We start from the raw sequence: 72089 nt of genomic DNA on the forward strand, positions 1-72089 counted from the left end.
GAAGGGGTTGGGTAAGCTAAACACATAGCAGATCAACATGTTGAAGGGTTGGGTAAGCTATACACATAGCAGATCAACCTGTTGAAGGGTTGGGTAAGCTAAACACATAGCAGATCAACCTGTTGAAGGGTTGGGTAAGCTAAACACATAGCAGATCATCCTACATGTTGAAGGGGTTGGGTAAGCTAAACACATAGCAGATCAATCTACATGTTGAAGGGTTGGGTAAGCTAAACACATAGCAGATCATCCTACATGTTGAAGGGGTTGGGTAAGCTAAACACATAGCAGATCATCCTACATGTTGAAGGGTTGGGTAAGCTAAACACATAGCAGATCAACATGTTGAAGGGTTGGGTAAGCTAAACACATAGCAGATCAACCTACATGTTGAAGGGATGGGTAAGCTAAACACATAGCAGATCATCCTACATGTTGAAGGGGTTGGGTAAGCTAAACACATAGCAGATCAACCTACATGTTGAAGGGGTTGGGTAAGCTAAACACATAGCAGACCAACCTACATGTTGAAGGGGTTGGGTAAGCTAAACACATAGCAGATCAACATGTTGAAGGATTGGGTAAGCTAAACACATAGCAGATCATCCTACATGTTGAAGGGTAGGATAAGCTAAACACATAGCAGATCAACACGTTGAAGGGTTGGGTAAGCTAAACACATAGCAGATCAACATGTTGAAGGGTTGGGTAAGCTAAACACATAGCAGACCAACCAACATGTTGAAGGGGTTGGGTAAGCTAAACACATAGCAGATCAACATGTTGAAGGGGTGGGTAAGCTAAACACATAGCAGATCAACATGTTGAAGGGTTGGGTAAGCTAAACACATAGCAGATCATCCTACATGTTGAAGGGTTGGGTAAGCTAAACACATAGCAGATCATCCTACATGTTGAAGGGTTGGGTAAGCTAAACACATAGCAGATCATCCTACATGTTGAAGGGGTTGGGTAAGCTAAACACATAGCAGATCATCCTACATGTTGAAGGATTGGGTAAGCTAAACACATAGCAGATCATCCTACATGTTGAAGGGTTGGGTAAGCTAAACACATAGCAGATCATCCTACATGTTGAAGGGGTTGGGTAAGCTAAACACATAGCAGATCATCCTACATGTTGAAGGGTTGGGTAAGCTAAACACATAGCAGATCATCCTACATGTTGAAGGGTTGGGTAAGCTAAACACATAGCAGATCATCCTACATGTTGAAGGGTTGGGTAAGCTAAACACATAGCAGATCAACATGTTGAAGGGTTGGGTAAGCTAAACACATAGCAGATCATCCTACATGTTGAAGGGGTTGGGTAAGCTAAACACATAGCAGATCATCCTACATGTTGAAGGGTTGGGTAAGCTAAACACATAGCAGATCATCCTACATGTTGAAGGGTTGGGTAAGCTAAACACATAGCAGATCAACATGTTGAAGGGTTGGGTAAGCTAAACACATAGCAGATCATCCTACATGTTGAAGGGGTTGGGTAAGCTAAACACATAGCAGATCAACATGTTGAAGGGTTGGGTAAGCTAAACACATAGCAGATCAACCTACATGTTGAAGGGGTTGGGTAAGCTAAACACATAGCAGATCAACATGTTGAAGGGTTGGGTAAGCTATACACATAGCAGATCAACCTGTTGAAGGGTTGGGTAAGCTAAACACATAGCAGATCAACCTGTTGAAGGGTTGGGTAAGCTAAACACATAGCAGATCAACCTGTTGAAGGGTTGGGTAAGCTAATCACATAGCAGATCAACCTACATGTTGAAGGGTTGGGTAAGCTAAACACATAGCAGATCAACATGTTGAAGGGTTGGGTAAGCTAAACACATAGCAGATCAACCTGTTGAAGGGTTGGGTAAGCTAAACACATAGCAGATCATCCTACATGTTGAAGGGGTTGGGTAAGCTAAACACATAGCAGATCAATCTACATGTTGAAGGGTTGGGTAAGCTAAACACATAGCAGATCATCCTACATGTTGAAGGGGTTGGGTAAGCTAAACACATAGCAGATCATCCTACATGTTGAAGGGTTGGGTAAGCTAAACACATAGCAGATCAACATGTTGAAGGGTTGGGTAAGCTAAACACATAGCAGATCAATCTACATGTTGAAGGGGTTGGGTAAGCTAAACACATAGCAGATCAACATGTTGAAGGGTTGGGTAAGCTAAACACATAGCAGACCAACCTACATGTTGAAGGGCTGGGTAAGCTAAACACATAGCAGATCAACCTACATGTTGAAGGGGTTGGGTAAGCTAAACACATAGCAGATCAACATGTTGAAGGGTTGGGTAAGCTATACACATAGCAGATCAACATGTTGAAGGGTTGGGTAAGCTAAACACATAGCAGATCAACCTACATGTTGAAGGGGTTGGGTAAGCTAAACACATAGCAGATCAATCTACATGTTGAAGGGTTGGGTAAGCTAAACACATAGCAGATCATCCTACATGTTGAAGGGGTTGGGTAAGCTAAACACATAGCAGATCATCCTACATGTTGAAGGGTTGGGTAAGCTAAACACATAGCAGATCAACATGTTGAAGGGTTGGGTAAGCTAAACACATAGCAGATCAATCTACATGTTGAAGGGGTTGGGTAAGCTAAACACATAGCAGATCAACATGTTGAAGGGTTGGGTAAGCTAAACACATAGCAGACCAACCTACATGTTGAAGGGTTGGGTAAGCTAAACACATAGCAGATCAACCTACATGTTGAAGGGGTTGGGTAAGCTAAACACATAGCAGATCAACATGTTGAAGGGTTGGGTAAGCTATACACATAGCAGATCAACATGTTGAAGGGTTGGGTAAGCTAAACACATAGCAGATCAACCTGTTGAAGGGTTGGGTAAGCTAAACACATAGCAGATCATCCTACATGTTGAAGGGGTTGGGTAAGCTAAACACATAGCAGATCAATCTACATGTTGAAGGGTTGGGTAAGCTAAACACATAGCAGATCATCCTACATGTTGAAGGGGTTGGGTAAGCTAAACACATAGCATATCATCCTACATGTTGAAGGGTTGGGTAAGCTAAACACATAGCAGATCAACATGTTGAAGGGTTGGGTAAGCTAAACACATAGCAGATCAACCTACATGTTGAAGGGTTGGGTAAGCTAAACACATAGCAGATCATCCTACATGTTGAAGGGGTTGGGTAAGCTAAACACATAGCAGATCAACCTACATGTTGAAGGGGTTGGGTAAGCTAAACACATAGCAGACCAACCTACATGTTGAAGGGGTTGGGTAAGCTAAACACATAGCAGATCAACATGTTGAAGGGTTGGGTAAGCTAAACACATAGCAGATCATCCTACATGTTGAAGGGTAGGATAAGCTAAACACATAGCAGATCAACACGTTGAAGGGTTGGGTAAGCTAAACACATAGCAGATCAACATGTTGAAGGGTTGGGTAAGCTAAACACATAGCAGACCAACCAACATGTTGAAGGGGTTGGGTAAGCTAAACACATAGCAGATCAACATGTTGAAGGGTTGGGTAAGCTAAACACATAGCAGATCAACATGTTGAAGGGGTGGGTAAGCTAAACACATAGCAGATCAACATGTTGAAGGGGTGGGTAAGCTAAACACATAGCAGATCAACATGTTGAAGGGTTGGGTAAGCTAAACACATAGCAGATCATCCTACATGTTGAAGGGTTGGGTAAGCTAAACACATAGCAGATCAACATGTTGAAGGGTTGGGTAAGCTAAACACATAGCAGATCATCCTACATGTTGAAGGGGTTGGGTAAGCTAAACACATAGCAGATCATCCTACATGTTGAAGGGTTGGGTAAGCTAAACACATAGCAGATCATCCTACATGTTGAAGGGTTGGGTAAGCTAAACACATAGCAGATCAACATGTTGAAGGGTTGGGTAAGCTAAACACATAGCAGATCATCCTACATGTTGAAGGGGTTGGGTAAGCTAAACACATAGCAGATCAACATGTTGAAGGGTTGGGTAAGCTAAACACATAGCAGATCAACCTACATGTTGAAGGGGTTGGGTAAGCTAAACACATAGCAGATCAACATGTTGAAGGGTTGGGTAAGCTATACACATAGCAGATCAACCTGTTGAAGGGTTGGGTAAGCTAAACACATAGCAGATCAACCTGTTGAAGGGTTGGGTAAGCTAAACACATAGCAGATCATCCTACATGTTGAAGGGGTTGGGTAAGCTAAACACATAGCAGATCAATCTACATGTTGAAGGGTTGGGTAAGCTAAACACATAGCAGATCATCCTACATGTTGAAGGGGTTGGGTAAGCTAAACACATAGCAGATCATCCTACATGTTGAAGGGTTGGGTAAGCTAAACACATAGCAGATCAACATGTTGAAGGGTTGGGTAAGCTAAACACATAGCAGATCAACCTACATGTTGAAGGGTTGGGTAAGCTAAACACATAGCAGATCATCCTACATGTTGAAGGGGTTGGGTAAGCTAAACACATAGCAGATCAACCTACATGTTGAAGGGGTTGGGTAAGCTAAACACATAGCAGACCAACCTACATGTTGAAGGGGTTGGGTAAGCTAAACACATAGCAGATCAACATGTTGAAGGATTGGGTAAGCTAAACACATAGCAGATCATCCTACATGTTGAAGGGTAGGATAAGCTAAACACATAGCAGATCAACACGTTGAAGGGTTGGGTAAGCTAAACACATAGCAGATCAACATGTTGAAGGGTTGGGTAAGCTAAACACATAGCAGACCAACCAACATGTTGAAGGGGTTGGGTAAGCTAAACACATAGCAGATCAACATGTTGAAGGGGTGGGTAAGCTAAACACATAGCAGATCAACATGTTGAAGGGTTGGGTAAGCTAAACACATAGCAGATCATCCTACATGTTGAAGGGTTGGGTAAGCTAAACACATAGCAGATCAACATGTTGAAGGGTTTGGTAAGCTAAACACATAGCAGATCAACCTACATGTTGAAGGGGTTGGGTAAGCTAAACACATAGCAGATCAACATGTTGAAGGGGTTGGGTAAGCTAAACACATAGCAGATCAACATGTTGAAGGGGTTGGGTAAGCTAAACACATAGCAGATCAACCTACATGTTGAAAGGGTTGGGTAAGCTAAACACATAGCAGATCAACATGTTGAAGGGTTGGGTAAGCTAAACACATAGCAGATCAACCTACATGTTGAAGGGTTGGGTAAGCTAAACACATAGCAGATCAACCTACATGTTGAAGGGTTTGGGTAAGCTAAACACATAGCAGATCAACATGTTGAAGGGTTTGGGTAAGCTAAACACATAGCAGATCAACATGTTGAAGGGGTTGGGTAAGCTAAACACATAGCAGATCAACCTACATGTTGAAGGGTTTGGGTAAGCTAAACACATAGCAGATCAACATGTTGAAAGGGTTGGGTAAGCTAAACACATAGCAGATCAACCTACATGTTGAAGGGGTTGGGTAAGCTAAACACATAGCAGATCAACATGTTGAAGGGGTTGGGTAAGCTAAACACATAGCAGATCAACATGTTGACGGGTTGGGTAAGCTAAACACATAGCAGATCAACATGTTGAAGGGTTGGGTAAGCTAAACACATAGCAGATCAACCTACATGTTGAAGGGGTTGGGTAAGCTAAACACATAGCAGATCAATCTACATGTTGAAGGGTTGGGTAAGCTAAACACATAGCAGATCATCCTACATGTTGAAGGGGTTGGGTAAGCTAAACACATAGCAGATCATCCTACATGTTGAAGGGTTGGGTAAGCTAAACACATAGCAGATCAACATGTTGAAGGGTTGGGTAAGCTAAACACATAGCTGATCAATCTACATGTTGAAGGGGTTGGGTAAGCTAAACACATAGCAGATCAACATGTTGAAGGGTTGGGTAAGCTAAACACATAGCAGACCAACCTACATGTTGAAGGGTTGGGTAAGCTAAACACATAGCAGATCAACCTACATGTTGAAGGGGTTGGGTAAGCTAAACACATAGCAGATCAACATGTTGAAGGGTTGGGTAAGCTATACACATAGCAGATCAACATGTTGAAGGGTTGGGTAAGCTAAACACATAGCAGATCAACCTGTTGAAGGGTTGGGTAAGCTAAACACATAGCAGATCATCCTACATGTTGAAGGGGTTGGGTAAGCTAAACACATAGCAGATCAATCTACATGTTGAAGGGTTGGGTAAGCTAAACACATAGCAGATCATCCTACATGTTGAAGGGGTTGGGTAAGCTAAACACATAGCAGATCATCCTACATGTTGAAGGGTTGGGTAAGCTAAACACATAGCAGATCAACATGTTGAAGGGTTGGGTAAGCTAAACACATAGCAGATCAACCTACATGTTGAAGGGTTGGGTAAGCTAAACACATAGCAGATCATCCTACATGTTGAAGGGGTTGGGTAAGCTAAACACATAGCAGATCAACCTACATGTTGAAGGGGTTGGGTAAGCTAAACACATAGCAGACCAACCTACATGTTGAAGGGGTTGGGTAAGCTAAACACATAGCAGATCAACATGTTGAAGGGTTGGGTAAGCTAAACACATAGCAGATCATCCTACATGTTGAAGGGTAGGATAAGCTAAACACATAGCAGATCAACACGTTGAAGGGTTGGGTAAGCTAAACACATAGCAGATCAACATGTTGAAGGGTTGGGTAAGCTAAACACATAGCAGACCAACCAACATGTTGAAGGGGTTGGGTAAGCTAAACACATAGCAGATCAACATGTTGAAGGGTTGGGTAAGCTAAACACATAGCAGATCAACATGTTGAAGGGGTGGGTAAGCTAAACACATAGCAGATCAACATGTTGAAGGGGTGGGTAAGCTAAACACATAGCAGATCAACATGTTGAAGGGTTGGGTAAGCTAAACACATAGCAGATCATCCTACATGTTGAAGGGTTGGGTAAGCTAAACACATAGCAGATCAACATGTTGAAGGGTTGGGTAAGCTAAACACATAGCAGATCATCCTACATGTTGAAGGGGTTGGGTAAGCTAAACACATAGCAGATCATCCTACATGTTGAAGGGTTGGGTAAGCTAAACACATAGCAGATCATCCTACATGTTGAAGGGTTGGGTAAGCTAAACACATAGCAGATCAACATGTTGAAGGGTTGGGTAAGCTAAACACATAGCAGATCATCCTACATGTTGAAGGGGTTGGGTAAGCTAAACACATAGCAGATCAACATGTTGAAGGGTTGGGTAAGCTAAACACATAGCAGATCAACCTACATGTTGAAGGGGTTGGGTAAGCTAAACACATAGCAGATCAACATGTTGAAGGGTTGGGTAAGCTATACACATAGCAGATCAACCTGTTGAAGGGTTGGGTAAGCTAAACACATAGCAGATCAACCTGTTGAAGGGTTGGGTAAGCTAAACACATAGCAGATCATCCTACATGTTGAAGGGGTTGGGTAAGCTAAACACATAGCAGATCAATCTACATGTTGAAGGGTTGGGTAAGCTAAACACATAGCAGATCATCCTACATGTTGAAGGGGTTGGGTAAGCTAAACACATAGCAGATCATCCTACATGTTGAAGGGTTGGGTAAGCTAAACACATAGCAGATCAACATGTTGAAGGGTTGGGTAAGCTAAACACATAGCAGATCAACCTACATGTTGAAGGGTTGGGTAAGCTAAACACATAGCAGATCATCCTACATGTTGAAGGGGTTGGGTAAGCTAAACACATAGCAGATCAACCTACATGTTGAAGGGGTTGGGTAAGCTAAACACATAGCAGACCAACCTACATGTTGAAGGGGTTGGGTAAGCTAAACACATAGCAGATCAACATGTTGAAGGATTGGGTAAGCTAAACACATAGCAGATCATCCTACATGTTGAAGGGTAGGATAAGCTAAACACATAGCAGATCAACACGTTGAAGGGTTGGGTAAGCTAAACACATAGCAGATCAACATGTTGAAGGGTTGGGTAAGCTAAACACATAGCAGACCAACCAACATGTTGAAGGGGTTGGGTAAGCTAAACACATAGCAGATCAACATGTTGAAGGGTTGGGTAAGCTAAACACATAGCAGATCATCCTACATGTTGAAGGGTTGGGTAAGCTAAACACATAGCAGATCAACATGTTGAAGGGTTTGGTAAGCTAAACACATAGCAGATCAACCTACATGTTGAAGGGGTTGGGTAAGCTAAACACATAGCAGATCAACATGTTGAAGGGGTTGGGTAAGCTAAACACATAGCAGATCAACATGTTGAAGGGGTTGGGTAAGCTAAACACATAGCAGATCAACCTACATGTTGAAAGGGTTGGGTAAGCTAAACACATAGCAGATCAACATGTTGAAGGGTTGGGTAAGCTAAACACATAGCAGATCAACCTAGATGTTGGAGGGTTGGGTAAGCTAAACACATAGCAGATCAACCTACATGTTGAAGGGTTTGGGTAAGCTAAACACATAGCAGATCAACATGTTGAAGGGGTTGGGTAAGCTAAACACATAGCAGATCAACCTACATGTTGAAGGGTTTGGGTAAGCTAAACACATAGCAGATCAACATGTTGAAAGGGTTGGGTAAGCTAAACACATAGCAGATCAACCTACATGTTGAAGGGGTTGGGTAAGCTAAACACATAGCAGATCAACATGTTGAAGGGGTTGGGTAAGCTAAACACATAGCAGATCAACATGTTGACGGGTTGGGTAAGCTAAACACATAGCAGATCAACATGTTGAAGGGTTGGGTAAGCTAAACACATAGCAGATCAACATGTTGAAGGGTTGGTAAGCTAAACACATAGCAGATCAACCAACATGTTGAAGGGTTGGGTAAGCTAAACACATAGCAGATCAACCTACATGTTGAAGGGTTGGGTAAGCTAAACACATAGCAGATCAACATGTTGAAGGGTTGGGTAAGCTAAACACATAGCAGATCAACCTACATGTTGAAGGGGTTGGGTAAGCTAAACACATAGCAGATCAACATGTTGAAGGGGTTGGGTAAGCTCAACACATAGCAGATCAACATGTTGAAGGGTTGGGTAAGCTAAACACATAGCAGATCAACATGTTGAAGGGTTGGGTAAGCTCAACACATAGCAGATCATCCTACATGTTGAAGGGGTTGGGTAAGCTAAACACATAGCAAATCATCCTACATGTTGAAGGGGTTGGGTAAGCTAAACACATAGCAGATCAACATGTTGAAGGGGTTGGATAAGCTAAACACATAGCAGATCAACATGTTGAAGGGTTGGGTAAGCTCAACACATAGCAGATCATCCTACATGTTGAAGGGGTTGGGTAAACTAAACACATAGCAGATCAACATGTTGAAGGGGTTGGATAAGCTAAACACATAGCAGATCAACCTACATGTTGAAGGGGTTGGGTAAGCTAAACACATAGCAGATCATCCTACATGTTGAAGGGTTGGGTAAGCTAAACACATAGCAGATCAACCTACATGTTGAAGGGTTGGGTAAGCTAAACACATAGCAGATCAACATGTTGAAGGGTTGGGTAAGCTAAACACATAGCAGACCAACCTACATGTTGAAGGGTTGGGTAAGCTAAACACATAGCAGACCAACCAACACATGACACCAGTAGCACAGACCTTTAGCCGTGTTCCATTCCACCTGAGAGAAGCTGTGGATAAGGAACTACAAAACATGGACTTAATGGAGAGAGTGGATGGTGCCACACCCTGGGCGAATCCGGTAGTGTTAGTGCCAAAACCGGACGGCGATATAAGACTGTTTCTGGACATGAGACAAACGAACACAGCGATCATACGTGGCAGGGACCCAATCCCCACAGTGGATGAACTTTAGCAAGGAATGAATGGGTCAGGTCACGTTCAGTAAACTGGATCTTAAATGGGGCTATCATCAACTGGAGCTAACACCAGAGTCGAGAGGCATAACGACATTTGCAGTGCATTATGGGATATACAGATATAAAAGACTTTGGAGTTCCATCGGCAAGCGAGCAGAATCAACGTGAAATCGCAACAGCAACTGGCAGGCATCTAGGGGTTTGGAGAACATATCGGATGACATCATCGTCCACGTCCCAGACAAAGGAGACCCATGACCAGCAGGCTGCATGCTGTCTTCAATAGGCTGGAGTGTTTTTGGGGGGATGACTCTCAGCTCAGAGAAATGTCAGTTCAACATGGGGCAAATTGGTGTTTAATCGGCCACAGCTGAAAGAGTGAGAGCAGAGTGGTCGAGGCCAGTGAGCCTGCGAGACGGCATCAGAGGTTTGTAGCTTTCTAGTTCCACTTTGGACCAGGAAACAAAAGAAGGAGAATAAGGAGAAGAAGAAGTAGAAGAAGAAGGAGAAGAAGAAGAAGAAGACATTTCTGTCACGCCCTGACCATAGAGAGCCCTTGGTTCTCTATGGTGTAGTAGGTCAGGGCGTGACTAGGGGGTGTTCTAGGATGTCTATTTCTATGTTGGTGCTAATATGGTTCCCAATTAGAGGCAGCTGTTTACCGTTGCCTCTGATTGGGGATCATATTTAGGTAGCCATTTCCCTACCTGTGTTTTGTGGGATATTGATTGTTTGTTAGTGTGTCTGGGCACTACGTCCTCGCGGTCTTTGTAAGTTTGTTATTTTGTTTTGTTAGTTTCACTTCAATAAATATGTGGAGCTATACTCACGCTGCGCCTTGGTCCGCTCATTTCCAAGACCGTGACAGAATATCCCACCAACAAAGGACCAAGCAGTGTGAAAATGAGGTAAGGAAGTTTTGGACTTGGGAGGACATGAGAGGATGCGAAACCCTTCCTTGGCGGCAGACGGAAGGTAATAATGGATTGTTTTGGTGGGGGACATGCTGAGCCGCGGGAAGAGCCAGAGACTGTCAGGGAGGCAATGGATAAGTTGGGAGAGAGATGAGAGAGATGTTGTGCAAGTGTTTTCTGCTCAACATACGACCAGAGGATCCGGTTAGCAGTCTGATGCATCCTGTGCCAGCTCCCTGCACTCGCCCTGAAGAGCGGGGCACCAGTCCGGTGCCACAGAAACCCCAAGAAAGGGAAATCCAAGATCTATGCAGACAACCGTCGCAGAGCCGAAACACTCTGACGTGGACATCGGAGACCAGGTTCTCCTAGAACAGGACAAAAACAGACAAGTTCACAACAACCTTCAACAAGATACCACACGCTGTGATCAGTATAGAGGGAAACACTGTGGCTGTTTCAATCTCCAACTGCAGCCAGGTATTCCAGCAATACAACATTCAACAAGATACCACACGCTGTGATCAGTATAGAGGGAAACACTGTGGCTGTTTCAATCTCCAACTGCAGCCAGGTATTCCAATTGAGGAGCCGAATCCACAACCAAAGGACAGAGACCGAAAGAGACTGTGGGGAACAGAGTCCTACTCTGAGACATTACATAGAGGCCAAACCAGAGACCATCTGTGAGGGATCCCCACAAAGACCACGGACATCCAAGCTAGTCAGGCCTCACAGACAAATTAAACTGCCACAGAAGTTAACAGACTTAATAATTATCCTGTACTGTAAGGGGTAAAGAAAACAAGCATAAACTGAAAAAAATGACAAGTACAAAGGACTAATGTGAAGACTCTGAATGTTTGAATTATGTTGTGAAAAAGGTGCAACATGTTTTGTTACAGTAAAATAATAAAAAAATTATAATACTGTTTTGTTTTTCTTAGAAGTAGGCTTAAAATGGAAAGTCCATTAGGAGAACAGAAATAAGACATTGAACAGATTTCAGTTGTTTATTGGTAACACAATGGTTGCTATACAGGTAAAGAATGAGTGTTGTAGTTTGTCAGAGGCCCAGCGTCATCCGGGTTGGGGTTTGGCCCGGGGTAGGCCATCATTGTAAATAAGAATTTGTTCTTAACTGACTTGCCTAGTAAAATAAATAAAAACATGTCAAGTTGACATTAAAGTTCATGTCCAAGTAAAGGGGGAATGTCGTGTATTGATGTGACGAGCTGACATATGACGTCACCACTGGAATATGGGGCTTATTACACGGACAGTGATGGAGTGAAGACATGTTGAAGTTTACCTTCGAGTCTGGTTGATGTAATTCAGTATCATATCCTAATTTAGCACAAATTGTAAGTATACGATTGAACAAGAGAGGCCGGTAAAACATGCACAATGATTATGCTGATACGACGCTCACGAACACTTCCTGCCCCATCTCATAATCCAGACCAAACTCACTCGGAAAGTGGATACGTTTTTCCCGCTTGCTCTACTAGACCTCACCATTTTCTCAAGTTCTTTTCAGCCAAACAATTAGCTACAGGAAATCAGTTCCAGGTAACCTGTTGCTAATTTCTAACATTTTAAAATTATGCTTGTAGCACGGTCTGTAAACCAACACATTCCAGGATTAAACGGCAGTGGTTGCCGCGGCCTGGTTTTGTTGTTATCCCAGCTATCTAGCCGTTAGCTAGCTAGCTACACATCTCCCGTCCAACCCATGTGTGTAGCTAGCTAGCTAACATGCTAACTTTATTTCAGGGTCACGATTGAAGTATGACATTCATTTCATAGTTAGCCAGCTGTCGTCTCATCGTGAGTAAAATGACTGTACCGAGGAATTAGCTAGCTAGCTAACAGGCTGCTCATTGTTTAGCCACAGCTAGGTTGGTCACAAAATATTTGGTTTAGCTATCTAGGTAGCTAGCTAGCCAAATTAGCTGGACTAACCGTTGCTAAACTACCCGGCTACAGGTTTATGCATACAGCTAACGCCTCGATCATACCGACAATATTATTGCGTTTTGGTACTACCGAGTGACGCAGCGGTCTATGGTACTGCATCTCAGTGCTAAAGGCGTCACTACAGACCCTGGTTCTATTCCAGGCTGTATCACAACCGGCCGTGATCGGGAGTCTTATAGGGTGTCGCACAATTGGCCCAGCATCATTAGGGTTTGGCCGGGGTAGGCCTTCATTGTAAATAATAATTTGTTCTTAACTGGCTTGCCTAGTTAAAGGTTAAATAAAAGTATATTCCTTTCCAACGGGTCCGGCGTTTGCCTTGCAGCATTGCTTTGCAGAGGCAGTGGGTTCTGTTTGGTGATTATGTTGAATTTATTGAACATATGCGTCAAACTGTATGCATAGACGTCTTGACAGAAATGGTAGCAGAATGTGAATGTTGAATTTTTGTTGCACACACATCCAGATGATGCTGTGCACCTTTTTGTGCAATAATGCTGTTGATGTGATCAAGGCATAACCCTTTTCCCATAATATTTCCAATCAAATTAAGAAGGAATGTCGACATAAGAAGCTAAATTCGGTTTTCCATCATAATCAAATCAAATTTTATTTGTCACATACACATGGTTAGCAGATGTTAATGCGAGTGTAGCGAAATGCTTGTGCTTCTAGTTCTGACAATGCAGTAATAACCAACGAGTAATCTAACCTAACAATTCCACAACTACTACCTTATACACACAAGTGTAAAGGGATAAAGAATATGTACATAAAGATATATGAATAAGTGATGGTACAGAACCGCATAGGCAAGATGCAGTAGATGGTATCGAGTACAGTATATACATATGAGATGAGTAATGTAGGGTATGTAAACATAAAAGTGGCATAGTTTAAAGTGGCTAGTGATACATGTATTACATAAAGATACATATATATTATATTAAGTGGCATTGTTTAAAGTGGCTAGTGATACATTTTTGATCAATTCAATTAATGATACAGCTGTGAAGCAGGCAAGAATAACGAAGTACTTCTGGGTCATGGATCTTTTGGAATCCTCCAGAATAAGAGTCCCGTTATGTATACCAAACATTATGGAATCCTCCAGAATAAGAGTCCCGTCATGTATACCAAACATTATGGAATCCTTCAGAATAAGAGTTCCGTCGTGTATACCAAACATTATGGATATACTGAGAGGATGCATGTCTCTCCGCCCTAATAATGGGAGTGGTTGTCCACAAAGCTGCACGGTGGGCTGTCTAGCTCCCGCCTATCCTTTCTTTGAATTGGTGGGTACATCTCATTATTGTAATCCTTTAAAAAAATATCTGATGAGGGTTGTTGACATCAACCGCCTGTATTCATTGGAGAGATTGTATGCTACTACCATCTACTACCATCTCGGGACTACTCCAGTATAGTGTCCTACTTATATAAGTACACTCGTAACTTAAACATTACGAAACATTACGAAACTTCTATTCGATCAAATAAACCTTGTCGCAAATAATCAATTTTTTGTTGACCAAATTCGACACTCTCATTGACTTCCATACAAAACCCTGTTACTTCCTGCAACACAAACTCAAAAAAGTTTTGGGACATTGTAAAGTCCATGGAGAATAAGAGCAGCTGCCCACTGCACTGAGGATAGGAAACTCTGTCACCACCGATAAATCCACTATAATTGAGAATTTCAATAAGCATTTTTCTACAGCTGACCATGCTTTCCACCTGGCTACCCCTACCCCGGTCAACAGCACTTCACCCCCCACAGCAACTCGCCCAAGCCTTCCCCATTTCTCCTTCTCCCAAATCCAGTCAGCTGATGTTCTGAAAGAGCTGCAAAATCTGGACCCCCACAAATCAGCTGGGCCAGACAATCTGGACCATTTCTTCCTAAAATTATCTGCCGAAATTGTTGCAACCCCTATTGCTAGCCTGTTCAACCTCTCTTTCGTGTCGTCTGAGATTCCCAAAGATTGGAAAGCAGCTGCGGTCATCCCCCTCTTCAAAGGGGGGGGACACTCTTGACCCAAACTGCTACAGACCTATATCTATCCTACCCTGCCTTTCTAAGGTCTTCGAAAGCCAAGTCAACAAACATATTACCGACCATTTAGAATCCCACTGCACCTTCTCCGCTATGCAATCTGGTTTCAGAGCTGGCCATGGGTGCACCTCAGCCACGCTCAAGGTCCTAAACGATATCTTAACCGCCATCGATAAGAAACAATACTGTGCAGCCGTATTCATTGACCTGGCCAAGGCTTTCGACTCTGTCAATCACCACATCCTCATCGACAGACTCAACAGCCTTGGTTTCTCAAATGATTGCCTCGCCTGGTTCACCAACTACTTCTCCGACAGAGTTCAGTGTGTCAAATCTGAGGGCCTGTTGTCCGGGCCTCTGGCAGTCTCTATGGGGGTGCCACAGGGTTCAATTCTTGGGCCGACTCTCTGTATACATCAATGATGTCGCTCTTGCTGCTGGTGAGTCTCTGATCCACCTCTACGCAGACGACACCATTCTGTATACTTCTGGCCCTTCTCTGGACATTGTGTTAACAACCCTCCAGACGAGCTTCAATGCCATACAACTCTCCTTCCGTGGCCTCCAACTGCTCTTAAATGCAAGTAAAACTAAATGCATGCTCTTCAACTGATCGCTGCCTGCACCTGCCCGCCCGTCCAGCATCACTACTCTGGACGGTTCTGACTTATATGTGGACAACTACAAATACCTAGGTGTCTGGTTAGACTGTAAACTCTCTTTCTAGACTCACATAAAACATCTCCAATCCAAAGTTAAATCTAGAATTGGCTTCCTATTTCGCAAACAAAGCATCCTTCACCCATGCTGCCAAACATACCCTCGTAAAACTGACCATCTTACTGATCCTCGACTTCGGCGATGTCATTTACAAAATAGCCTCCAACACCCTACTCAACAAATTGGATGCAGTCTATCACAGTGCCATCCGTTTTGTCACCAAAGCTCCACATACTACTCTCCACTGCGACCTGTACGCTCTCGTTGGCTGGCCCTCGCTTCATACTCGTCGCCATACCCACTGGCTCCAGGTCATCTACAAGACCCTGCTAGGTAAAGTCCCGCCTTATCTCTGCTCGCTGGTGACCATAGCAGCACCCACCCGTAGCACGCGTTCCAGCAGGTATATCTCACTTGTCACCCCCAAAGCCAATTCCTCCTTTGGCCGCCTCTTCTTCCAGTTCTCTGCTGCCATTGACTGGAACGAATTACAAAAATCTCTGAAACTGGAAACACTTATCTCCCTCACTAGCTTTAAGCACCAGCTGTCAGAGCAGCTCACAGATCACTGCACCTGTACCTAGCCCATCTATAAATAGCCCAAACCACTACCTCTTCCCCTACTGTATTTATTTATTTTGCTCCTTTGCACCCCAGTATTTCTACTTTGCACACTCATCTACTGTCAAATCTACCATTCCAGTGTTTTAATTGCTATATTGTATTTACTTCGCCACCATGGCCTATTTATTGCCTTTACCTCCCTTATCTCACCTCATTTGCATATAGACTTATTTTTCTACTGTATTATTGACTGTATGTTTGTTTTACTCCATGTGTAATTCTGTGTTGTTATATGTGTCGAACTGCTTTGCTTTATCTTGGCCAGGTCGCAGTTGTAAATGAGAACTTGTTCTCAACTTGCCTACCTGGTTAAATAAAAAATAAATAAAAACTTTGCCAAACAACTGGGGAAAAAACACCACCTGCTGGATGGATACAGATTTGCACCCTAGCTGGGCCTCTCTCTTCAACTTCCTCTCTGTGTATACTTTGTAAATTAGTAATTAGTGCAGAATTATCCATGTATTTTATCCTTGTAATTATTCTTTGTTTGATAACAACTATTTCTATAAGATATTATGTGATTTATTTGTTTATTTCAAATCCTAAATGGTCAACAATGTTGTTTGTGTGTGTACTCTTATCTTGTGTACGTTGTGCTGTAGTAAAAGGTCCATTCTACCCAGGAGCACTTCTAGTTTCCAAGTCCACTGAGTTTACACCCCCAGAAGTGTCTCTGCTCATTTTGCGGACCTTAAAGAGTGGCCAATCAGCTTAAATCCAGTTGTTTGTCATATTGGACATAAATATTGCACCGTACATAATTGATTGTGTGTCTATAAAACCAGGGTCCAGCCTACTCACTAGAGACTATAGCATACAAAACAGATGCGTTTGAACCAAAAATGTGCGGGTCCAATATGAAAAATCTACTTGGATTGGCTACTCTTTTAAGGGCTGCAAAATGAGCTGCGGCACTTCTCTGGGTGTGAACTCAGTGAACACATTGAACTCAGTGACAGTGTGAAGGGACAGTGAACTCAGTGACAGTGAACTCAGTGACAGTGAACTCAGTGAACACATTGAACTCAGTGACGGTGAACTCAGTGAACACATTGAACTCAGTGACGGTGAACTCAGTGAACACATTGAACTCAGTGACGCTGAACACATTGAACTCAGTGACGGTGTGAAGGGACAGTGACGGTGTGAAGGGACAGTGACGGTGTGAAGGGACAGTGTGAAGGGACAGTGAACTCAGTGACAGTGTGAAGGGACAGTGACAGTGTGAAGGGACAGTGATGGTGTGAAGTTGGCAACGATAACAAGTAGCAGATAGCGTAGCTAATGCAAATACAGCTATTCGGGAAATTCATGAGCTGGAATGTATCGCTAGCTCTGACTACGGTAGCAGATTACTAACTTGTTCCAGCTTGAAGATCATTAGTTTGATAACGGATACGAGAGAAGGGGACTAATGATTTGTTTCACAGTGACTCTAAAAGAAAATAACATTATTCTCTTTATGGAATAAAGAAGTTCCATGAAGAGAACTGAAAGTCATTTGAAGACAGGTTGAGTCGATGATTTTTATTTAGAATTGAAACCGCCCCAAAAAAATAACTATTTTTTTCTATTGACAATTTTATATGAAATCAGATGTTTTGTCACCGGTGTAGACTTTTACAGTGAAATGCTTACTTACGAGCCCAAGTTGCTGGATCGAATCCCCGAGCTGACGAGGTAAAAATCTGTCGTTCTGCCCCTGAGCAAGGCAACTGTTCTACCGGGCGCCGAAGACGTGGATGCCGATTATGGCAGCCCACCCGCACCTCTCTGATTGAGGGGTCGGGTTAAATGCGGAAGACAAATTTCAGTTGAATGCATTCAGTTGTACAACTGACTAGGTATCCCGCTTTTCCCCTGTTTTGTCACAGGTGTAGACTTTACAGTGAAATGCTGACTGACGAGCCCTTTCCCAACAATGCAGAGTTAAAAAGGAAAATGAGAATAGGAAAACAATAAAATACAAGGAATAGCATTACCTGTGTGTGTGAGGTTACATGGACACAATATTACTGTGGATAGTCAGATTAACATAATAGTTTGATTAAAAACGTGCTTCGCAAGAAGAACGATTAATCTAATAATAATCCTGTTTCCATGGAAACATCTGAAATCCGGCTACCCGATGGCACTCTGATAAATGCAGAAGATTACTACTCAAAATGAATGTTCTACCACAGCGACCATGTTATTTTTATGAGCACATTTTGATTCCGAGTTCGGACATATAACATTTTGTTTGTGAAAAACTATTTCTAAGACACGTACATTCAGTTGTTTCCGAACTCACTTCACTTGCACTTAACAGGGAGGCTCGCTTTGCTGTTGCCAGCACATGTGCAGATCAAATACAATCTGCTGGAATTCAGATTTGAAATACAATCTGCTGGAATTCAGATTTGAAATACAATCTGCTGGAATTCAGATTTGAAATACAATCTGCTGGAATTCAGATTTGAAATACAATCTGCTGGAATTTAGATTTGAAATACAATCTGCTGGAATTCAGATTTAAGGTGCTACATGTCCTATAGTTTGAAATGTTGCTCAGAAAAACTTCTTTTAAATCGGCGTTGATGCTTGCTTTGATTTCTTGACCGTACACCGATTTTAAGATAAGCAGAGTAAGGTGTTTACAATGACTATTGGATAATTTGCCATAATCAGATGAATATTGAGGTAGTTGAGGTAATATATGCATGTAGTTAGGGGTAAAAGTGACTAGGCAGTCGGGATATATAATAGAGTAACAGCAGCGTACAGAACCAGTCAGAAGTTTGCACAGTCCTACTCCTTCAAAGGGTTTTTCCTTATTTTTACTATTTTTTTTAATTGTGAAGACATCAACTATAAAATAGCACGTGGAATCATGTAGTAACCCCCAAAAAAGTGTTAAATGAATGCTTTTCCAACGGTCTTCAAGGAGTTCCCACATATGCTGAGCACTTGTTGGCTGCTTTTCCTTCACTCTGCAGTCCAGCTCATCCCAAACCATCTCAGTTGGGTTGAGGTCGGGTGATTGTGGAAGCCAGGTCATCTGATGCAGCACTCCATCACGCTCCTTAGTCAAATAGCCCTTACACAGTCTGGAGGTGCGTTTGGGGTCATTGTCCTGTTGAAAAACAGATGATAGTCCCACTAAGCACCAACTGGATGGGATGGCGTATCGCTGCAGAATGCTGTGGTAGCCATGCTGTTTAAATGTGCGTTGAATTCTAAATAAATCCCAGACAGTGTCACCAGCAAAGCACCATCACACCTCCTCCATGAGTCACGGTGAGAACCACACATGCGGAGATCATCCGTTCACCTACTCTGCGTGTCAAGACACAGTGGTTGGAACCAAGAATTTGGACTCGTCAGACCAAAGGACAGATTTCTACCGGTATAATGTCCATTGCTCGTGTTTATTGGCCCAAGCCAATTATTGGCCCAAGGTGTGTCCAAACTTTTGACTGGTACTGTATGTACAGAGTGTGTGTGTGTGTGTGTTTTGTGTAGTATTTGTGAGGGTGCAAGAGAATCAGTGCAACAAACAAAAGGGGGTCAATGCAAATAGTCTGGGTAGCCATTTGATGAACTGTTCAGCAGTCTGATGGCTTGGGGGTAGAAGCTGTTCAGCAGTCTGATGGCTTGGGGGTAGAAGCTGTTCAGCAGTCTGATGGCTTGGGGGTAGAAGCTGTTCAGCAGTCTGATGGCTTGGGGGTAGAAGCTGTTCAGCAGTCTGATGGCTTGGGGGTAGAAGCTGTTCAGCAGTCTGATGGCTTGGGGGTAGAAGCTGTTCAGCAGTCTGATGGCTTGGGGGTAGAAGCTGTTCAGCAGTCTGATGGCTTGGGGGTAGAAGCTGTTCAGCAGTCTGATGGCTTGTGGGTAGAAGCTGTTCAGCAGTCTGATGGCTTGTGGGTAGAAGCTGTTCAGCAGTCTGATGGCTTGGGGGTAGAAGCTGTTCAGCAGTCTAATGGCTTGGGGGTAGAAGCTGTTCAGCAGTCTTATGGCTTGGGGGTAGAAGCTGTTCAGCAGTCTTATGGCTTGGGGGTAGAAGCTGTTCAGCAGTCTGATGGCTTGGGGGTAGAAGCTGTTCAGCAGTCCGATGGCTTGGGGGTAGAAGCTGTTCCAGAGCCTTTTGGTGCCAAACTTGGTACTCTGGTACCGCTGGCCGTGCAGTAGATGACTTGGGTAGATGGAGTCTGACCATTTTTAGGTCCTTCCTCTGACGCCACCTGGTATAGAGGCCCTGGATGGCAGGGAGCTCGGCCCCAGTGATGTACTGGGGCCATACACACTACCCTCTGAAGTGCCTTGCGGTCTGTGTTTTTGGACCATGATAGTTCCTTAGTGATGTGGAACACCGAGGAACTTGAAGCTCTCGACCCGCTCCACTACAGACCCGTCGATGTGAATGGGGGGCGTGCTCAGCCACTCCGTTTCCTGTAGTATACTGTCAGCGCCTTTTTGTCTCGCTGACGTTGAAAATTATACAAAAACACATTTACTTGAAGAACAGTGCAGATATAAAGTTTAATAACAGTTTAACGGTTTGTGCTGTTTGCTGTCATTGTTATCAAACGTTGTAGAATGTTCAGTGGAAATAGTCCCTGTGCATTTTTTTTTATTTTTATGTATTTCACCTTTATTTAACCAGGTTGTCACGTTTGCCGTGACGATGAGACCAAGGCGCAGCGCGATATGTATACATTCTTCTTTTAATGAACGAATAAACACTAAACAAACTAACAAACTAACAAAACGAACCTGAAGATAATAATAACGAGTGCAGACATCACATAGACAATAACCCACCAAACCAAAATGGAAAATGGCAACCTAAATAGGATCCCCAATCAGAGACAACGATAAACAGCTGTCTCTGATTGGGAACCAATTCAGGCCACCATAGACCTACATTTACCTAGACAATACCAAAACCCCATAGATATACAAAAACCCCTAGACAAGACAAAAACACACATACCACCCTCGTCACACCCTGACCTAACCAAAATAATAAAGAAAACAAAGATAACTAAGGTCAGGGCATGATACAGGTAGGCCAGTTGAGAACAAGTTCTCATTTACAACTGCAACCTGGCCAAGATAAAGCAGAGCAGTGCGACACAAACAACAACACAGAGTTACACATGGAATAAACAAACATACAGTTAATAACACAATAGAAAAAAAGTCTATATACAGTGTGTGCAAATGTGGTAGGATAAGGGAGGTAAGGCAATGAATAGGCCATAGTGGAGTTGTATGGTTTGTTCAGTGGATATAGTCCTTGTGCTCCATGGAGTTGTATGGTTTGTTCAGTGGAAATAGTCCTTGTGCTGCATGGAGTTGTATGGTTTGTTCAGTGGATATAGTCCTTGTGCTCCATGGAGTTGTATGGTTTGTTTAACTTTGTATTCATTGGTTTTTCATACATTTTTAAAGTGACAACTCTGTGTCTCGGCATCACTCTGTTACCTTGGAATTGCCCCTAATTCTAACACACAGTGCTTGTGTTACCTGTTTGAATACTGAGGATGGGGTGGTAATTAGATATTAGTGATATGAATATCAACTGAATTTATTTTACCTTTATTTAACTAGGCAAGTCAGTTAAGAACACATTCTTATTTTCAATGACGGCCTAGGAACAGTGAGTTAACTGCCTTGTTCAGGGGCAGAATGACCTACGTTTTACCTTGTCAGCTCGGGGATTCGATCTTGCAACGCTCTAACCACTAGGCTACCTGCCGCCCCTGTTCTTATAGCCTAATCTGACTGGCTGTTGCCTTCTATCTTATATTTTTTTAGGGGTTCCTACGGGATGTGTGGTTAACTAGCTTAGAAACATTTTTGTTGTCTTTTCTGGAGCTATACCATAATCTAAGTTTCTGAAAATCACCCTGAACTCTTTCGGTCTCCTCTTTTAGATCTATCCAGCCTACCATGTCTGAACCAGGTTCTGGTTGTGGTGTTCCAGCGCAGAGAAGCTCACAGCGGGGTCCAGAGTTGCTGTCAGTGAAGCTGGGGGACTGCAGTCAAACAGTGGAACTCAATGTGATTGTCAAGGAGGAGGGCGAGGAGAGAGAAATCAATGAGGGGGAGGAGGAAGAGAGAGAGGTGGACAGGGACTCTGTTGACTCAGGTAAATTCAGGCTAAAATCCTCTTTGGTTCAGAGAGTTGAACAGCCCAAAATAGCCATTGATTTTCTGGTTCATTAAGAAATGTAAACATATGTTTTTGGTTGTTGAATAAAATGTTAATTCAGAATATTTAGGCAAGTTAGCTGGCTAACTCATTGATTCTGCTTTGTAGTATAACCCTCAGCAGTCTGATGGCTTGTAAGAGGGAAGGCGAGTGCCCCCAAAAAATGGCTACTGACCATTGCGCAATGCATTGTAATTTGACAATGGCGGCATTATCTATGTGCAATGCAACAAGCCCCTTGCAAAAGTATTTCTTTCAATACACTGTTAATCCTAATTAATGTTGAATCCTGCATTAAGCTAAAATACTTTGTTCCTCTGTTTCTTACCCTATATCTGTTCATATTCTTACAGCAGAGAGCCCCATCCCAGACTCAGTCAACGAACCCAGTTCCACAGCATCAAGACTGCCTGGTTGTGGGAGTTACCCCTGTCCTCAATGTGGGAAGTGTTTCAGTCGAGCAGGAGACCTGAAGACTCATCTGAGGTCGCACAGTGGAGAGAAGCCTCACCAATGCTCTCTTTGTGGGAAGTGTTTCAGTCGAGCAGGAGGCCTGAAGACTCATCAGAGGTCGCACAGTGGAGAGAAGCCTGCCAGTACTTTCAATGTGATTGTCAAAGAGGAGGAAGGTAACTGTACTCTCAATGTGATTGTCAAAGAGGAGGAGGATGAGAAGGAAAAGGGAGGAGTTGAGGAAGAGAAGGAAACTAGTGGTGTAGTTGACCCAGATACATCAAGACTTCGTGGTCGTTACCCCTGTCCTCAATGTGGAAAGAGTTTCAGTTCCTCAGGTAATCTAAAGAATCACCAGAGAGTTCACACTGGAGAGAAATCTTACCACTGCTCCCAATGTGGAAAGGGTTTCGGTCGAGCAGGAGGCCTGAAGACTCATCAGAGATCGCACAGTGGAGAGAAGCCTGCCAGTACTTTCAATGTGATTGTCAAAGAGGAGGAGGATGAAAAGGAAATCGATGAGAAGGTAAAGAGCGAAGTTAAGGAAGAGCAGGAAACTAGTGGTGTAGTTGACCCAGATACATCAAGATTACCTGGTCGTGGTCGTTTCCCCTGCCATCAGTGTGGGAAGAGTTTTCGTTCCTCAGGTAATCTAAAGAATCATCAAAGAGTACACACTCGAGAGAAACCATTTCACTGTGCCACATGTGGGAAGAGTTTCCGTGAAAAATTCAATCTCACGAGACATAAGAAGGTACATAGTGGGGAGAAGCCTTATCACTGCACCCAGTGTGAGAAAAGCTTCAATCGTTCTGGAAGTCTTAAGGAACATCAAAGAGTACATACAGGGGAGAAGCCTTACCACTGCTCTCTTTGTCGGAAGAGTTTTAGTCAGCCAGGAAACCTTAAGAAACACCAGAGAATACATACAGGGGAGAAGCCTTACCATTGCTCTCTGTGTGGAAATAGTTTTTGTTTCGCTGGAAACCTAAAGAATCATCTGAGATCACACTGTGGAAAGAAGCCTTACCACTGCTCTCAGTGTGGGGAGGGATTCCCTCAACTAAAAAGTCTTAAAAGCCATCAGAAAATGCATATTGGAGAGACGCCTCCCTCTACTTTCAATGTGATTGTCAAAGAGGAGGATGGTGACTGTACTTTCAATATGATTGTCAAAGAGGAGGAGGATGGGAAGAAAATTGATGAGAAGGAAATGAGAGAAGTTGAAGAGGAGGACAATAGTGGTGTAGTTGACCCAGATACATCAAGACTGCCTGATCGTGGTCGTTACCCCTGTCCTCAATGTGGAAAGAGTTTCACTTCCTCAAGTAATCTTAAGAATCATCAAAGAGTACACACTGGAGAGAAACCTTTCCTCTGCTCACAATGTGGGAAGAGTTTCAGTGAAAAAGTAAATCTTAAGAGACACGAAAGAGTACATAGTGGAGAAAAGCCTTACCACTGCACCACATGTGGGAAGAGCTTCAATCATTCAGGAAGCCTTAGAGATCACCAGAGAATTCATACAGGGGAGAAACCTTACCACTGCTCACTGTGCGGAAATAATTTTCGTTTTGCTGGAGACCTAAAGAATCATCAGAGATCACACAGTGGAGAGAAGCCTTATCACTGCTCTCGGTGTGGAGAGGGATTCACTCAGCTAAGAAGTCTAAAAAGTCATGAGAGAATATCCATTGGAGGTAAGCCTTCCTGTGCTTTCAATGTGATTGTCCAAGAAGAGAAATAAGTTGAGGGAGAGGAGCGTGATGTGAAATAAAGGTGAAGTGAGGATACATGAGCAACTCTATAAGTATTGAAATTCACACCTATCCTTGCAATGGTGTCTTCTGTGACAACATGGTCATGGACAGCACCATTTAGGGCTATCTTCATCTTCTTTTACTTCTATGACTGTATTGGAAGTTCACAAATTAACTCAACTTGAATACCATCACCACCACCACCTAATGTGCTGGAGAGTATATTAATCTGACCTTTATTTTGACAGGGAGTCAATGCTGAGACCAAGGTCTCTTTTCCAGATGAGGCCTGTATAGCACCACAATACACATTAATACACAATTAACACATTCAACTACCCGTTCATAAACACAATATACACGGTGTTATACACAACAATACACGAAAAGTGAAATGCAATCATAAAAAAATACATTCTTTAGTAACAAGGTCCCTATCAACCGTCTGAAAGGCCCTAGAGGGTCCCCCTATCAACCGTCTGAAAGGCCCTAGAGGGTCCCCCTATCAACCGTCTGAAAGGCCCTAGAGGGTCCCCCTATCAACCGTCTGAAAGGCCCTAGAGGGTCCCCCTATCAACCGTCTGAAAGGCCCTAGAGGCACCAATTCCTCCAATTTGAAAGTGCATTGTAGATCATTCGACACGCATAAGGGAACCAAATGCTGATCTACCGAACTCTATAGACACCAATGTAGTCTCTAGAGTTAACCAACCCTGTGAACGGGTTTGATAACTTATCATTTATAGGCAGCTGCTCTTTTATTAATAGTATCACCATAATTGAGAACCGGTAGAAAGGTTGACTACACAATCTGCTTCCTGCTGACTAGAGAGAGACTAGATCAGTTTCTGTAAAAAAAAAAATAACACTTCAAATCTTAGTTTCTTAACAAGCTCAGTCATATGTTTAAAAAAAAAAATGTTAACGTTATATCACACCAAGGTCTTTGTATGCTGGGACTTGTTCGATTTATAAAACCATCCGATGAGTGAGGGAAGATGTAATCCAACTGAGACAATTAAGTATGAGTTTTAAAAATCAGTAAGGGCTTTCCTGCACAACTGTAAAATCCGACTGTAGCCTTGTCACAGCTAGGTCAGCAGTCGGGGTAATTCCGTAACGTAATAGTATCATCCGTATTTAGATGAGATCGAGACAAGATCATTAACAACTATAGTGGTTGCTGTAATAGTGCTATGCCCAGGCCTAAAGCCTGATTGGTTTACATTAACAATACATGTCTCATTGTAAACCAGGTTGCCTGTCCGGGCCTAAAGCCTTTACACGAGATCGATATACTGAACAATACGTTTTCCATTCGCTGTTATTGAGCATTTTTCCTTTGCCAAGATAATCCATCCACCTGACCGGTGTGTCATATCAAGAAGCTGATTAAACAGCATGATCATTACAGCATGATCATTGACAAACCTTAGTCTAGTCATGGTAAAAACATGACGTCTGGCCTCCCGAGTGGCACAGCGGTCTAAGGCAATGCTTCAGTGTTGCGGCGTCATAATGACCTACTAATTGGTTGATGATGTCATCACATATGTTGATGTTGGGGTGGTGCTTTAGATGATGAATATGTAGTAGAATGTTTTTTTTAAATATATTTTTATTTCCTGTTAAAGTAGCGTATGCCCATGTACATGACTAACATGTAAAACAGTAGCATAGTCTATAGAGGCCTGTATACTGGGGACTGAGTCTATGTATAGTATATACTGGGGGCTGAGTCTGTATATAGTATATACTGGGGGCTGAGTCTGTATATAGTATATACTGGGGGCTGAGTCTGTATATAGTATATACTGGGGGCTGAGTCTGTATATAGTATATACTGGGGGCTGAGTCTATATATAGTATATACTGGGGGCTGAGTCTGTATATAGTATATACTGGGGGCTGAGTCTGTATATAGTATATACTGGGGGCTGAGTCTGTATATAGTATATACTGGGGGCTGAGTCTGTATATAGTATATACTGGGGGCTGAGTCTATATATAGTATATACTGGGGACTGAGTCTATATATAGTATATACTGGGGACTGAGTCTATATATAGTATATACTGGGGACTGAGTCTATATATAGTATATACTGGGGCTGAGTCTATATATAGTATATACTGGGGCTGAGTCTATATATAGTATATACTGGGGGCTGAGTCTATAGAATATACTGGGGGCTGAGTCTATATATAGTATATACTGGGGGCTGAGTCTATATATAGTATATACTGGGGGCTGAGTCTATATATAGTATATACTGGGGCTGAATTTCCAAAATGGTGCACTATTCCCTCTGTAGTGCACTACATTTGACCATGGGCCCTATTCTGTAGTGCACTACATTTGACCATGGGCCCTATTCTGTAGTGAACTACATTTGTCCATGCACCCTATTCTGTAGTGCACTACATTTGTCCATGGGCCCTATGGGCTATTCTATTGAATACAAAATAAGTCCATAGACTCCAGTAGAATTCAGTTGTGGATATTTTTTATACATGATTAAACTCAGTAGAAGGGCTGGTTTGTATTGACATCAAGTCTATTGTTATGTCATGATCTGGATGGAACCGGTGTTATTTAGAATATTGTTCTGTTCCGGAACAGTATAGATCCCTTTTGTTGTCAGTTCTGGTTCTGTTCCTTGAAATTCCGGTTTTCTTTTCTGTTCCCTGAACTGGTTCCAACCCCTTGTTTAGAATATTGTAAAGTATCCATTAATTAAATAATAAATTCTAACAAACTGTAATCTTCTTCTTCATTGAAGGTGGATGATGTTGGTAGATTGTCTTTATCCATGAAAAGTCAGTATTGTATCATGGTGGTGATAAATCACAAGAATAAAAGATGCCATACACTCACTGCGTTGTTGGAATATTATAAACTGGCTGGTTCGAGCCCTGAATGCTGATTGGCTGACAGCCGTTGGTATATCAGACAGTATGACAAAACATGTATTTTTACTGCTCTAATTACATTGGTAACCAGTTTATTATAGCAGTAAGGCACCTCGGGGGTTTGTGGTTTATGGCCAATATACCACCGCTAAGGGCTGTATCCAGGCAGTCCGCTTTCCGTCGTGCTTAAGAACAGCCCTTAGCCGTGGTATATTGGCCATATACCACACCCCCCCCCCCCCTGGCCTTATTGCTTAAATATAAGAGGCTACTCTGGTGAATGTTTGTGATGAATGGAGAGTGGATTATCTACTTTACACACAATCTCTGCTCTACTTGTTCAGCTTCCCAGAGAAGAGGCTACACCGGAGAATGTGTGTGAAGAATAAAGAGTGGTGCTCGTTTAATAAAGTTAGACCAAAACTGAATCAATGTAGGATCATAGGCTGAGTTTACACAGGCAGCCAAGATCTGATGTGAAAAAATGTCATGTGATTGGTAAAAAGACCAATGGATGGAGAAAAAACCCTCAATTGGGCTGCCTGTGTAAATGCAGCCATAATGACAGTATTCTACATTTGTTCTCACCCTCCTTTCACATTTCTCAAAGTGAATTAAAACATATATATAATTCTTCAAGTCTTTGATCTTGAGTTATGTACAGTGTTATTTTGAAGTAGCCTACGGCGTTGTGAATGATGTACAGTGAATGAATTTTAGAGCATATGGCGTTACAGAACTAGCCTGTCTTTTATTTCAATAAAAGCACGTGACCTATTGCCCATAGTGGCTCGCGGCCTATTGCCCATAGTGGCTCGCGGCCTATTGCCCATAGTGGCTCGCGGCCTATTGCCCATAGTGGCTCGCGGCCTATTGCGCATAGTGGCCGGCGTTGTTGAGTTTTGACGGCATGAGAGAAAAATGTGATCATTCACAAAATCATTCAAATCAATCTCATTTGCCAACACAAATAACAGTTAAAGACCGTTCGAAACACTTTCCAAATGTTTTATACGAAAGTGGTTGGGAAATTGTTTTTCACTCCGTGCAACGTTGTGCTGGAACACGATAGAAAGTCGACAATCAACAGTCACTTCGAATCAGCAAAGTATATGAGAATGTCAGAACAGTTCCCACAGAAGCGGCAGATCACCATGACTACAGTGGTAGCAGGGAAGACTGGCAAGCGCTGAAAGAATCAAGGTGAGTGGCGTTTTACTCAAACTTTTACTCCGCTAACCTTGGCTTTAGTAGGGTGGTCGGCACTCTGCTCTCCCCAGTCTGTCTATGGAGAGCGCTGCTCAAAGCGATGAGTGCAATTTGTCAGTTTTGCCGTATTAAAATTAATTAATACGTATGACGAAAGCACAATCTTTCTGGATTTAAACAGAAATGGCAATACCGTTTTAAAAGTACATATCAACCACAATACTCTATTTTTACGTTTTCTGTTCTTCATCTCCCTTTTTCCTTTCAGAAAAAATCACAATCAAGTATTTTGAAGACAACAAAAATCGATGCTCAAATTGAAAGCGATTGATCAGCTTTGAATCTATTTGTTTTGTTTGAGAGAGAATGTGAGTGTGAATGGGAGGTGCATCTTGTGTTGATAGCAAGCCCCAAGGCTGATGGAGAGGAGAGGTGTGTGTGAGTGGAATGTGTGAGTGGATAAGTGGCTCACATCATGAATCTGATAGGGAGTGCTTTCCACAAACCTTTTAATCAGTTGAACACATTCATGCTAAGTTGATGTTTTACCAGACAGGGGCACGCAAAACAAGATACCTTACCTTCCTCGCCAACAAACTGGCAGGGCGGAAGAGAGCGACTATGGCTCCCAATCCATGTGCAACACGCTGGAACTCATGATTCTCATCAGTGCAGTACCACTCAGAGCAGTATGGCCTCTACAATGGGTCCATGCTGTGTTGTCATGTGTTGCAGCATTGCTGTGTTGTCATGTGTTGCTGCATTGCTGTGTTGTCATGTGTTGCAGACATGCTGTGTTGTCATGTGTTGCCGCCATGCTGTGTTGTCTTGTGTTGCTGCCATGCTGTGTTGTCTTGTGTTGCTGCCATGCTGTGTTGTCGTGTGTTGCTGCCATGCTGTGTTGTCATGTGTTGCTGCCATGCTGTGTTGTCATGTGTTGCTGCCATGCTGTGTTGTCATGTGTTGCTGCCATGCTGTGTTGTCATGTGTTGCTGCCATGCTGTGTTGTTGTCTTAGATCTCTCTTTGAGTAGTGTTGTTTCTCTATCTAAATAAGAATTCGTTCTAAACTGACTTGCCTCGTTAAATAAATACAGATGGAAATACAGGTATGATTTATATCTACATGCATTCTACAATTGCTTAAGTCATTGTCATATCATTGTAATTATGCCGTGATGTCATTTTATATTTCATAGTCATATTTCCTATGTTCCTCTTTTTTTATTCTGTGTCATTCACAGACGTGGGGCCAAAGTGCACCGCAGTCTGTAGAGAATCTCCACGAGATGCTACAAGACCACGAGATGCTACAAGACCACGAGATGCTACAAGACCACGAGCTGCTACAAGACCACGAGCTGCTACAAGACCACGAGCTGCTACAAGACCACGAGCTGCTACAAGACCACGAGATGCTTCAAGACCACGAGCTGCTACAAGACCACGAGCTGCTACAAGACCACGAGCTGCTACAAGACCACGAGCTGCTACAAGACCACGAGCTGCTACAAGACCACGAGATGCTACAAGACCACGAGCTGGTTCAGTTGCTGCAGATTCAGCTGAACATCATGGCAGACAAGTGCAAAGTCATCCTGCAGCTTCTCCACATCTTCCAGAGCAGACACCCCGTGACGACAAAGATCTTTCACTATTGAGAGGACTTGCAGATGAATATTGCAGCCAACAAAGAACTACAATATGAGGCTTATTTACACTACTTTAACCCAGTTGACGACTTGCCCTTTGCTGTGAAAACAAAAAATATTGAGCACTGTTGAAGAGGCATACAGCAATGCAGAGTGGGAAAACGTACAAAGTACATGTGAGATGGCTTCAGTAAGGTACCACGAGATGAACTGGATGCCTTCTTGACCAATGTAGGACCAGCAGCACTGAGAGCCACAGTGAGATGGGGTGGTGGATTTGGATATCTTCTGGGATGGTCTTCAAGAGAGACTTCCTGTGCTGAGCACCCTGACCAAACGCTACAAAGATGCAGTCTCAAATTCAGCTGATGCTGAGCGAAGCAACAGTGTCTACAAACTTGTGTTGCCCAGCCGTAGGAGATCAACCTCTAACAACAACCTACGAGCCTTGGTCTTCATGTACCACAACCAACGACTCCGCAGTGGAGCAATTGATATGGAGGAGGATCAATCAATCAATCAATCAAATGTATTTAAAGAGCCCTTCTTACATCAGCTGATACCACAAAGTGCTGTACAGAATCCCAGCCTAAAACACAAAACAGCAAGCAATGCAGGTGTAGCACGGTGGCTAGGAAAAACTCCCTAGAAAGGCCAGAACCTAGGAAGAAACCTAGAGAGGAACCAGGCTATGAGGGGTGGCCAGTCCTCTTCTGGCTGTGCCGGGTGGAGATTGTAACAGAACATGGCCAAGATGTTCAAATGTTCACAGATGACCAGCAGGGTCAAATAATAATATGATTACATTGAGATATAGGCCTAGATTAGCCTGGCCCTTGGTCACCCCCCCACCTCATTATGTTCAGAAAATGAGCTGTGTTTGTTTTCAAAAAAGCACTTTGTCTCTAACTGTTTTCATGGAAGATGAACTTGAGATATATGTCTTAATTGCAGATTGGACCCCAGGTGTTTCTTTTGTCCTAGTTTAATCTTTTTTAGTACCTACAGATTATGGGGGCATTTTGTTATGTTGGAACTCTGAGCTTCCGCCCCATTTTTTGTTCAGAAAAAAAGCTGTTTGTTCAGGAAAACTTGAGCACTTTAAATGTTTCTAATTGTTTTTGTATTATGTATTCTGCTTAAAATCGTACTAAAACTGAGCACATATGACTTTTTATTGCTTTATATGAAATTAACGTGAGAAAAAAATATCATAATGTATCAAAAAGAATGTCGCAAAATCCTGTATTATGTTGGTAGATTGTCTTTATTGATGTCAGTATAGTCACTTTAAATACATTAAATAATGCTACTTTAATGTTAACATATCTTACATTACTCATCTCATATATGTATATACTGTATTTTATACAATCTATTGCATCTATGCCTCTCGGTCATCGTTCATCCACATATTTATATGTACATATTCTTATTCCATCCCTTTATATTTGTGTGTATTGGGTAGTTGTTGTGGAAGTGTTCGATTACTTGTTAGATATTACTGCACTGTTGGAACTAGAAGCCAAGCCTTTCGCTACACTCGCATTAACATCTGCTAACCATGTGTGACCCATACAATGGATTTGATAGTAACATGATAATAAAGGATAACAGATGCTATACACTGTTGTAATAATATAACATCACACTGCTGATAGAAATATAATGTAATGATAGCTGTCTTGTTTTGGTTGAAATATCTATTTTCGTTTGTTTTGCCTGACTTCTTTCCGTCAAAGGCCGGTAAAACATGCACAATGACTACGCTGATACGACGCTCACGAACATTTCCTGCGGCATCTCATAAACAAAACTCACTCGGAAAGTGGATACGTTTTTCCCTCTTGCGCTACGAGACCTCACCATTTCCTAAAGTTATTTTCAGCCAAACAATTAGCTACAGGAAATCAGTTCCAGGTAACCTATTGTTAATTATTATTATTTGTTTTAATGATGCTTGTAGCACGGTCTGTAAACCAACGCATTCAATGATGAAACGGAAGTTATTGCCGCGGCCTGTCTTTGTTGTTATCCCAGCTAGTTAGCCGTTAGCTAGCTAGCAACACATCTCCCGTCCAACCCGTTTGTGTAGCTAGCTAGCTAACATGCTAACTTTATTTCAGGGTCACGGTTGAAGTGTAACTTTTATTTCATAGTTAGGCAGCTGTCGTGTCATCGTGCGTAAAATGACTGTTGCGAGGAATTAGCTAACCGGCTGCTCCTTGTTTAGCCACAGGCCTTTTGGTAGGCCGTCATTGTAGATAAGAATTTGTTGTTAACTGATTTGCCTAGTTAAATAACTAAAACAGATGTTTGGTTTAGCTATTTAGGTAATCAGCTAGCAAAATTAGCAGGACTAACCGTTGCTAAACTAACGTTAACATGTGTTGTGCCGAAAATCACCCCCCTGCCAGAATTCAGCCCCCCCTAATGCGTGAACGCGCACGCACGCAATTCTACATTTTCTTGCCTGCCGAAAAGAAAATAGCCTTGCCGAACCCCCCCTTATAATTTCCTTAATTTTGTGTCGAGTCAAATACTTCCTGTGGCACACACTACTGGTCAACATGAGCTACCAAAATACTTTATATAGAACAAACTTCGCGTCAGGATATGCAACCGAAATGAATAATTAATGTATGTGTGTTATATTAAACGTAGACGGAGTAAACGTGATCAGAAATCTCAACAAGGAAGCAAATCGCAGCAATGAAGAATTGAGTGCGTCCGCGTTCACGCGAAGGGGGGGATTCTGGCAGGGGGGGCATTTTCGGCACAACACCAGCTACCAGTTTATGCAAACGTCGAATCCCAATGCTTCGAACACACCTACAGTGATTTTGCGCAAAATGGTGCGCAGCAACAGTTCAACCTTCAGCTACCATTTCTGCCAAGCCGTCCAGGAATACACTTTTATGTATATCAATTCAACGAATGCGCTGCCTATGCAAAGCAATGCTGTAAAGCAAGCACATTGTCCCGTTGGAAATGAATGAATGTACTTCTGGTGTACCAAAATACAATGATACTGTCGGTGTGATCAAGGTGTAACACTTTTTCAAGCAAATTAAGGAATATTGACATAACTTGTAGCGACATAAGAAACAAAATTCCATCAAAATAATAAAATGCAGTTGTGAAACAGGCAAGAATAAGTAAGTACTTCCGGGTCAAGAATGTTTTGGAATCCTTCAGAATAAGAGTCCCGTCATGGATATATGGATATACTGACAAGATGCATGTCTCTCCGCCCTAATAATGGGAGTAGTTGTCCACGCACGGTTGGCTGTCTAGCTCCCGCCTATCCTTTCTTTGAATTAGTTGATACATCTCATTATTGTAATCATTTTTTGAATATTTGATGAGGGTTGTTGACGCCAACCGCCTGTATTCAACGGAGCGAGATGGATCAAATCAAATGTTATTGGTCACATGCACATGGTTAGCAAATGTTAATGCAAGTGTAGCGAAATGCTTGTGCTTGCAGTTCCGACAATGCAGTAATATCTAACAAGTAATCTAACAATTCCATAACAACTACCCAATACACACAAATCTAAAATCTAAGTAAAGAAATGGAATAAGAATATATGCTTATAAAGATATGGTAAAGTCTGTATGTAGGTAGCAGCCTCTCTGTGTTAGTGATGTTTAATAGACTGATGGCCTTGAGATAGAAGCTATTTTTTAGTCTCTCGGTCCCAACTTTGATGCACCTGTACTGACCTCGCCTTCTGGATGGTAGCGGGGTGAACAGGCAGTGGCTTGGGTGGTTGTTGTCCTTGATTATCTTTTTGGCCTTCCTGTGACATCGGGTGCGGGAGGTGTCCTGGAGGGCTGGTAGTTTGCCCCCACGATGATGCGTTGTGCAGACCACACCACCCTCTGGAGAGCCCTAGCGTCATGCCGTGAACATGCATGGCCATCTCGAGACAATGTTTTTTCTAAAAGTTGTGTGTCACGCATGTCACGTGTCCTACTTATATCAGTACATTCGTAACCACTTAAGGATGACACAACTTCTTTTCGATCAAGTAAACCTTGTGTAGAAAATAAGCCATGACTTTTTTTGTTGACCAAAATCGACACTCTCATTGACCTCCATACAAAACTCTCTGCTTGGTGGGCAAAACAACGAGAAAACGCCACATGCTGGAGGGAGACAGATTTGCAGCCAAGTTGGGCCTCTCTCTTCCTCTTCCTCTCTGTGTATACTTTGTAAATAAAAGTATTTCTATAAGATATTATGTGATTTGTTTGTTTATTTGTTTATTTTTTCCAGACTAAATGGTCAACAATGTGTTCTGTGTGTAGTCCTATTAATTATTGTCCACAATTATCAATATATTTTATACTAGTTATCATACAAAGAATAATTAAAATATTTATATAAAATATTATTTATTTGTACATTTTTTTAAGTCTAAATGGTCAACAATGTGTGTACTCCTATCATTTATTGCACCTTACACAATTATGTACGTTGTGCTGCAGTGTCCATTCTACCCAGGAACACTTCTAGTTTCCAAGTCCAATGAGTTTACACCCACAGGAGCGTCTCTTTTTTCGTAATTGAATCGCAATTGGATATCTTGAAATTGGGGATTAAAAGGAGGTAAAATACACACACAAAAAAACTATTCTAAACTACTTTTAACAATTTCCACTGAAAATTATACAAAAACAGTGCAGATTGACAGTTTTTGCTGTTTGGTGCTGTCGTTGTTACCAAACTTTGTAGAATTTTCTGTTAGAAATTGTTCAAATTAGTCCTTGTGCTCCATGGAGTTGTATGGTTTGACTTTGTATTCATTGGTTTTTCATACATTTTAAAGTGACAACTCTGTGTCTACATCACTCTGTTACCTTGGAATTGCCCCTAATTCTAACACAAGAAAATGCTTGTCTTGCCTAATAGCCTATAGGCGAATGTTTGAATAGGCTCCTGAGGATGGGGTGGTAATTTCAATCACTGAGTGTATCATATATTAGTAATGAATTTTAACTGAATGTTTGTACTCAACAGCCAGTGTTTTTCTTCACTTATGGCCTCATCTGACTGGCTGTTGGCGTCAATCCTATATTTATTTTATGGAAAAAGGTTTCCTGCTGGACGGGATTTGCGGTTAGCTAGCTTAGATACATTTTTGTTGTCTTTTCCAGAGCTAAGGTTTGTGAAAATCACCCTGAGCTCTTTGGGTCTCTTTTTTAGATCCACCTCTAGCCTACCATGTTTGAACCGGGTTCTGGTTGTGGTGTTCCAGCCCAGAGAAGCTCACAGCGGGCTCCAGAGATGCTGTCAGTGACGCTGGGGGACTGCAGTCAAACATTGAAACTCAATGTGATTGTCAAGGAGGAGGGCGAGGAGAGAGAAATCAATGAGGGGGAGGAGGAAGAGAGAGAGGTGGACAGGGACTCTGTTGACTCAGGTAAATTCAGGCTAAAATCCTCTTTGGTTCAGAGAGTTGAACAGCCCAAAATAGCCATTGATTTTCTGGTTCATTAAGAAATGTAAACATATGTTTATGGTTGTTGAATAAAATGTTAATTCAGAATATTTAGGCAAGTTAGCTGGCAAACTCATTGATTCTGCTTTGTAGTATAACCCTCAGCAGTCTGATGGCTTGTAAGAGGGAAGGCGAGTGCCCCCAAAAAATGGCTACCGACCATTGCGCAATGCATTGTAATTTGACAATGGCGGCATTATCTATGTGCAATGCAACAAGCCCCTTGCAAAAGTATTTCTTTCAATACAGTGTTAATCCTAATTAATGTGGAATCCTGCATTAAGCTAAAATACTTTGTTCCTCTGTCTGTTTTTACCCTATATCTGTTCATATTCTTACAGCAGAGAGCCCCATCCCAGAATCAGTCAACGAACCCAGTTCCACAGCATCAATACTACCTGGTTGTGGGAGTTACCCCTGTCCTCAATGTGGGAAGTGTTTCAGTCGAGCAGGAGGCCTGAAGACTCATCAGAGGTCCCACAGTGGAGAGAAGCCTGCCAGTACTTTCAATGTGATTGTCAAAGAGGAGGAGGATGAAAAGGATATCGATGAGAAGGTAAAGAGAGAAGTTAAGGAAGAGCAGGAAACTAGTGGTGTAGTTGACCCAGATACATCAAGACTATCTGCTCGTGGTCGATTCCCCTGCCATCAGTGTGGGAAGAGTTTCCGTTCCTCAGGTAATCTAAAGAATCATCAAAGAGTACACACTCGAGAGAAACCATTTCACTGTGCCACATGTGGGAAGAGTTTCCGTGAAAAATTCAACCTCACGGGACATGAGAAGGTACATAGTGGGGAGAAGCCTTACCACTGCACCCAGTGTGGGAAAAGCTTCAATCGTTCTGGAAGTCTTAAGGAACATCAAAGAGTACATACAGGGGAAAAGCCTTATCACTGCTCTCTTTGTCAGAAGAGTTTTAGTCAACCAGGAAATCTTAAGAAACATCAGAGAATACATACAGGGGAGAAGCCTTACCGGTGCTTTCTGTGCGGAAATAGTTTTGGTTTTGCTGGAAACCTAAAGAATCATCAGAGAGCACACTGTGGAGAGAAGCCTTACCACTGCTCTCAGTGTGGGGAGGGATTCCTTCAACTAAAAAGTCTTAAAAGCCATCAGAAAATACATATTGGAGAGACGCCTGCCTGTACTTTCAATGTGATTGTCAAAGAGGAGAAGGATGAGAAGAAAATTGATGAGGAGGAAATGAGAGAAGTTGAAGAGGAGGACAATAGTGGTGTAGTTGACCCAGATACATCAAGACTGCCTGATCGTTACATCTGTCCTCAATGTGGAAAGAGTTTCAGTACCTCAAGTAATCTTAAGAATCATCAAAGAGTACACACTGGAGAGAAACCTTTCCTCTGCTCCCAATGTGGGAGGAGTTTCAGTGAGAAAGTAAACCTTAAGAGACACGAAAGAGTACATAGTGGAGAGAAGCCTTACCGCTGCACCACATGTAGGAAGAGCTTCAATCATTCAGGAAGCCTTACAAATCACCAGAGAATTCATACAGGGGAGAAACCTTATCACTGCTCACTGTGCGGAAATAATTTTCGCTTTGCTGGAGACCTAAAGAATCATCAGAGATCACACAGTGGAGAGAAGCCTTACCACTGCTCTCAGTGTGGAGAGGGATTCACTCAGCTAAGAAGTCTAAAAAGTCATGAGAGAATATCCATTGGAGGGAAGCCTGCCTGTGCTTTCAATGTGATTGTCCAAGAAGAGAAAGAAGTTGAGGGAGAGGAGAGTGATGTGAAATAAAGGTGAAGTGAGGATCATAAGCTAACCCTTTAGGTATTGAAATTCACACCTAACCTTGCAATGGTGTCTTTTGTGACAACATGGTCATGGGCAGCACCATTTAGGGCTATCTTCATCTTATTTTACTTCTATGAGTGTATTGGAAGTTCACAAATAGGCCTGTATGCTGGGGCTGAGTCTATATAGGCCTGTATACTGGGGCTGAGACTATATAGGCCTGTATACTGGGGCTGAGTCTATATATGCCTGTATACTGGGGCTGAGTCTATATAGGCCTGTATACTGGGCTGAGTCTATATAGGCCTGTATACTGGGCTGAGTCTGTATATAGTATATACTGGGGCAGAGTCTATATATAGTATATACTGGGGAAGAGTCTGTATATAGTATATACTGGGTCTGAGTGTCCCAAAATGAGTGTCCCAAATGGCGCCATATTCCCTCTGTTGTGCACTACATTTGACCATGGGCCCTATTTTTAGTGCACTGCATTTGACCATGTGCCCTATTCTGTAGTGCACTACATTTGACAATGGGCCCTATGGGCTATTCTATTGAATACAAAATAAGTCCATAGACTCCAGTAGAATTCAGTTGTGGATATTTTTTATACATGATTAAACTCAGTAGAAGGGCTGGTTTCTATTGACATCAAGTCTATTGTTATGTCATGATCTGGATGGAACCGGTGTTATTTAGAATATTGTTCTGTTCCGGAACAGTATAGATCCCTTTTGTTGTCAGTTCTGGTTCTGTTCCTTGAAATTCCGGTTTTCTTTTCTGTTCCCTGAACTGGTTCCAACCCCTTGTTTAGAATATTGTAAAGTATCCATTAAATAAATAATAAATTCTAACAAACTGTAATCTTCTTCTTCATTGAAGGTGGATGCTGTTGGTAGATTGTCTTTATTCATGAAAAGTCAGTATTGTATCATGGTGATGATAAATCACAAGAATAAAAGATGCCGTACATTAATTGTTGGAATAATATAACATCATACTGCAGGCCTGTGTGGGATTATCTACTTTACGCACAGTCTCTTCTCTACTCGTTCATCTGCCCAGAGAAGAGGCTACACCGGAGAATGTTTGTGAAGAATAAAGAGTGGTGCTCGTTTAATAAAGTTAGACCAAAACTGAATCAATGTAGGCTGAGTTTACACAGGCAGCCAAGATCTGATGGGAAAAAATGTCATGTGATTGGTAAAAAGACCAATGAATGGAGAAAAATAAACTCATTTGGGCTGCCTGTGTAAATGCAGCCATAATGACAGTATTTTACATTTGTTCTCACCCTCCTTTCACATTTCTCAACGTGAATTAAAACATATCTAATTCTTCAAGTCTTAGATCTTGAGTTATGTACAGTGTTATTTTGAAGTAGCCTACGGCGTTGTGAATGATGTACAGTGAATGAATTTTAGAGCATATGGTGTTAAAGAACTAGCCTGTCTTTTGTTTCAATAAAAGCACGTGGCCTATTGCCCATAGTGGCTCGCGTTGTTGAGTTTTGATGACATGGCATGAGAGAAAAATGCGATCATTCACAAAATCATCCAACTCAATCTCATTTTCCAACAGAAATAACAGCTAAAAGACCATACTAAACACTTTACAAATGTTTTACACAAAAGTGGTTGTGAAATTGTTTTTCACTCCATGCAACGTTGTGCTGGAACACAAGAGAACATCGACAATCAACAGTCAATTAGGGTGGTCGGCACTCTACTCTCCCCAGTCTGTCTATGGAGAGCGCTGCTCAAAGCGCTGAGTGCAATTTGTCAGCTTTGCCGTATTTAACTTAATACGTATGACGAAAGCACAGTCTTTCTGCATTTAAAAAGAAATGGTAATACCGTTTTAAAAGTGCATATCATCCACAATACTCTATTTTTACGTTTTCTGTTCTTCATCTCCCTTTCAGAAAAAAATCACAATCAAGTATTTTGAAGACAACAAAAATCGATGCTCAAATTGAAAGCGATTGATCAGCTTTGAATCTATTTGTTTTGTGTGAGAGAGAATGTGAGTGGGAATGGGAGGTGCATCTTGTGTTGATAGCAAGCCCCAAAGCTGATGGAGAGGAGAGGTGTGTGTGAGTGGAATGTGTGAGTGGATAAGTGGCTCACATCATGAATCTGATAGGGAGTGCTTTCCACAAACCTTTTAATCAGCTGAACACATTCATGCTAAGTTTTTTCGCAGATGTTTTACCAGACAGGGGCACGCAAAAGAAGATACCTTACCTTCCTCGCCAATAAACTGGCAGGGCGGAAGAGAGCGACTATGGCTCCCAATCCATGTGCAACACGCTGGAACTCATGGTTCTCAGCAGTGCAGTACCACTCAGAGCAGTATGGCCTCTACAATGGGTCTATGCTGTGTTGTCATGTGTTGCAGCCATGCTGTGTTGCTGCCATGCTGTGTTGTCATGTGTTGCTGCCATGCTGTGTTGTCATGTGTTGCTGCCATGCTGTGTTGTCATGTGTTGCTGCATTGCTGTGTTGTCATGTGTTGCTGCATTGCTGTGTTGTCATGTGTTGCTGCCATGCTGTGTTGTCATGTGTTGCTGCCATGCTGTGTTGTCATGTGATGTTGTGCTGTGTTGTTGTCTTAGATCTGTCTTTGTGTAGTGTTGTCTCTATTGTCATGATGTGTGTTTTGTCCTATATTTTAATTTATTTTAATTTTTAATCACAGCTCCCGTCCCCGCAGGAGGCCTTTTGCCTTTTGGTAGGCCGTCATTGTGAATAAGAATTTGTTCTAAACTGACTTGCCTCGTTAAATAAAGGTTAAATAAATAGAGATGGAAATACAGGTATGATTTAAATCTACATGCATTCTACAATTGCTTAAGTCATTGTCATATCATTGTAATTATGCCGTGATGTCATTTCATATTTCCTATGTTCCTCTTTTTTATTCCATGTCATTCACAGACGTGTGGCCAAAGTGCACCGCAGTCTGTAGAGAAACTCCACGAGATGCTACAAGACCACAAGATGCTACAAGACCACGAGATGCTACAAGACCACGAGATGCTACAAGACCACAAGCTGCTACAAGACCACGAGCTGGTTCAGTTGCCGCAGATTCAGCTGAACATCATGGCAGACAAGTGCAAAGTCATCCTGCAGCTTCTCCACATCTTCCAGAGCAGACACCCCGTGACGACAAAGATCTTTAACTATTGAGAGGACTTGCAGATGAATATTGTAGCAACAAATAACTACAGAATGATGCTTATTTCAGTAAGGTACCACGAGATGAACTGGATGCCTTCTTGACCAATGTAGGACCAGCAGCACTGAGAGCCACAGTGAGATGGGGTGGTGGATTTGGATATCTTCTGGAATGGTCTTCAAGAGAGACTTCCTGTGCTGAGCACCCTGACCAAACGCTACAAAGATGCAGTCTCAAATTCAGCTGATGCTGAGCGAAGCAACAGTGTCTACAAACTTGTGTTGCCCAGCCGTAGGCGATCAACCTCTAACAACAACCTACGAGCCTTGGTCTTCATGTACCACAACCAACGACTCCGCAGTGGAGCAATTGATATGGAGGAGGATCAATCAATCAATCAAATGTATTTAAAGAGCCCTTCTTACATCAGCTGATACCACAAAGTGCTGTACAGAATCCCAGCCTAAAACACCAAACAGCAAGCAATTCAGGTGTAGCATGGTGGCTAGGAAAAACTCCCTAGAAAGGCCAGAACCTAGGAAGAAACCTAGAGAGGAACCAGGCTATGAGGGGTGGCTAGTCCTCTTCTGGCTGTGCCGGGTGGAGATTGTAACAGAACATGGCCAAGATGTTCAAATGTTCACAGATGACCAGCAGGGTCAAATAATAATATGATTACATTGAGATATAGGCCTAGATGAGCCTGGCCCTTGGTCCCCCCCCCCCACCTCATTATGTTCAGAAAATGAGCTGTGTTTGTTTTCAAAAAAGCACTTTGTCTCTAACTGTTTTCATGGAAGATGAACTTGAGATATATGTCTTAATATATGTCTTAATTGCAGATTGGACCCCAGGTGTTTCTTTTGTCCTAGTTTAATCTTTTTTAGTACTTACAGATTATGGGGGAATGCATTTTTTTATGTTGGAACTCTGAGCTTCCATCCCATTTTTTGTTCAGAAAAAGAGCTGTTTGTTCAGGAAAACTTGAGCACTTTAAATGTTTCTAATTGTTTTTGTATTATGTATTCTGCTTAAAATCTTCATAAAACTGATCACATATGACTTTTTATTGCTTTATATGAAATTAACGTGAGAAAAAAAAACATTGCAAAATGTTTCTCAGAATTTCTGAAAAGCTTCCACAAAACCAAACATTTTCGGAAGTAGAAATCAGAAAAGAATGTCGCGAAATCCTGTATTATGTTGGTAGATTGTCTTTATTAATGTCAGTATAGTCACTTTAAATACATTACATAATGCTACTTTAATGTTTACATATCTTACATTACTCATCTCATATATGTATATACTGTATTTTATACAATCTATTGCATCTATGCCTCTCGGTCATCGCTCATCCATATATTTACATGTACATATTCTTATTCCATCCCTTTAGATTTGTGTGTATTGGGTAGTTGTTGTGGAAGTGTTAGATTACTTGTTAGATATTACTGCACTGTCGGAACTAGAAGCCAAGCCTTTCGCTACACGCATTAACATCTGCTAACCATGTGTGACCCATACAATGGATTTGATAGTAACATGATGATAATAAAGGATAATAGATGCTGTACACTGTTGTAATAATATAACATCACACTGCTGATAGAAATATAATATAATGATAGCTGTCTTGTTTTGGTTGAGAAATCTATTTTCGTTTGTTTTGCCTGACTTCTTTTCGTCAAAGGCCGGTAAAACATGCACAATGACTACGCTGATACGACGCTCACGAACATTTCCTGCGGTATCTCATAATCCAGACAAAACTCACTCGGAAAGTGGATACGTTTTTCCCGCTTGCGCAACGAGACCTCACCATTTCCTAAAGTTCTTTTCAGCCAAACAATTAGCTACAGGAAATCAGTTCCAGGTAACCTATTGTTAATTATTATTATTTGTTTTAATGATGCTTGTAGCACGGTCTGTAAACCAACGCATTCAATGATGAAACGGAAGTTATTGCCGCGGCCTGGCTTTGTTGTTATCCTAGCTAGCCAGCCGTTAGCTAGCTAGCAACACATCTCCCGTCCAACCCGTTTGTGTAGCTAGCTAACTAACATGCTAACTTTATTTCAGGGTCACGGTTGAAGTGTAACTTTTATTTCATAGTTAGCCAGCTGTCGTGTCATCGTGCGTAAAATGACTGTTGCGAGGAATTAGCTAACCGGCTGCTCCTTGTTTAGCCACAGGCCTTTTGGTAGGCCGTCATTGCAAATAAGAATTTGTTCTTAACTGATTTGCCTAGTTAAATAACTAAAACAGATGTTTGGTTTAGCTATTTGGGTAACCAGCTAGCAAAATTAGCAGGACTACCCGTTGCTAAACTAACGTTAACAGGTGTTGTGCCGAAAATCACCCCCCTGCCAGAATTCAGCCCCCCTAATGCGTGAACGCGCACGCACGCAATTCTAAATTTTCTTGCCTGCCGAAAAGAAAATAGCCTTGCTGAACCCCCCCTTATAATTTCCTTAATTTTGTGTCTAGAGTCAAATACTTCCTGTGGCACACACTACTGGTCAACATGAGCTACCAAAATACTTTATATAGAACAAACTTCGCGTCAGGATATGCAACCGAAATGAATAATTAATGTATGTGTGTTATATTAAACGTAGAGGGAGTAAACGTGATCAGAAATCTCAACAAGGAAGCAAGTCGCAGCAATGAAGAATTGAGTGCGTGCGCGTTCTGGCAGGGGGGACATTTCCGGCACAACACCAGCTACCAGTTTATGCAAACGTCGAATCCCAATGCTTCGAACACACCTACAGTGATTTTGCGCAAAATGGTGCGCAGCAACAGTTCAGCCTTCAGCTACCATTTCTGCCAAGCCGTCCAGGAATACACTGTTATGTATACGTTCGATCGATTCAAAGAATGCACTGCCTATGCAAAGCAATGCTGTAAAGCAAGCGCAGGTGTCCCATTGGAAATGAATGAATGTACTTCTGGTTGTACCAAAATACAATGATACTGTCGGTGTGATCAAGACATAACACTTTTCAAGCAAATTAAGAAGGAATATCGACATAACTTGTAGAGACATAAGAAGCAAAATTCCATAAAAATAATGAAATACAGTTGTGAAACAGGCAAGAATAAGGAAGTGCTTCCGGGTCAAGGATGTTTTGGAATCCTTCAGAATAAGAGTCCCGTCATGGAAATATGGATATACTGACAAGATGCATGTCTCTCCGCCCTAATAATGGGAGTAGTTGTCCACGCACGGTTGGCTGTCTAGCTCCCGCCTATCCTTTCTTTGAATTGGTCGATACATCTCATTATTGTAATCCTTTTTTGAATATTTGATGAGGGTTGTTGACGCCAACCGCCTGTATTCAATGGAGCGAGATGGATCAAATCAAATGTTATTGGTCACATGCACATGGTTAGCAAATGTTAATGCAAGTGTAGCGAAATGCTTGTGCTTGCAGTTCCGACAGTGCAGTAATATCTAACAAGTAATCTAACAATTCATCCATAACAACTACCCAATACACACACATCTAAAATCTAAGTAAAGGAATGGAATAAGAATACATATGTTCAAATTAGTCCTTGTGCTCCATGGAGTTGTATGGTTTGTTTAACTTTATTCATTGGTTTTTCATACATTTTAAAGTGACAACTCTGTGTCTACATCACTCTGTTACCTTGCAATTGCCCCTAATTCTATCACAAGAAAATGCTTGTGTTTCTTATAGCCTATAGGCGAATGTTTGAATAGGCTCCTGAGGATGGGGTGGTAATTTCAATCACTGAGTGTATCATATATTAGTAATGAATTTGAACTGAATGTTTGTACTCAACAGCCAGTGTTTTTCTTCACTTATGGCCTTATCTGACTGACTGTTGTCGTCAATCCTATATTTATTTTATGGAAAAAGGTTTCCTGCTTGACGGGATGTGTGGTTAGCTAGCTTAGATACATTTTTGCTGTCTTTTCTGGAGCTATACCACGACATAGGTTTGTGAAAATCACCTTGAACTCTTTGGGTCTCCTCTTTTAGATCTATCCAGCCTACCATGTCTGAACCAGGTTCTGGTTGTGGTGTTCCAGCCCAGAGAAGCTCACAGCTGGGTCCAGAGTTGCTGTCAGTGAAGCTGGGGGACTGCAGTCAAACAGTGGAACTCAATGTGATTGTCAAAGAGGAGGAGGAGGAGAGAGAAATCAATGAGGGGGAGGAGGAAGAGCGAGAGGAGGACAGGGACTCTGTTGACTCAGGTAAATTCAGGCTAAAATCCTCTTTGGTTCAGAGAGTTGAACAACCCAAAATATCTATTGATTTTCTGGTTCATTAAGAAATGTAAACTTAGATATGTTTTGGGTTGTTAAGTCAATTAAATGATGCCAATTTCAAGTTAATCTTTTAAAAAATTTATATATTTCTGAATATTTAGGCAAGTTAGCTGGCTGACTCATTGATTCTGCTTTGTATTATACCCCTCAGGCTTCTGTATGTGTAAGAGGGAAGGCGAGTGTCCACTGACCATTTGGCAATGCATTGTAATTTCACAATGACATTATCTATGTGTGATGCTATGCAACAAGCCCCTTGCAAAGTATTTATCTCAATACTCTGTTAATCCAAATTAATGTTGAATCCTGCGTTGGTAAGCTTAAAGCCTTTGTTTCTTTGCCAGTTTCTGACCATATATATGTTCATATTCTTACAGGAGAGATCCCCAACCCAGACACCGTCAACAAGCCCAGTTCCACAGCATCAAGACTACCTGGGCATGGGAGTTACTCGTGTCCTCAATGTGAGAAGAGTTTCAGTTCCTCAACTATTCTAAAGAATCATCAAAGAGTACACACTGGAGAAAAACCTTTTCACTGCTCTGCATGTGGGAAGAGTTTCAGTGAGAAAGTAAACCTTAAGAGACACGAGAGAGTACATAGTGGAGAGAAGCCTTACCACTGCACCCAATGTGGGAAGAGCTTCAATCATTCTGGAAGCCTTAAGGAACATCAAAGAGTACATACAGGGGAGAAACCTTACCACTGCACTCTTTGTAGGAAGTATTTCAGTCAGCCAGGAAGCCTTAAGAAACATCAGAGAATTCATACAGGGGAGAAACCTTACCACTGCTCACAGTGTGGAAAGAATTTTCGTTTCGCAGGAGACCTAAAGAGTCATCAGAGATCACACAGTGGAGAGAAGCCGTACCACTGTTCTCAGTGTGGGGAGGGATTCACTCAGCTCAGGCGTCTTAAAAGTCATCAGAGGATACACATTGGAGGGAAGCCTGTCTGTGCTTTAAAGGTGATTGTCAAAGAGGAGGAGGTTGAGAGGGAAATCAAAGAGGAGGAAAAGCGAGAAGTTGAGGAGGACAATAGTGGTATAGTTGACCCAGATACATCAATATTACCTGGTTGTAGTCTTTACCCCTGCCATCAATGTGGAAAGAGTTTCCGTTCCTCAAGTAATCTACAGAATCATCAAAAAGTACACACGGGAGAAAAGCCTTACCACTGCTCTGAGTGTGGGGAGGGATTCACTCAGCTACTACGTCTTAAAAGCCATCAGAGAATACACAATGGAGGGAAGCCTGTCTGTGCTTTAAATGTGATTGTCAAAGAGGAGGGGAGTGAGAGGGAAATCAAAGAGGAGGAAAAGCGAGAAGTTGAGGAAGAGGAGGACAATAGTAGTGTAGTTGACCCAGATACATCAAGACTATCTGGTCGTGGTCGTTACCCATGCCATCAATGTGGGAAGAGTTTCCGTTCCTCAAGTAATCTAAAGAATCATCAAAGAGTACACACTGGAGAGAAGCCTTATCACTGCTCACAATGTGGGAGGGGTTTCAGTGAGAAGGTAAACCTTAAGAGACATGGCAAAGTACATAGTGGAAAGAAGCCTTACCACTGCACCCAATGTGAGAAGAGCTTTAATTATTCAGGAAGCCTTAAGGAACACCAGAGAATACATACAGGGGAGAAGCCTTACCACTGCTCTCTTTGCGATAAGAGTTTCAGTCAGCCAGGAAACCTTAAGAAACATCAGAGAATACATACAGGGGAAAAGCCTTACCACTGCTCTCTTTGCGGTAAGAGTTTCAGTCAGCCAGGAAACCTTAAGAAACATCAGAGAGTACATACAGGCGAGAAGCTTTACCACTGCTCTCATTGTGGGGGGGGTTTCACTCAGCTAAGAAGTCTTAAAAGTCATGAGAAAATACATATTGGAGGGGAGCCTGCCTGTGCTTTCAATGTGATTGTCAAGGAAGAGGAGGAGGAGGAGGAGGAGGAGGAGGGAGAAAAGAAAGAAGTTGAGGGAGAGGAGAATGACGTGAAATAAAGGTGAAGTGAGGATACATAAGCGAACTCTGTAGGTATTGAAATTCACACCTATCCTTGCAATTGCATCTTCTGTGACAGCATGGTCATGGGCAGCACCATTTGAGTTTTAAATCAGTAAGGGCTTTCCTGCACAACTGTAAAATCCGACTGTAGCCTTGTCACAGCCAGGTCAGCAGTCGGGGTAATTCCGTAACGTAATAGTATCATCCGTATTTAGATGAGATCGAGACAAGATCATTAACAACTATAGTGGTTGCTCTAATAGTGCCATGCCCAGGCCTAAAGCCTGATTGGTTTACATTAACAATACATGTCTCATTGTAAACCAGGTTGCCTGTCCGGGCCTAAGCCTGTGTTCCTGGCCTTGACCCAAGCATCATTTATTTTATGAATTACTTCTGAACAGGATACCACCACCTAATGTACTGCAGTGTGAATAGACTGAACAAGATACCACCACCTAATGTGCTGCAGTGTGTACAGTCTGAACAGGATACCACCTCCTAATGTACTGCAGTGTGTACAGTCTGAACAGGATACCACCTAATGTGCTGCAGTGTGTACAGTCTGAACAGGATACCTCCTAATGTGCTGCAGTGTGTACAGTCTGAACAGGATACCACCACCTAATGTACTGCAGTGTGTACAGTCTGAACAAGATACCACCACCTAATGTGCTGCAGTGTGTACAGTCTGAACAGGATACCACCTAATGTGCTGCAGTGTGTACAGTCTGAACAGGATACCACCACCTAATGTGCTGCAGTGTGTACAGTCTGAACAGGATACCACCTAATGTGCTGCAGTGTGTACAGTCTGAACAGGATACCACCTAATGTGCTGCAGTGTGTACAGTCTGAACAGGATACCACCTAATGTGCTGCAGTGTGTACAGTCTGAACAAGATACCACCTCCTAATGTGCTGCAGTGTGTACAGTCTGAACAGGATACCTCCTAATGTACTGCAGTGTGTACAGTCTGAACAGGATACCACCTAATGTACTGCAGTGTGTACAGTCTGAACAGGATACCACCTAATGTGCTGCAGTGTGTACAGTCTGAACAGGATACCACCACCTAATGTGCTGCAGTGTGTACAGTCTGAACAGGATACCACCACCTAATGTACTGCAGTGTGTACAGTCTGAACAGGATACCTCCTAATGTACTGCAGTGTGTACAGTCTGAACAGGATACCACCACCTAATGTACTGCAGTGTGTACAGTCTGAACAGTATACCACCACCTAATGTGCTGCAGTGTGTATAGTCTGAACAGGATACCACCACCTAATGTGCTGCAGTGTGTACAGTCTGAACAGGATACCACCACCTAATGTACTGCAGTGTGTACAGTCTGAACAGGATACCACCACCTAATGTACTGCAGTGTGTACAGTCTGAACAGGATACCACCACCTAATGTACTGCAGTGTGTACAGTCTGAACAGGATACCACCTAATGTGCTGCAGTGTGTACAGTCTGAACAGGATACCACATCCTAATGTGCTGCAGTGTGTACAGTCTGAACAGGATACCTCCTAATGTGCTGCAGTGTGTACAGTCTGAACAGGATACCACCTAATGTACTGCAGTGTGTACAGTCTGAACAAGATACCACCTCCTAATGTGCTGCAGTGTGTACAGTCTGAACAGGATACCTCCTAATGTACTGCAGTGTGTACAGTCTGAACAGGATACCACCTAATATACTGCAGTGTGTACAGTCTGAACAGGATACCACCTAATGTGCTGCAGTGTGTACAGTCTGAACAGGATACCTCCTAATGTACTGCAGTGTGTCCAGTCTGAACAGGATACCACCACCTAATGTGCTGCAGTGTGTACAGTCTGAACAGGATACCACCTAATGTGCTGCAGTGTGTACAGTCTGAACAGGATACCACCACCTAATGTACTGCAGTGTGTACAGTCTGAACAGTATACCACCACCTAATGTGCTGCAGTGTGTATAGTCTGAACAGGATACCACCACCTAATGTGCTGCAGTGTGTACAGTCTGAACAGGATACCACCACCTAATGTACTGCAGTGTGTACAGTCTGAACAGGATACCACCACCTAATGTACTGCAGTGTGTACAGTCTGAACAGGATACCACCACCTAATGTACTGCAGTGTGTACAGTCTGAACAGGATACCACCTAATGTGCTGCAGTGTGTACAGTCTGAACAGGATACCACCTCCTAATGTGCTGCAGTGTGTACAGTCTGAACAGGATACCTCCTAATGTGCTGCAGTGTGTACAGTCTGAACAGGATACCACCTAATGTACTGCAGTGTGTACAGTCTGAACAAGATACCACCTCCTAATGTGCTGCAGTGTGTACAGTCTGAACAGGATACCTCCTAATGTACTGCAGTGTGTACAGTCTGAACAGGATACCACCTAATATACTGCAGTGTGTACAGTCTGAACAGGATACCACCTAATGTGCTGCAGTGTGTACAGTCTGAACAGGATACCTCCTAATGTACTGCAGTGTGTCCAGTCTGAACAGGATACCACCACCTAATGTGCTGCAGTGTGTACAGTCTGAACAGGATACCACCTAATGTGCTGCAGTGTGTACAGTCTGAACAGGATACCACCACCTAATGTGCTGCAGTGTGTACAGTCTGAACAGGATACCACCTAATGTGCTGCAGTGTGTACAGTCTGAACAGGATACCACCACCTAATGTGCTGCAGTGTGTACAGTCTGAACAGGATACCACCTAATGTGCTGCAGTGTGTACAGTCTGAACAGGATACCACCACCTAATGTACTGCAGTGTGTACAGTCTGAACAGGATACCACCTCCTAATGTGCTGCAGTGTGTACAGTCTGAACAGGATACCTCCTAATGTGCTGCAGTGTGTACAGTCTGAACAGGATACCACCTAATGTACTGCAGTGTGTACAGTCTGAACAAGATACCACCTCCTAATGTGCTGCAGTGTGTACAGTCTGAACAGGATACCTCCTAATGTACTGCAGTGTGTACAGTCTGAACAGGATACCACCACCTAATGTACTGCAGTGTGTACAGTCTGAACAGGATACCTCCTAATGTACTGCAGTGTGTACAGTCTGAACAGGATACCACCACCTAATGTACTGCAGTGTGTACAGTCTGAACAGTATACCACCACCTAATGTGCTGCAGTGTGTATAGTCTGAACAGGATACCACCACCTAATGTGCTGCAGTGTGTACAGTCTGAACAGGATACCACCACCTAATGTACTGCAGTGTGTACAGTCTGAACAGGATACCACCACCTAATGTACTGCAGTGTGTACAGTCTGAACAGGATACCACCACCTAATGTACTGCAGTGTGTACAGTCTGAACAGGATACCACCTAATGTGCTGCAGTGTGTACAGTCTGAACAGGATACCACCTCCTAATGTGCTGCAGTGTGTACAGTCTGAACAGGATACCTCCTAATGTGCTGCAGTGTGTACAGTCTGAACAGGATACCACCTAATGTACTGCAGTGTGTACAGTCTGAACAAGATACCACCTCCTAATGTGCTGCAGTGTGTACAGTCTGAACAGGATACCTCCTAATGTACTGCAGTGTGTACAGTCTGAACAGGATACCACCTAATATACTGCAGTGTGTACAGTCTGAACAGGATACCACCTAATGTGCTGCAGTGTGTACAGTCTGAACAGGATACCTCCTAATGTACTGCAGTGTGTCCAGTCTGAACAGGATACCACCACCTAATGTGCTGCAGTGTGTACAGTCTGAACAGGATACCACCACCTAATGTACTGCAGTGTGTACAGTCTGAACAGTATACCACCACCTAATGTGCTGCAGTGTGTATAGTCTGAACAGGATACCACCACCTAATGTGCTGCAGTGTGTACAGTCTGAACAGGATACCACCACCTAATGTACTGCAGTGTGTACAGTCTGAACAGGATACCACCACCTAATGTACTGCAGTGTGTACAGTCTGAACAGGATACCACCACCTAATGTACTGCAGTGTGTACAGTCTGAACAGGATACCACCTAATGTGCTGCAGTGTGTACAGTCTGAACAGGATACCACCTCCTAATGTGCTGCAGTGTGTACAGTCTGAACAGGATACCTCCTAATGTGCTGCAGTGTGTACAGTCTGAACAGGATACCACCTAATGTACTGCAGTGTGTACAGTCTGAACAAGATACCACCTCCTAATGTGCTGCAGTGTGTACAGTCTGAACAGGATACCTCCTAATGTACTGCAGTGTGTACAGTCTGAACAGGATACCACCTAATATACTGCAGTGTGTACAGTCTGAACAGGATACCACCTAATGTGCTGCAGTGTGTACAGTCTGAACAGGATACCTCCTAATGTACTGCAGTGTGTCCAGTCTGAACAGGATACCACCACCTAATGTGCTGCAGTGTGTACAGTCTGAACAAGATACCACCACCTAATGTGCTGCAGTGTGTACAGTCTGAACAGGATACCACCTAATGTGCTGCAGTGTGTACAGTCTGAACAGGATACCACCACCTAATGTGCTGCAGTGTGTACAGTCTGAACAGGATACCACCTAATGTGCTGCAGTGTGTACAGTCTGAACAGGATACCACCTAATGTGCTGCAGTGTGTACAGTCTGAACAGGATACCACCTAATGTGCTGCAGTGTGTACAGTCTGAACAAGATACCACCTCCTAATGTGCTGCAGTGTGTACAGTCTGAACAGGATACCTCCTAATGTACTGCAGTGTGTACAGTCTGAACAGGATACCACCTAATGTACTGCAGTGTGTACAGTCTGAACAGGATACCACCTAATGTGCTGCAGTGTGTACAGTCTGAACAGGATACCACCACCTAATGTGCTGCAGTGTGTACAGTCTGAACAGGATACCACCACCTAATGTACTGCAGTGTGTACAGTCTGAACAGGATACCTCCTAATGTACTGCAGTGTGTACAGTCTGAACAGGATACCACCACCTAATGTACTGCAGTGTGTACAGTCTGAACAGTATACCACCACCTAATGTGCTGCAGTGTGTATAGTCTGAACAGGATACCACCACCTAATGTGCTGCAGTGTGTACAGTCTGAACAGGATACCACCACCTAATGTACTGCAGTGTGTACAGTCTGAACAGGATACCACCACCTAATGTACTGCAGTGTGTACAGTCTGAACAGGATACCACCACCTAATGTACTGCAGTGTGTACAGTCTGAACAGGATACCACCTAATGTGCTGCAGTGTGTACAGTCTGAACAGGATACCACATCCTAATGTGCTGCAGTGTGTACAGTCTGAACAGGATACCTCCTAATGTGCTGCAGTGTGTACAGTCTGAACAGGATACCACCTAATGTACTGCAGTGTGTACAGTCTGAACAAGATACCACCTCCTAATGTGCTGCAGTGTGTACAGTCTGAACAGGATACCTCCTAATGTACTGCAGTGTGTACAGTCTGAACAGGATACCACCTAATATACTGCAGTGTGTACAGTCTGAACAGGATACCACCTAATGTGCTGCAGTGTGTACAGTCTGAACAGGATACCTCCTAATGTACTGCAGTGTGTCCAGTCTGAACAGGATACCACCACCTAATGTGCTGCAGTGTGTACAGTCTGAACAGGATACCACCTAATGTGCTGCAGTGTGTACAGTCTGAACAGGATACCACCACCTAATGTACTGCAGTGTGTACAGTCTGAACAGTATACCACCACCTAATGTGCTGCAGTGTGTATAGTCTGAACAGGATACCACCACCTAATGTGCTGCAGTGTGTACAGTCTGAACAGGATACCACCACCTAATGTACTGCAGTGTGTACAGTCTGAACAGGATACCACCACCTAATGTACTGCAGTGTGTACAGTCTGAACAGGATACCACCACCTAATGTACTGCAGTGTGTACAGTCTGAACAGGATACCACCTAATGTGCTGCAGTGTGTACAGTCTGAACAGGATACCACCTCCTAATGTGCTGCAGTGTGTACAGTCTGAACAGGATACCTCCATTATAATGTGCTGCAGTGTGTACAGTCTGAACAGGATACCACCTAATGTACTGCAGTGTGTACAGTCTGAACAAGATACCACCTCCTAATGTGCTGCAGTGTGTACAGTCTGAACAGGATACCTCCTAATGTACTGCAGTGTGTACAGTCTGAACAGGATACCACCTAATATACTGCAGTGTGTACAGTCTGAACAGGATACCACCTAATGTGCTGCAGTGTGTACAGTCTGAACAGGATACCTCCTAATGTACTGCAGTGTGTCCAGTCTGAACAGGATACCACCACCTAATGTGCTGCAGTGTGTACAGTCTGAACAGGATACCACCTAATGTGCTGCAGTGTGTACAGTCTGAACAGGATACCACCACCTAATGTGCTGCAGTGTGTACAGTCTGAACAGGATACCACCTAATGTGCTGCAGTGTGTACAGTCTGAACAGGATACCACCACCTAATGTGCTGCAGTGTGTACAGTCTGAACAGGATACCACCTAATGTGCTGCAGTGTGTACAGTCTGAACAGGATACCACCACCTAATGTACTGCAGTGTGTACAGTCTGAACAGGATACCACCTCCTAATGTGCTGCAGTGTGTACAGTCTGAACAGGATACCTCCTAATGTGCTGCAGTGTGTACAGTCTGAACAGGATACCACCTAATGTACTGCAGTGTGTACAGTCTGAACAAGATACCACCTCCTAATGTGCTGCAGTGTGTACAGTCTGAACAGGATACCTCCTAATGTGCTGCAGTGTGTACAGTCTGAACAGGATACCACCACCTAATGTACTGCAGTGTGTACAGTCTGAACAGGATACCTCCTAATGTACTGCAGTGTGTACAGTCTGAACAGGATACCACCACCTAATGTACTGCAGTGTGTACAGTCTGAACAGTATACCACCACCTAATGTGCTGCAGTGTGTATAGTCTGAACAGGATACCACCACCTAATGTGCTGCAGTGTGTACAGTCTGAACAGGATACCACCACCTAATGTACTGCAGTGTGTACAGTCTGAACAGGATACCACCACCTAATGTACTGCAGTGTGTACAGTCTGAACAGGATACCACCACCTAATGTACTGCAGTGTGTACAGTCTGAACAGGATACCACCTAATGTGCTGCAGTGTGTACAGTCTGAACAGGATACCACCTCCTAATGTGCTGCAGTGTGTACAGTCTGAACAGGATACCTCCTAATGTGCTGCAGTGTGTACAGTCTGAACAGGATACCACCTAATGTACTGCAGTGTGTACAGTCTGAACAAGATACCACCTCCTAATGTGCTGCAGTGTGTACAGTCTGAACAGGATACCTCCTAATGTACTGCAGTGTGTACAGTCTGAACAGGATACCACCTAATATACTGCAGTGTGTACAGTCTGAACAGGATACCACCTAATGTGCTGCAGTGTGTACAGTCTGAACAGGATACCTCCTAATGTACTGCAGTGTGTCCAGTCTGAACAGGATACCACCACCTAATGTGCTGCAGTGTGTACAGTCTGAACAGGATACCACCTAATGTGCTGCAGTGTGTACAGTCTGAACAGGATACCACCACCTAATGTACTGCAGTGTGTACAGTCTGAACAGTATACCACCACCTAATGTGCTGCAGTGTGTATAGTCTGAACAGGATACCACCACCTAATGTGCTGCAGTGTGTACAGTCTGAACAGGATACCACCACCTAATGTACTGCAGTGTGTACAGTCTGAACAGGATACCACCACCTAATGTACTGCAGTGTGTACAGTCTGAACAGGATACCACCACCTAATGTACTGCAGTGTGTACAGTCTGAACAGGATACCACCTAATGTGCTGCAGTGTGTACAGTCTGAACAGGATACCACCTCCTAATGTGCTGCAGTGTGTACAGTCTGAACAGGATACCTCCTAATGTGCTGCAGTGTGTACAGTCTGAACAGGATACCACCTAATGTACTGCAGTGTGTACAGTCTGAACAAGATACCACCTCCTAATGTGCTGCAGTGTGTACAGTCTGAACAGGATACCTCCTAATGTACTGCAGTGTGTACAGTCTGAACAGGATACCACCTAATATACTGCAGTGTGTACAGTCTGAACAGGATACCACCTAATGTGCTGCAGTGTGTACAGTCTGAACAGGATACCTCCTAATGTACTGCAGTGTGTCCAGTCTGAACAGGATACCACCACCTAATGTGCTGCAGTGTGTACAGTCTGAACAGGATACCACCTAATGTGCTGCAGTGTGTACAGTCTGAACAGGATACCACCACCTAATGTGCTGCAGTGTGTACAGTCTGAACAGGATACCACCTAATGTGCTGCAGTGTGTACAGTCTGAACAGGATACCACCACCTAATGTGCTGCAGTGTGTACAGTCTGAACAGGATACCACCTAATGTGCTGCAGTGTGTACAGTCTGAACAGGATACCACCACCTAATGTACTGCAGTGTGTACAGTCTGAACAGGATACCACCTCCTAATGTGCTGCAGTGTGTACAGTCTGAACAGGATACCTCCTAATGTGCTGCAGTGTGTACAGTCTGAACAGGATACCACCTAATGTACTGCAGTGTGTACAGTCTGAACAAGATACCACCTCCTAATGTGCTGCAGTGTGTACAGTCTGAACAGGATACCTCCTAATGTACTGCAGTGTGTACAGTCTGAACAGGATACCACCTAATATACTGCAGTGTGTACAGTCTGAACAGGATACCACCTAATGTGCTGCAGTGTGTACAGTCTGAACAGGATACCTCCTAATGTACTGCAGTGTGTACAGTCTGAACAGGATACCACCACCTAATGTGCTGCAGTGTGTACAGTCTGAACAGGATACCACCACCTAATGTACTGCAGTGTGTACAGTCTGAACAGGATACCACCTAATGTGGTGCAGTGTGTACAGTCTGAACAGGATACCACCACCTAATGTGCTGCAGTGTGTACAGTCTGAACAGGATACCACCACCTAATGTGCTGCAGTGTGTACAGTCTGAACAGGATACCACCTAATGTGGTGCAGTGTGTACAGTCTGAACAGGATACCACCACCTAATGTGCTGCAGTGTGTACAGTCTGAACAGGATACCACCTAATGTGCTGCAGTGTGTACAGTCTGAACAGGATACCACCGATACCACCTAATGTGCTGCAGTGTGTACAGTCTGAACAGGATACCACCACCTAATGTGCTGCAGTGTGTACAGTCTGAACAGGATACCACCACCTAATGTACTGCAGTGTGTACAGTCTGAACAGGATACCTCCTAATGTACTGCAGTGTGTACAGTCTGAACAGGATACCACCACCTAATGTACTGCAGTGTGTACAGTCTGAACAGTATACCACCACCTAATGTGCTGCAGTGTGTACAGTCTGAACAGGATACCACCACCTAATGTGCTGCAGTGTGTAGTACTGCAGTGTGTACAGTCTGAACAGGATACCACCACCTAATGTACTGCAGTGTGTACAGTCTGAACAGGATACCACCACCTAATGTACTGCAGTGTGTACAGTCTGAACAGGATACCACCACCTAATGTACTGCAGTGTGTACAGTCTGAACAGGATACCACCACCTAATGTACTGCAGTGTGTACAGTCTGAACAGGATACCACCACCTAATGTGCTGCAGTGTGTACAGTCTGAACAGGATACCACCACCTAATGTACTGCAGTGTGTACAGTCTGAACAGGATACCACCACCTAATGTACTGTAGTGTGTACAGTCTGAACAGGATACCACCACCTAATGTACTGCAGTGTTTACAGTCTGAACAGGATACCACCTAATGTGCTGCAGTGTGTACAGTCTGAACAGGATACCTCCTAATGTGCTGCAGTGTGTACAGTCTGAACAGGATACCACCTAATGTACTGCAGTGTGTACAGTCTGAACAAGATACCACCTCCTAATGTGCTGCAGTGTGTACAGTCTGAACAGGATACCTCCTAATGTACTGCAGTGTGTACAGTCTGAACAGGATACCACCTAATATACTGCAGTGTGTACAGTCTGAACAGGATACCACCTAATGTGCTGCAGTGTGTACAGTCTGAACAGGATACCTCCTAATGCACTGCAGTGTGTACAGTCTGAACAGGATACCACCACCTAATGTGCTGCAGTGTGTACAGTCTGAACAGGATACCACCACCTAATGTACTGCAGTGTGTACAGTCTGAACAGGATACCACCTAATGTGCTGCAGTGTGTACAGTCTGAACAGGATACCACCACCTAATGTGCTGCATTGTGTATAGTCTGAACAGGATACCACCACCTAATGTGCTGCAGTGTGTACAGTCTGAACAGGATACCACCACCTAATGTGCTGCAGTGTGTACAGTCTGAACAGGATACCACCACCTAATGTGCTGCAGTGTGTATAGTCTGAACAGGATACCACCACCTAATGTGCTGCAGTGTGTATAGTCTGAACAGGATACCACCACCTAATGTGCTGCAGTGTGTACAGTCTGAACAGGATACCACCACCTAATGTGCTGCAGTGTGTACAGTCTGAACAGGATACCACCACCTAATGTGCTGCAGTGTGTACAGTCTGAACAGGATACCACCTAATGTGCTGCAGTGTGTACAGTCTGAACAGGATACCACCACCTAATGTGCTGCAGTGTGTACAGTCTGAACAGGATACCACCTAATGTGCTGCAGTGTGTACAGTCTGAACAGGATACCACCTAATGTGCTGCAGTGTGTACAGTCTGAACAGGATACCACCTAATGTGCTGCAGTGTGTACAGTCTGAACAGGATACCACCTAATGTACTGCAGTGTGTACTGCAGTGTGTACAGTCTGAACAGGATACCTCCTAATGTACTGCAGTGTGTACAGTCTGAACAGGATACCACCACCTAATGTACTGCAGTGTGTACAGTCTGAACAGGATACCACCACCTAATGTACTGCAGTGTGTACAGTCTGAACAGGATACCTCCTAATGTGCTGCAGTGTGTACAGTCTGAACAGGATACCACCACCTAATGTGCTGCAGTGTGTACAGTCTGAACAGGATACCTCCTAATGTGCTGCAGTGTGTACAGTCTGAACAGGATACCACCACCTAATGTGCTGCAGTGTGTACAGTCTGAACAGGATACCACCTAATGTGCTGCAGTGTGTACAGTCTGAACAGGATACCACCACCTAATGTGCTGCAGTGTGTACAGTCTGAACAGGATACCACCTAATGTGCTGCAGTGTGTACAGTCTGAACAGGATACCACCTAATGTACTGCAGTATGTACAGTCTGAACAGGATACCACCACCTAATGTGCTGCAGTGTGTACAGACTGAAGAGGTACAAAGCCAAGGTTGGTGATTTACTGCTACCTGCAGTTATGGAATGTTAGCTCAGGACTATAATTCATTGGTTGACTCCTCCTCCTGACCTCCTCCCGACCTGGATGGAATTATACGACCTGGATATAGTGCACTTCATTTGACCATGATTTTGTAATGAGATGTTTGACGAGCAGGTGTCCACATACACTACATCGGTTACCACGACATCGGTTACAAAAGTATCTTCCTTTATCTTTTTTTATAATTTTCACATATGTTGATTTTGGGGTGGTGCTGGAGATGATGAATATGTAGTAGAATGTTTTTTGAAATGTTCCTTTAAAGGTACTTATGCTCATGTACACGACTAACATTTAAATGTAAAACAGTTCACAGTAGCATAATCTATATTTGACTTGAGCTGAATACTGGGGCTGAGTCTATATATAGTATATACTAGGGCTGAGTCTATATGTAGTATATACAGTGGGGCAAAAAAGTATTTAGTCAGCCACCAATTGTGCAAGTTCTCCCACTTAAAAAGATGAGAGAGGCCTGTAATTTTCATCATAGGTACACTTCAACTATGACAGACAAAATGAGAAAAAAAATCCAGAAAATCACATTGTAGGATTTTTAATGAATTTATTTGCAAATTATGGTGGAAAATAAGTATTTGGTCACCTACAAACAAGCAAGATTTCTGGCTCTCACAGACCTGTAACTTCTTCTTTAAGAGGCTCCTCTGTCCTCCACTCGTTACCTGTATTAATGGCACCTGTTTGAACTTGTTATCAGTATAAAAGACACCTGTCCACAACCTCAAACAGTCACACTCCAAACTCCACTATGGCCAAGACCAAAGAGCTGTCAAAGGACACCAGAAACAAAATTGTAGACCTGCACCAGGCTGGGAAGACTGAATCTGGGTAAGCAGCTTGGTTTGAAGAAATCAACTGTGCGAGCAATTATTAGGAAATGGAAGACACTGATAATCTCCCTCGATCTGGGGCTCCACGCAAGATCTCACCCCGTGGGGTCAAAATGATCACAAGAACGGTGAGCAAAAATCCCAGAACCACACGGGGGGACCTAGTGAATGACCTGCAGAGAGCTGGGACCAAAGTAACAAAGCCTACCATCAGTAACACACTACGCCGCCAGGGACTCAAATCCTGCAGTGTCAGACGTGTCCCCCTGCTTAAGCCAGTACATGTCCAAGCCCGTCTGAAGTTTGCTAGAGAGCATTTGGATGATCCAGAAGAAGATTGGGAGAATGTCATATGGTCAGATGAAACCAAAATATAACTTTTTGGTAAAAACTCAACTCGTCGTGTTTGGAGGACAAAGAATGCTGAGTTGCATCCAAAGAACACCATACCTGTTCTTCTGCAAAGGGACCAGGACGACTGATCCGTGTAAAGGAAAGAATGAATGGGGCCATGTATCGTGAGATTTTGAGTGAAAACCTCCTTCCATCAGCAAGGGCATTGAAGATGAAACATGGCTGGGTCTTTCAGCATGACAATGATCCCAAACACACCGCCCGGACAACGAAGGAGTGGCTTCGTAAGAAGCATTTCAAGGTCCTGGAGTGGCCTAGCCAGTCTCCAGATCTCAACCCCATAGAAAATCTTTGGAGGGAGTTGAAAGTCCGTGTTTCCCAGCAACAGCCCCAAAACATCACTGCTCTAGAGGAGATCTGCATGGAGGAATGGGCCAAAATACCAGCAACAGTGTGTGAAAACCTTGTGAAGACTTACAGAAAACGTTTGACCTTTGTCATTGCCAACAAAGGGTATATAACAAAGTATTGAGATAAACTTTTTGTTATTGACCAAATACTTATTTTCCACCATTTCAGGCCTCTCTCATCTTTTTAAGTGGGAGAACTTGCACAATTGGTGGCTGACTAAATACTTTTTTGCCCCACTGTACTAGGGCTGAGTCTATATATAGTATATACTGGGGGCTGAGTCTATATATAGTATATACTGGGTCTGAGTCTATATATATTATATACTGGGGGCTGAGTCTATATCTAGTATATACTGTGGCTGAATGTCCCAAATGGCGCACTATTCCCTCTGTAGTGCACTACATTTGACCATGGGCCCTATTCTGTAGTGCACTACATTTGACCATGCACCCTATTCTGTAGTGCACTACATTTGACCATGGGCCATATTCTGTAGTGCACTACATTTGACCATGGGCCCTATTCTGTAGTGCACTACTTTTGACCATGCACCCTATTTTGTAGTGCACTACTTTTGACCATGCACCCTATTCTGTAGTGCAATACATTTGTCCATGGGCCCTAGAATACAGAATAGGGCCCATGGACAAATGTATTGCACTACAGAATAGGGTGCATGGTCAAAAGTAGTGCACTAAAGAATAGGGCCCATGGACAAATGTAGTGCACTACAGAATAGGGTGCATGGTCAAAAGTAGTGCACTATATTTGTCCATGGGCCCTATTCTGTAGTGCACTACTTTTGACCATGCACCCTATTCTGTAGTGCACTACATTTGTCCATGGGCCCTATTCTGTAGTGCACTACATTTGACCATGGGCCCTATGGGCTATTCTATTGAATACAAAATAAGTCCATAGACTCCAGTAGAATTCAGTTGTGGATATTTTTTATACATGATTAAACTCAGTAGAAGGGCTGGTTTGTATTGACATCAAGTCTATTGTTATTTCATGATCTGGATGGAACCTGTGTTTAAAACAGGGTTTTGAACCTGAAAGTATTTTCCAATCATTTCGTTCTGAATAGAACCGTTATTGTTTTTTTGTTCCATTCCAGCAAAGTAAAGTTCTGAACCGGTTCGAACCATGACGCGCTGGGCATCTTGTTGTTATGACGTGTATTATCTGAATTAGGCCCACGGAAGTATACCTACGGAGGAGCGGCTTCTATGATGAAACTTTGAATATCTTTGAACTTCAGAGAGATGGCTTTAACTAACGTTGGACCAGAACTATCCCTTAATCACTATCCCCAACTCCTAGAGTTTTGGAAATCTAGACCAGCTAGCTAGCTAACAAGCTAGCTATCTAACAAGCTAGCTAGCTAACAAGCTTGTGTGTGCAGAGCCGCACCAGAATTAAAATAAAAACACGTCTTACCTTTTTTGTAGTTAATGAATCCAATGTGAAACGTGATAACTATAGTATCCTTAACTAGCATTGAAATAGTTGATTAATGATCTCTAATTAAACCTCTCTCTCCGTAATGTCTGAATCACGCCTGTAATGTCAGTAGCTACAGTAGACTATGCATGCTTCGGTGGGAGGGGAGGGGGAATGTAGCCTACACACACACTGGCAAAGAGTTTCAGCAGGCAGACACTGGAATACATTTCTGAGTGCATAGGGACTGGAAAAAAATGCCTGGAATGTAAAATAACATTAACCAGTTCCCATGCTTTTAAAATAACTGTTCTGTTCCGGAACAGTATAGATCCCTTTTGTTGTCAGTTCTGGTTCTGTTCCTTGAAATTCCGGTTTTCTTTTCTGTTCCCTGAACTGGTTCCAACCCCTTGTTTAGAATATTGTAAAGTATCCATTAAATAAATAATAAATTCTAACAAACTGTAATCTTCTTCTTCATTGAAGGTGGATGATGTTGGTAGATTGTCTTTATTCATGAAAAGTCAGTATTGTATCATGGTGATGATAAATCACAAGAATAAAAGATGCCATACATTAATTGTTGGAATAATATAACATCAAACTGCAGGCCTGTGTGGGATTATCTACTTTACGCACAGTCTCTTCTCTACTCGTTCATCTGCCCAGAGAAGAGGCTACTCTGGTGAATGTCTGTGATGTAGAAAGAGTGGTGCTCGTTTAATAAAGTTAGATCAACGCTTAATAAAGTTAGATTTTCGAGCTCTACCCGTAGATTTTGCGGTGACGTAGTGTCCCCATGAGTGACAGAACACTGAGCCAATCACAGAGCAACTAGAGAACATTACCAAACCCCTATGCTTCGTATTTTCCGCTGGCTGTCCCACCACCACAGAAGGCACTGAGCTAGGCTGAAACACCTGCATTTTGGAGCTGCCTCACTCAAGAAAGCAAAAAAAGAGACCAAGTTTGTATGTGGCTTTATTAACTCAATGTTTTATTTATTTAGTTTACATTGTTTGCAAACTGAAATGTGACATGTATTAATGCCAAAATAACATGCAAAACAGGCAACAATAAAAAAAAATATATATACACACATACAGTACCAGTCAAAAGTTTGGACACACCTACTCATTCCAGGGTTTTTCTTTATTTTTACTATTTTCTACATTGAAAAGTAATAATGAAGAGATCAAAACTATGAAATAATACATATGGAATCATATAGTAACCAAAGAAGTGTTAAACAAATCAAAATATATTTGAGATTTGAGATTCTTCAAAAAGAACACAGCACAACTATGCAGTTACCCATACTTGGGACTGGGGGAAAACTCCCATACTTGGGACTGGGGGAAAACTCCCATACTTGGGACTGGGGGAAAACTCCCATACTTGGGACTGGGGGAAAACTCCCATACTTGGGACTGGGGGAAAACTCCCATACTTGGGACTGGGGAAAAAACCCCATACTTGGGACTGGGGGAAAACTCCCATACTTGGGACTGGGGGAAAACTCCCATACTTGGGACTGGGGAAAAACTCCCATACTTGGGACTGGGGAAAAACTCCCATACTTGGGACTGGGGAAAAATTCCCATACTTGGGACTGGGGGAAAACCCCCATACTTGGGACTGGGGGAAAATTCCCATACTTGGGACTGGGGAAAACTTCCATACTTGGGACTGGGGGAAAACTCCCATACTTGGGAATGGGGGAAAACTCCCAGACTTGGGACTGGGGGAAAACTCCCATACTGGGGAAAAACTCCCATACTTGGAACTGGGGAAAAACTCCCTATTTTCAGCCACAGACTAAAAAAGTGATGTATCTGTCAGATGGCCAAAAGATGCACAACTACTACAGCTGATATGACACTCACAAACATTTATTGCAGTGTTCCATTAATCCAGACACAGTCAGCAGGATTAGGGTCATGGCAGCAACACTAGCTGTATCCTATCCACATTAAGACTTCGGGTTTTCAGAATTTGTATTCAAAATAAAAGTCCGGGGGAAAACTTTTTTGCAGCTTTGCATAGGGCATAATGTTAAAATGATGTAAAAAAAACAATCAGACCAGCAACACTCTGTATTATTCAGTGCCCCATGAAATGACACCATATGTACACTGAGTGTACAGAACATTAGGAACACCTTCCTAATATTGAGTTGCACCCCCTTTTGCCCTCAGAACAGCCTCAATTTGTCAGGGCATGGACTCTACAAGGTGTCGAAAGCATTCTATAGGGATGCTGAGCCATGTTGAATCCAATGCTTCCCACAGTTGTGTGAAGTTGGCTGGATGTCCTTTGGGTGATGGACCATTCTTTATCTACACACAATACCCCATAATGACAAAGCGAGAACAGGTTTTTAGACATTTTTGCAAATGTATTAAAAATAAAATACAGAAATAGCTTATTTACATACATATTAATCCTTGAGATGTTTCTACAACTTGGAGTCCACCTGTTGTAAATTCAATTGATTGGACATGATTTGGAAAGGCCCACACCTGTCTATATAAGGTCCCACAGTTGACAGTGCATGAGAGAGCAAAAAACAAGCCATGAGGTCGAAGGAATTGTCCATAGAGCTCCGAGACAGGATTCTGTTGAGACATACATCTGGGGAAGGGTACCAAAACATTTCTGCAGCATTGAAGGTCCCCAAGAACACAGTGGCCTCATCATTCTTAAATGGAAGAAGTTTGGAACCACCAAGACTCTTCCTAGAGCTGGCCATCCGGGCCAAACTGACAACCATCTCTGCTGCACTCCACCAATCAGGCATTTATGGTAGAATGGCCAGACGGAAGCCACTCCTCAGTAAAAGGCACATGACAATCCACTTGGAGTTTGCCAAATGGCACCTAAAGGACTCTCAGACCATGAGAAACAAGATTTTCTGGTCTGATGAAACCAAGATTGAACTCTTTGGCCTGAATGCCAATCGTCACATCTGGAGGAAACCTGGCAGCATCCCTACGGTGAAGCATGGTGGTGGCAGCATCATGCTGTGGGGGTGTTTGTCAGCGGCAGGGACTGGGAGACTAGTCAGGATCGAGGGAAAGATGAACGGAGCAATGTATAGAGAGATCCTTAATGAAAACCTGCTCCAGATCACTCAGGACTTCAGCCCGGGGTTGAAGGTTCACCTTCCAACTGGACAACGACCCTAAGCACACAGCCAAGACAAAGCAGGAGTGGCTTCGGGACAAGACTCTGAATGTCCTTGAGTAGCCCAGCTAGAGCCCGGACTTGAACCCGATCGACCATCTCTGGAGAGACCTGAAAATAGCTGTGCAGCAACGCTCCCCATCCAACCTGACAGAGCTTGAGAGGATCTGCAGAGAAGAATGTGAGAAACTCCCAAAATACAGGTGTGCCAAGCTTGTAGCGTCTTACCCAAGAAGACTCCAGGCTGTAATCGCTGCCAAAAATGCTTCAACAAAGTACTGAGTAAAGGGTCTGAATACTTATGTAAATCTATTATTTAAGTTTTTTAGTTGTAATAAATGTGCAAAATTTTCTAGAAACCTGTTTTTGCTTTGTCATTATGGGGTATAATGTGTAAATTGATGTGGGAAAAGTCAAGGGGTCTGAATACCTTTCCGAATGCTCTGTACACAATCCATGTCTCAATTGTCTCAAGGCATCAAATTCCTTCTTTAACCCGTCTCCTCCCCTTCATCTACACTGATTGAAGTGGATTTAACGAGTGACATCAATAAGGGTTCATAGGTTTCACCTGGATTTATTTCACCAGTCTATGTAGGCCGTCATTGAAAATTAAGAATTTGTTCTTAACTGACTTGCCTAGTTAAATAAAGGTTACACGTGTCAAATTTCACCTGGATTTATTTCACCAGTCTATGTCATGGAAAGATCAGGTGTTCCTAATGTTTTGTACAATGGATTGAGTGGAGTAAAAGGCCAGCAACACGCCATATAATTTAGTCTCCCATGAAATGGTATTCTACAGACCCTACTGAGTATTCCCTAGTGCAGCACCTAGAATAGTTTTTGCTCTACCAGCCAATATGTATTTCATATACCAGGCCTGGGCAATTCCAGTCCTCGGGGACCTGATGGGTGTCACACTTTTCCCCCATCCCTAGCGTCTAGACACTTTTTTTTCTATATCATGACTAAATACAGGTTATTGACACTTTTCTACTATTACATGGGGGACTTTTATTTTTGAAAGTTTCCGAAATTCCGTGACCCGGAAGTACTTAATTAATGTTGCTGACGAGACGCTGATGTCGGCAGGTGGATGATTGATTCTGCTTGCGCTCTCACTGGATTTCATCAACCAAACAAGTAGCCTAAGGAAATCAGTATCAGGTAGCCTACTGTTAACATTTTAAATGTGAGCTCGTAAATTTAGTCTGTAAACTAACGCATTCCATGAATCGTTAGAGGAAACCTTTGTGGCGCGATGGGTAACGATGCTTCGTGGGCGACCGTTGTTGATGTGTGCAGAGGGTCCCTGGTTCGCGCCCGAGGTCGGGGCGAGGGGACGGTTTAAAGTTATACTGTTACACAAACTAGCTAGAACAACACTCCAATCCAACCCGTTTGTGTAGCTAACTAAATTCAGTGAGAGTTGTGTCTTTATTTTATACTTAGCCAGCTATCGTTGCATTGTGAGTAAAATGTCTAGTTAGGAATAAGCTAGAGGGCGGTTGGCTAGGTAGTTAGCTAGCTAAATTATCTTGACCAACCGTTGCTAAACTAATTGGCTACCGGTTTGTGTTAATCCCTGTTAGACGGGATGAGTTGTTGGCTATTTTAGCTACATATATATTTTTGGAACTATCCCACGATCAAGGTTAGTGAAAATCCCCCTGAACTCGTTGGGTCTCCTCTTTTAGATCCACCTCTAGCCGACCATGTCTGAACCGGGTTCTGGTTGTGGTGTTCCGGCCCAGAGAAGCCCACAGCGGGCTCCAGAGATGCTATCAGTGAAGCTGGGGGACTGCAGTCAAACAGTGGAACTCAATGTGATTGTCAAAGAGGAGGGAGAGAGCGAGGACGGAAACAGTGACTCCGTTGACTCCGGTAAATTCAGGCTAACAACATAATCTTTGTGTTATACAAATCAAGATCATTGAATTAACCAGCTAATTTTGATAAACAACATTACAGTTGATTTTCTGGTACATTAAGACATCTACACTTATATGTGTGTTTTTGGTTGTTGAGTCAAATTAGACCATGCCAATATCAAGCTTCAAGTTATTTCTGAATATTTAGTTTGTATTTGTATTTATTATGGATCCCCATTCTGAGGTCCAGCAAAATGAAGGCAGTTATACATTTTAAAAATATTACAAAACATTCATAAGAGTTTTCACAACATATTAAGCGTGTGCCTTCAGGCCTCTACTCCACTACCACATATCTACAACACAAAATCCATGTGTTACGTGTCTATGATTGTTGCTTCACAGTCCCAGCTGTTCAATAGGGTGTATTTTTTTATCAGTTTTTTTATTCTTTCAGTGAAATATGGAACCGTTCTGTATTTTATCTAACGGGTGGCATCCATACGCCTAAATATTGCTGTTACATTGCACAACCTTCAATGTTATGTCATAATTATGTACAATTCTGGCAAATTAGTTTGCAACGAGCCAGGCGGCCCAAACTGCTGCATATACCCTGACTCTGTTGCACAGAACGCAAGAGAAGTGACACAATTTCCCTAGTTAAAATAAATTAATGTTAGCAGGCAATATGAACTAAATATGCAGGTTTAAAAATATATACTTGTGTATTGATTTTAAGAAAGGCGTTGATGTTTATGGTTAGGTACACATTGGTTCAATGATGGTGCTTTTTTCACGAATGCGCTTGTTAAATCACCCGTTTGGCGAAGTAGGCTGTGATTCAATGATAAATTAACAGGCACCGCATCAATTATATGCAACGCAGGACAAGCTAGATAAACTAGTAATATCATCAACCATGTGTAGTTAACTAGTGATTATGTTAAGATTGATTGTTTTTTATAAGATAAGTTTAATGCTAGCTAGCACCTTACCTTGGCTCCTTGCTGCACTCGCATAACAGGTAGTCAGCCTGCCAAGCAGTCTCCTCGTGGAGTGCAATGTAATCGGCCATAATCGGTGTCCAAAAATGCCGATTACCGATTGTTATGAAAACTTGAAATCGGCCCTAATTAATTGGCCATTCCGATTAATTGGTCAACCTCTAGTATGCATGGGTGTCCGAGCTGTGTGCCAGTAGTTTAAACAGACAGCTCGGTGCTTTCAACATGTCAATACCTCTCACAAATACAAGTAGTGATAAAGTCAATCTCTCCTCCATTTTGAGCCATGAGAGATTGACATGCATATTATTAATGCTCTCTGTGTACATCCAAAGGCCATCCGTGCTGCCCTGTTCTGAGCCATTTGCAATTTTTCAAAGTCCATTTTTGTGGCACCTGACTACACGACTGAACAGTATTCAGGTGCGACAGAACTAGGGCCTGTAGGACCTGCCTTGCTGTTAAGAATGAAGAGAAGCGCTTTATTATGGACAGACTTCTCCCCATCCTAGCTACTGTTGTATCAATATGTTTTGACCATGACAATCCAGGGTTACTCCATGCAGTTTAGTCTCCTCAACCTGCTCGATTTCCACATTATTCATTACAAGATTTAGTTGAGGTTTAGTGAATGATTTGTCCCAAATACAATGCTTTTGGTTTTTGATTCCTTGTCACCTATTCTGAAACTAAACGCAGCTCTTTGTTAAGTGTTGCTGTCATTTCAGTCGCTGTGGTAGCTGACGTGTACAGTGTTGATGAGTCATACGCATACATAGACACACTGGCTTTACTCAGTCAATTAGACCATGCCAATATCAAGCTTAAAGTTATTTCTGAATATTTAGGCAAGTTAGCTGGCTAACTCATTGATCCTGCTTTGTAGTATAACCCTCAGGCTTCTGAATGTGGGAGGGTGAGTGCCAAAACAAATGTCTGTCCAGTACTCACCAGTGTGCAATGCATTGTAATTTATCTCTGTGTCATACAAAGCGACAAGCCCCTTGTAAAGTCTGTTAATGCTCTGTTAATGTACACGCCCTCCAGCTCACATCCCACCAAATTCATGTTGAATCCTGCATTTTTAAACCCAAAAGCCTTTGTGTTCATTTTCTTACAGGAGAGAGCTCCAACCCAGGCTCAGACAGCAAGCCCAGTCCCACAGCATCAGGAAACCGCAGACAGAAGCCCCGACCCTGCTGTAGCGACAGTTGTATTTATCCAACTTGCCACAAATCACACCAACAAACTCCACAAATAAATAAGACTTACCTCTGCAGTCAATGTGAGAAGAGTTTTCAGACACCAAGCAAGCTAAAGGCTCACCAGAGAATGCATATTGGAGATAATCCTTACCCCTGCTCCCAGTGTGAGAAGAGCTTCAATCATTCAGGAAGACTTAAGGACCATCAAAGAGTACATACTGGGGAGAAGCCTTACCACTGCTCTCTTTGCGGGAAGAGTTTCAGTCAGTTAGGAAACCTGAAGACTCATCAGAAAAATCACAAGCCTTACCACTGCTCCCAATGTGGGAAGAGTTTCAATGAGAAAGTAAAACTTATGGGACATGAGAGAGTACATAGTGGAGAGAAACCTTACCACTGTACCCAATGCGGGAAAAGCTTCAATTATTATTCAGTACTTAAGGAACATCAAAGAGTACATACAGGGGAGAAGCCTTACCACTGCACACTTTGTGGGAAGAGTTTCAGTTGGGCAACAAACATAAGGAATCATCAGTTAAGACACATTGGAGAGAAACCTACATGTACTCTCAATGTGATTGTCAAAGAGGAGGAGGGCGAACAGAGACTCATTAAGACAGAAGAGAGAGAAGTTAGGGTAGAGGAGAGAGAGGTGAAGGAAGAGGCTACATAAGCTAACTCCATAGGAATGTAAAAGCACACCTCCTATCCATTGCAATGCTGTCTTCTATGACAGGGCATGGGCAGCACCATTGAGGGCTATCTCTTAAAGTAATCCATGTCTGTTCTACTTCTATGAGTGTATTGGAAGGTAGAAAATAAACTCAAAAAGGTACACACCACCACCTACTTTGATAGTGTACAAAGCCAAGATTGGTGATTTACTGCCAGCTGCAGTTATGGAACGTTAGCTCCATATAATTCATTGGTTGATCCCTCCTGCTGACCTGTATGGAATTCTGTGATCCTTCCTAAACACATAAGGCACCACGTTAGAAACAAGTGATTTTCGCTTTAACGTGTTATCCACTGGGTTGTACTCGGTGCTTGTTTTTCCTCAGTAAATCAATCAATCAATAGTAAGTCCCCACCCAGTTGACTACTTTAAAATGTTGAAAACCTTCAATGGCGCTGCCTGTGAGCCTTCTATCCACCTCTATGGTGGAGAACGAAGTGCTGCTGGTTATGTATGACACAGTCCCCTTTAAAAAACATATGTGTTTTCCACCCCGGGTTTACCTGAGACAGGTAGTAAAGTATTTTTTTTTTTCTCTACTGGCCACGGTGTATTCCATATACATTGCATGGGGGACAATGGAGGGGGTGGAACACAAAGTACTGCTGGATATTGTTAAGAGAATTTCGTTCTCAATGTTCATAAACTGAACTTCAATTTAACTACTCTGTCTGTTACTAAGAATTTGTAAGGTTCTTATTGAAATGAAACAGACAGAGGCCAGTCTACAATAGTCAGCGAAGTTTATTTACGAGAGCTCTGCTGTGCATATACAGAAACGTTCCTTTTATAATATTCTCTTAACCTACGCACATACATACACACTAATATTTGGATTCTCTCTTTTTCTCCTGGAGTCTCACCACAGTTTATTGCCACTCAGGGGACAGTTCCAGTCCCCCCCAGATATGGGAAATCTGGATGGGCTCTCCCTGTCCTATCTTATCTCCCCAGAGTTATAGCCGGGTCGGTTCAAACATAGTTTAATGATCCACTTTGTTTTCTTTAGGCACACACATACATTCCTCTCTTCCTAGGTACATGCTACATAACCTCTTTCTTATGAACTAACATTATTTATCAATATAGAAAAACAGGGTAGAATTCAGTTAGTTATAGTTCTACGTTAAATGTATACATCATTTAGTCATTATTCATAGAAATCATAACAGATATATATATGACACAGTCCCTCTCAAAAACTAAACATATTTGGTTAGTAGAGACCTTAATGAATCATTTCCAACCCACTTTAACTGAGGAGACAGGTCCTACAGACATGGTCTACAGACGGGTCCTACAGACATGGTCTACAGACGGGTCCTACAGACAGGGTCTACAGACAGGTCCTACAGACAGGGTCTACAGACAGGTCCTACAGACAGGGTCTACAGCCCAATATTTTCAACATTGTATTTTTCAATATTGGTCCTAAAAAGTTGTCTTTGAAGCAATATTATTATTTTTTTTTTCATAAATAACATTGCATTTTCTTATTAGCACAATAAAGGTGGCCATTGATTCAAATTGAACATCTTTTTAATCAGTTATTGATATTGTAATTAATTTAAATGCAGGCTTTTATGTTAGTTAAAAAATAAATAAATCTAGAAATGTTTTATTTTATTTTTGTGAATAAGGTGTTAAGAATGTGTATTTAATTGACCTGCCTGATCAAATAAAGGTAAATAAACTCATTATACGAGAGTGATGTCATTGTTTGTGCTGCTGGCAGAACAAAGGTCAAACTGTGTGATTTGTAATGATTCTGTGAACTTGTAGATCAAATAGCCTAAAGGGTGCTAAAACATGAATCAATAGATGCTCCACTGGGTAGAGGTGAGGCTCAATGTAAGATCAGAGACATGTTGGTAGATGTGTGGCTGAAGGATTTGGATTCAGAGACCAAGGGCCGGAATTTATAATCCCGCCAAAGGAAGGTTGGTGGACCAAGTTTCCAAGGTCAGACTAGGACAGAAGAGGTGGCTCCCTCCAAAGCAAGGTTGGTGGACCAAGGTCAGACTAGGACAGAAGAGATGGCTCCCTCCAAAGGAAAGTTGGTGGACCAAGGTCAGACTAGGACAGAAGAGGTGGCTCCCTCCAAAGGAAGGTTGATGGACCAATGTCAGACTAGTACAGAAGAGATGGCTCCCTCCAAAGGAAGGTTGGTGGACCAAGGTCAGACTAGGACAGAAGAGATGGCTCCCTCCAAAGGTAGGTTGGTGGACCAAGGTCAGACTAGGAAAGAAGAGGTGGCTCCAATACAAACTCGTCCCCTAAGCCCTGCACCCCATGTACTTGTGTAGATCTGAGAGGATTTGATAACACTGTAGAGGGGAGAGACCATTGTTAATTGAATTCATCATTCCATTTGGGTGGCCTTCATGTGAATGGTTTGTGTCT

The 72089-nt window shown here is 42.8% G+C and overlaps 3 protein-coding genes across 6 annotated transcripts; all 3 read left to right on the plus strand.

Moving 5' to 3' along the window:
* The first annotated feature begins 12296 nt into the window (after positions 1-12296).
* LOC120035255 (zinc finger protein 345-like) lies at positions 12297-41309 on the plus strand. 4 transcript variants are annotated; one of them, XR_005474131.1, is made up of 5 exons: positions 12297-12400; positions 22139-22353; positions 22770-24569; positions 29994-30596; positions 40930-41309. XR_005474131.1 is itself a non-coding variant. In XM_038982048.1 (4 exons), the coding sequence occupies exons 2-4, from the start codon at positions 22155-22157 to the stop codon at positions 30455-30457; spliced, it is 2463 nt and encodes an 820-aa protein (XP_038837976.1). In that variant the 5' UTR covers positions 12297-12400; positions 22139-22154; the 3' UTR covers positions 30458-31000. The 4 variants fall into 4 exon arrangements, 3 of the variants coding, with proteins under 3 accessions (XP_038837976.1, XP_038837978.1, XP_038837977.1); XM_038982048.1 differs by lacking the exon at positions 40930-41309 and having other exon boundaries at positions 29994-31000; XM_038982050.1 differs by lacking the exons at positions 29994-30596; positions 40930-41309 and adding an exon at positions 24878-25479.
* On the plus strand, positions 32228-38520 carry LOC120035260 (gastrula zinc finger protein XlCGF26.1-like). Its single transcript, XM_038982055.1, has 3 exons — positions 32228-32321; positions 35617-35833; positions 36253-38520. Exons 2-3 carry the CDS (start codon positions 35635-35637, stop codon positions 37671-37673), a joined length of 1620 nt encoding a protein of 539 aa, XP_038837983.1. The 5' UTR covers positions 32228-32321; positions 35617-35634; the 3' UTR covers positions 37674-38520.
* A 25273-nt stretch (positions 41310-66582) lies between the features above and the next one.
* Positions 66583-69623, plus strand: LOC120035246 (zinc finger protein 16-like). Its single transcript, XM_038982036.1, has 2 exons — positions 66583-66751; positions 68866-69623. Exons 1-2 carry the CDS (start codon positions 66583-66585, stop codon positions 69621-69623), a joined length of 927 nt encoding a protein of 308 aa, XP_038837964.1.
* The last annotated feature ends 2466 nt before the right edge of the window (positions 69624-72089 follow it).

Source organism: Salvelinus namaycush, unplaced genomic scaffold (assembly GCF_016432855.1).
Source record: "Salvelinus namaycush isolate Seneca unplaced genomic scaffold, SaNama_1.0 Scaffold10, whole genome shotgun sequence".
Classification (NCBI taxonomy): domain Eukaryota; kingdom Metazoa; phylum Chordata; class Actinopteri; order Salmoniformes; family Salmonidae; genus Salvelinus; species Salvelinus namaycush.

Coding starts and splice junctions, on each gene's coding strand:
- LOC120035246 (XM_038982036.1), top strand. CDS start 66,583: ATGTCTGAACCGGGTTCTGGTTGTGGTGTTCCGGCCCAGAGAAGCCCA. Junction 66,752..68,865: donor CAGTGACTCCGTTGACTCCG/GTAAATTCAGGC, acceptor ATTTTCTTACAG/GAGAGAGCTCCAACCCAGGC.
- LOC120035255 (XM_038982048.1), top strand. CDS start 22,155: ATGTCTGAACCAGGTTCTGGTTGTGGTGTTCCAGCGCAGAGAAGCTCA. Junction 22,354..22,769: donor CAGGGACTCTGTTGACTCAG/GTAAATTCAGGC, acceptor ATATTCTTACAG/CAGAGAGCCCCATCCCAGAC. Junction 24,570..29,993: donor TGAGAGAATATCCATTGGAG/GTAAGCCTTCCT, acceptor TGTCATTCACAG/ACGTGGGGCCAAAGTGCACC.
- LOC120035260 (XM_038982055.1), top strand. CDS start 35,635: ATGTTTGAACCGGGTTCTGGTTGTGGTGTTCCAGCCCAGAGAAGCTCA. Junction 35,834..36,252: donor CAGGGACTCTGTTGACTCAG/GTAAATTCAGGC, acceptor ATATTCTTACAG/CAGAGAGCCCCATCCCAGAA.